Source organism: Tauraco erythrolophus, chromosome 3, assembly GCF_009769465.1.
Source record: "Tauraco erythrolophus isolate bTauEry1 chromosome 3, bTauEry1.pri, whole genome shotgun sequence".
Classification (NCBI taxonomy): domain Eukaryota; kingdom Metazoa; phylum Chordata; class Aves; order Musophagiformes; family Musophagidae; genus Tauraco; species Tauraco erythrolophus.
Window position 1 is genome coordinate 4213026 of NC_141467.1, and position 71208 is coordinate 4284233.

The window sequence follows — 71208 nt, forward strand, 5'->3', positions numbered from 1 at the left end:
GGTGCTCTGGGCTGTGCAGCTTCTGTGTCCCCTGGAGAAACCGAACTCAGGAGATGCCTGAGTTTTTGTGTTGGCAGTTAGGAACAAAGAGCTGCACATTTTGCAGATCCATCATTTTCAAAAATCCCTGGAAATTTCCTTCTGTGCAGGAACTGCACAGAAATAACAACTACCCCATAAAAGTATTTCACCTTTCCCTTGAGTTCAGCAGTGAATGATTTTTTTTTTTTAGGGAATTACTAAAATTGAATGGCCTATGCACAATAAAATTTTGAGCAAGCAAGTTCTGATACACCTTGTCACCTCAGTTTAAGAAGCCCCATCCCAACATATCCATCTTGCCACTCGGCTTACCTTAAACCCACTTTGTCAGCAGTTTTAGATACACTAGACAGCTCACTATCACATCTAAGATGAAATCATGTTGCTTTCTACTGAAGTCACTGTGGTGATGCTGAAGGGGGATAGTGGCATCTTAAACATCTACCCCAATGTTGTCACTTGCACAGCACTGAACTGGAAGATGAGGGGATCTCACGTTGCAGTAGGAAGGTGCTCTCAGAACTTGTTTTCACAACGGTTTGAGGGAATCTAAACTGGCACAGCTTTGATGCCAGTCCATCCCTCACACTTGCGCTGTAGCTTGTCTGACCCAGCTCAGGGAACTAAACCAGCAGACAGCTTTTTTTTTTTTTTTCCCCCGTTTTTTTGGGAGCTAGTGGAATCAGATGAACACAGTTGCTGACTCAAGAGGAGAGACTGGGTTGTGCTGATGGAGGGTGGAGTGACCTGCTATGGCAACGCACCCACAGTCCACTGAGTTCCACCTAGGAAAGCCCAGTGTAGCATGAAATTGCAGGGTGAAGGGCATTTACTGATTAGTTCCTCATGAGTCACTCATTGCTGCCAAGCAGGAGCCAAATGCTGCTGCTGTCACTCTGTTTTCACTAGTTTTGTGCCGCTTGGAAAATACACCACAGAAAAATGAAGGACTAGCTCCACAAACTTTCCTATCTGCCTGCTATACTCAAAGGTATCTTCTTCTGGTTTTCTTTCTGCCTCCAGGGAGAAAAGTCCTGATAGTCTATGCACATCAAGAGCCCAAGTCCTTTAACGGATCTTTGAAGAGGGTTGCTGTGGAAGAATTGAGCAAGCAGGGCTGCAGTGTCACAGTGTCTGATTTATATGCAATGCAGTTCGAGCCAAGAGCAACAAGAAATGACATTGTTGGTGAGAATAGCCAAAACCCACTTTTTTCAACAATGATAACAAGACAAACTTTCACTTTGTCTATCCTGCTGCATTAACAATCCAGAAGCACACTCTTAGATGCACTCCAAAAAACAGCTGCTATTGTTTTGTACAAATTATCCTTCAACTAACAAGACCCAGCTTTTTATTTGCTGTTAGCATCGACTAAGAAATGTCAGTGTAGAAGCCCAATAAGTCTCATCTTTGTTTAAATAATCTGAGCGCTAGAAATGGCCCCTCAATCAGAAAAATGAAATATCTATATAGTATAGACTTGTAAAACAGTGTTTTGCCTTTAGACTGAAGTGAAAGAGAATATTATTTTTATACTATTTGCAAATAGTATAGACTTGTAAAACAGTGTTTTGCCTTTAGACTGAAGTGAAAGAAAATATTATTTTTATACTATTTGCAATCAATTGCAAGGACATTCTAATGAACCACCTTCTCTTAACAAATGAGACTACAAATGCTTTCTGCAAGTCAGCTCCAGGCACTTAAGTACTTGTGCTTTTGAGTTGTCTTGGCACCTCTCAACTACCTTAGCAGTAGATGATTACTAAAAATGACTAGATCATCATATAATCGTATGAATCATAGAACGGTTTGGGTTGGAAGGGACCTCAAAGATCACCTAGTTCCAACCTCACCACCATGGGCAAGGACACCTTCCACTACATCAGGTTGCTCAAAGCCTCATCCAACCTGGCCTTGAACACTTCCAGGGATGGGGTGGCCACAACTTCTCTGGGCAACCTGTTCTAGTGCCTTGCCACCCTCAGAGTGAAGAATTTCTTCCTTATCTCTAATCTAACTCTCCCCTCTTTCAGTTTAAATCCATTGCCCTTTGTCCTATCACTACACACCCTTGTCCAAAGTCCCTCTTCAGTTTTCTTGTAGCCGCCTTTTAGGTACTGGGAAGCTGCTAGGTGACCCTGGAGCCTTCTCTTCTCCAGGCTGAAGAATCCCAACTCTCTCAGCCTGTCTTGTATAGGAGAGGTGCTCCAGCCTTCCAATCATCTTTCTGGCCCTATTGTGGAGCTGCTCCAACAGCTCCATCTCCTTCTTATGTTGGGGGCCCCAGAGCTGAATGCAGTACTGCAGGTGGGGACTCACCAAAACAGAGTAGAGAGGGAGAATCACCTCCCTTGACTTGCTGGCCACGCTGCTTTTGGTGCATCCCAGGATACAGTTGGCTCTCTGGGCTGCAAGCACACATTGCTGGCTCATGTCTAGCTTTTCATCTACCAGTATCCCCAAGTCCTTCTTGGCAGGGCTGCTCTCAATCCTTTCATCTCCCAGCCTGTATTGATACCAGGGGTTGCCGTGACCCATGTGCACGGTTTTGCACTTGGCCTTGTTGAACTTCAGGAGGTTCTCACAGGCCCACCTCTCCAGCCTGTCAGGGTCCCTCTGGATGGCATCCCTTCCCTCCAGCGTGTCCACCACACCGCACAGCTTGGTGTCGACAGCAAACTTGCTGAGGGTGCACTCGATCCCACTGTCCATGTTGTCGACAAAGATGTTAAACAGTTAAAATTGATGCAGTTAAGATGTAGTTAAGACTAGAGAAAAACAGTGATGCTTTTTTTACGGTTATGTGATATTTTCACAGTGCTCTTACTAGCATTTAGCCCCAGTATTTTTCCATCTTAGAAATCACAAAGCTGTAACATAATCTGCAACAGCTGAATCTTTCTTTAATACAAGAATCAAAAAGAAACAGCACAGGTCCAGTGCAAGCACTGGCAAAAACCAGAAGAAACTCACTAATGACCAGACATAAGCATTTCTAAAAGTCCACTGCTGAATATGAACCTTGGCTCATAGTGATACCACTGAGAGGGAAAATGCATTAGCACTGTCCACAATCAATCTCTAAAGTCCACTTCTTGTGGGTGAGAAATGCCTTCAGATACCATTCTATAACTTGCTATAGTTTAGTTCATGAAGCTGCTGCCGCTCTCTTCTGCTAGAGATTGATGACCTGCTAGTTGAATCGGATGAATGAATGTGTATGTCTGATTCAGACACTTGAATAAGCTCACCCAACTGCAGTGGAGTCAGCAGAGCCAGGCAATACTGGTTCCCCAGCCTCTGCTGAGTTCCCAGTTACAGAGGCTGAAAAGCAGCTACGTAGTGCTTGTGACTGCATGGTGGTTTCACTAATCCCTAATGCAAAGGCAGAGCAATTAGAAAAATTCTCTTAAATCCTCCACCTGCATCACCAGAGTCTAGAGCCAAGCTTAGGTCCTCTTATTGCACTTCATATGTTGCTAGAGAAAGGCGAAAGTTTTGGTACTCTGAGACACTACGTTCCTCTCCAGTTTAAAATCAAATCACTGTCAGCTATGATGATGCTGATATCCACCAAAAAAAAAAAAGGAACTGGGGAAAAATTGAAAGCAGTAAGTCAATTTAAAACTTTAGATTGCAACATGTATTTAATTCTTATTTGGCTATGATGCTAGAAACAGGGCAAGGAATGACTGTTCACTTCTACCCACAGGTTGCTTGTACAACTCAGAGGAGTTCGATTATGCTGTGGAGACGTGGGAAGCTTACAAGACAGGAATTTTGTCCAACGATCTGATTGAAGAGCAAAAAAAGGTTCAGGAAGCAGACTTACTGATTTTTCAGGTCATTATTTTAAATTGTACTAAAAAAGACCTCAGTCCTAATATACAGGGTTGAACAAAAGAAAAGCAACAGTGGGAAGATTATAGATCTCATTAGGAACATTGAATCTAGTCAGAGTTAAAAGAGGTAGTAGCTCTGCCATCGACATAAAACAGTCTGCATCCTGCGTAGCAATTTCAAGGTGTCAGTTTTTTCTGATAGGTTGTAGATTTTAGAAAATATCAAAAATACCAGGTCACGTGCGAGCATTATTTGTGCTAGCACAGTATGAGTTTTTCCCACAAACAATGGCTCCACACTGGCATTTTTGAAGAGTAGGAAGGCATCTGAAATTAGAACCTTAAAATACCATTAGATCATATGTTCCTTTTGCATTTCAGCAATAGGAGATGCAATTCTGTACAGTCCCCAGTTGTAATTAAACGGCACCATCCTGCTTCAGCTATTCCAACTTTAATTTGTGTGGAAGCCTCACATTCACCATGGTGTCAGTGTGCTCAGGTACGTACCTGAGACCACTACAAACAGAAAGCACTTCAGTTATTTTTGCCAAGGGTAGTAACTGCCTCTCTTGACCGAGAGCTGGAAGAAGGCACGTACAAGATCTGAACAGATTAAGAGAATAAGATTTGGCCTGTAGACCAAGCCTAAGGGTGGCCTGGGCTCTCAGTGCTAACAAGGTAATTTATTTTTTGCCTAGTTTCCCCTGTACTGGTTCAGCATGCCAGCAATCATGAAGGGCTGGATGGACAGAGTCTTGATCCAAGGATTTGCTTATGATTTTCCAAACTGTTACGATTCCGGTTTGCTCCAGGTATGTTTTTGAGATTGTTTTATTAAGCTCAAGATTTGCACAATGCTCTTGAGGATACTGGTCTTTCTTTTCCGTTTCATTTATTTAAAGCTCTCACTTTACGCTCTCCTGAAATAATGCTTTGGTAACATGTTGAGTAGCTTTCTGGCTTGTTAAAACTGTCTGAAAGGTAGTACAATAAGGAGAATGCAGTGGTTCCTAAAGATTTAAGCAATCTCCTAGAGATTTTCACTTGGCTACAAAATGGGCTTTGTAATTCAGTAGGTGTATCAGAGTGCACTGGGATGGCATACAGCTTGCAAGCAGTTTGAATTGGTCCATTTTCTAGAACTACAGTCTGTCATTCTTCCCACCACTGTAGGACTGCACAAATCTGTAGTGAGTGACACACTGGAATAGGAGAAAAGATCCTTTTCTGGGATTAGATGTCAAAGGTTGGAATTAAACTATAAAACTTAATCAGAAACCTGAAATACCAGCCTCTGTCCCAACTATCTCCTTTCAACATTTTCTTCTCTGTAGCTTACAAATTAGGCAAAGACCGGTATCTCTAGATGACAATTCATAAATTTTTAATTCTCCATGGCGCTGGGAATATCCCTGGAAAATTCTGACCTGCTGTCTGATGGATCTGATTTGGTAACAACTGCAGCATCAAGAAACCAATCAATTTGTTTCATATTTATGTTCACTGCTTATTAATCTCTGTAATTTCTGATCTTAACAATTCCAAACATTTCAGTTTGTTTAAATTTCAAAAATGGCTGCCTCACTGAGATGAACAGAAGTAATCCCCAATGATCATAGCTGCATGCTGAGTGCAGTCTCAATGCAGTTTGGATACTGCACTGGAAAAATGTTATTTCAATTATGGAAGCTAAAACTGAGAGGATAGATGCTGAGCACGAGCCTGGGACTAAAACCATAGTTACAGAAGCAAAAGAAACACAAAAGAGTTTAGAACACCTGATAATTTGAGAACAAATTATTCCCTGGCAAGTGACAAGCAAGCTCAAGTTTGAAGGGAGACCATAGCATTCAATTTCTGCATTCAGGAGGGACAGAAACAAAGATATTCTCAGTAACAGAGTGCTTTCCGGCCACAGTTTTCCAAACATTACATAGGTGAGAACGAGGGTCAGCCCTGCTTCATGCAAGGGCATCAGACATGTAATTCCTTTTCTTTTTAACCTGTCTCTGCCCAAAGCCCTGGCACACAGTCCACTGTCTAGTTGTATGTCGTCAATCTTTGCATCAGAGCTGTCACTACACATAAGGTCTGGGAAAGAAGAGGACACACCACCTCCACCAGAAATTTATGCTGTCCAGGTTCCCCTGAATGTGTCTTCAACTATTCAGCCACTCTTTAAACATCCCTAACTCAAATGCTGCTTTCTTGATTCTAGAACAAGTTAGCCCTGTTTTCTTTCACCACTGGTGGAAGCAGAGAGGCGTATGCAAAAGGAAGCATCAGTGGTGATATTCGCTATCTCCTGTGGCCCATGCAGGTATAATATACGAATATTTGGTTGTTGTTTGCCTTAATTTTTATTATTTCAATTATTTTTTAGAGTTGTATTATTGGTTATTTTATATGAAATATAAGAAATAATTAAGTTGTCCGTTCCAAGCATCTGCAGGTTATAAATCAGGCCCTAAAATCCTGAGACTACTTTAAAAGCCTGTAGAATTTTACAGTTGTTTTGTGCCCCTTCCTCCAGATTGGAATCTGTAGGAAGCTTATACTGCCAGCCTTTTAAGTTTCTCTGGTGTTATAGGATTTCCTTTAGCACTAGCATGCAGGATTTCTCTTCCCCATAGCTACCTGATTCATGTAGGATGCAGGGCAGGAGGGGAGTCATGTTATCCTGGCAGTAACGATCAGCATACAAAAGTTGGCATGTTTTTTCTTCTTGCTACCCTTTTATCAGAAGTAGCAAGCGTGCTTTGAGAAATTTAGGTGGCAAGGCAAATTGTGCCAGCTACTTCTTGATGTAATACAATGGATGTGCTTAAATTCTTTGTTCTCCTGCCCATCGGGATTACTTGCTGTCTGCCCGTGTGAGGCTGTCTAGCTGCAGAGCTTGCAAGTCAACATAACAAAGAACCTGAAAGGCAACTGTGAATTCAGAAATACAGAGGAAAAATGGCAAGTTGAGCTGATTTGGAAGGCACTAGCCTTCATTCAAGATCATTTGGCTAAGCCACAGGCAAAAGGTTAAAAAAATACTTAGAAGTAGATGAGAAATACACCACCGTTCAGGAACAATCGGTGAAGATTCAAACAGTACAATGAACTTTAGGCTGTTTCTGATCTTTGCAAATTTAGTAGCCTACAGCCGCCAAAGAGAACAGTTCCGTGGGTTTAAGAGCATTTAAAAGTAAATTCCACAGAGCAGAATAAATGAAGTTGACCTTATTTTTCGATGTATTGTATGTCATTCTGCTTAATGCCTAGCCTTCAGTAGTGACTGCCAGGATAAATAATGAAATTTTGCAATTTATTTCCCTTCTCCTGCTAAACACACGGGTTTGGAAAACCTGCCTTATATTGGGTGAGAGAAACAGTTTCAGATTTGAATTGTCCACATTTCTGAATTGAAAGTGAAAGACTAACTATTCCCTGAGGCCTGCCTTTCTTTGCTTTGAGTCCAGCATGGAATCATGCACTTCTGTGGTGTCAAAGTCCTCGCACCTCACATCTGCTTTGCTCCGGAGCATGTCTCTGAGGAGAAGAGGACAGAGATGCTGATGGCCTGGGCCCAGCGACTGAAGACTCTTTGGAAGGAAGAACCCATAAACTGCTCTCCTGAGTGGTATTTCAAGTAATGTTCAGGGACAAGACTACAGAGAGAAGATTATTTTTTTCCCTTCCATTCTTTTTGTTGCTTTATCTCAATATCTGAATGCTAAATCTCCTAATTCAAATGTAATAGAAGTATCTTGAGTACTACAGCTAGCAGCTTAACTGACAATATAGCATTTCTCTTCATTGATTCCTCAAGGGATTCTCTTCAGGAATGATGGGTGCAAAACTCTCTCTGAAGAATCATCCTTGCTCATATAAACAGTGACATCCTGCCTACAAGTGGCTGATAACACAAGCGGTATTTAATTGCAGATTATACCGCTGCTGCTTATGAAACAGTAAAGTACATTGCCAAGTTTATTTTAATACTTTGTACCAGCTGCCACTTTTTTTTTTTTATTATTTGCCAGGGAATATGCTGCCCATACTCAACCTTGTTATGGCCAATCCTGTTCTTTTAAATGAGAGCTCTACACTTGTGCCTTTGAGCTATGAAGCCAGATCATGAATAATGCAAAAGGATGTACAGTTGCACTGTGATTTAGACAGCTGGAAAGCCTTGTGTACAGCTTTAGGCTTTTCCACATATTTACAAAGCAATATTAAAGCTATGACAGATACCAGAAAAGGAAGAAAACAAATACAAATATTGTATAGCAGTACGTGCCTGTATTGCCTTTCTTTACAGAAGGTAGCTCCTATTTGTAAAGTATGTAGTTTCCTAAAATCAAAGGGAGTTCTCTGTTCTTGTTACCCTAAGTAGAGACAAAAGGAGTCCTATCCATTCACTGCCCCTTGACACCAGTCAGTATTTCTGTTTGGGTCTGGAGGGCTGGGTACATCCCCTCCAGCATCAGTGTAGATGGGCTTCCTTGGAGATCTCCAGCACCAGCAGTCAGCAAGGCAGAGCGCCGACCTGAAAACCTGCAGGAGCACTGTCTGTCTACGAGCCAGGATCTAGTAGGACAAAATGACTGTCTGGCTCTTAACATCCATGATTTTTTACCTTGGACTTTAGCGGGATTATTTTGTGCTTGAGAGCTGTTAACCCTTTTTGTGCATGTGGCAAGGGGTGGGTTTCTCACTTAGCTACACAATTTCTTGCTTTGACCAACTTACCTAACAGCTGGGTTTGCACTTTGATATTAAAAGAACGCAGCCTGAATAAGAAAAGGTCTTCTGAGTCACTGTCAAATGACACTTAGGCCTCTGCATACAGAGCCTGCATCTGCCATGCATTCTTTGTAGCAGCCTTGTCATGCCCCACCCTTATGTTTCTTTAATGGCTAACTGGATAATAAACGTGCTGAGCCCAGATTGTGGAGCAGCAGCATAAACTGGTATATATAAACATGCTGCTGTTTGCCATGGTGTGAGGTGAAGGGCCACCTCTAGCAGAGACAGACCCCTGGAAGCAGTGCTGCCCTGAGCTGTTGCAGATGTCTGCTTCAGTGCATATGAGTCAAAGTCTTTAGGTTACACAAGCAAGAAGTTTGCTTTGGCTCAGTAACTCTTGTATAGGGGAAAAAAAAAAGTGAAAGGCAAGAAAATGGAAAATGTTATACACATAAGTCATGCAGAAAGCAGATTCTTGCCTAAAAGACTTTAAGTTACCTGGAGAGAGTCTGAAGGACAAGTGCAAATATTAAAATTGTATAGGAGAGGAATCATCCTTTTGTTCACTGTGTTCAGTTACCAGACTATTCAAGGAAGAAGGAAATGGATATGAAAGCAGAAGTTGCAACTGTCAAACCAAATGTAACTGTATTGGATTAATTGCAGAGCTTAATGGCTTTAACTGTCAGATGAAGAATGTCAGTCTGACCTATATGGTGAAGATACACTTCCCAACACTACTTGGCACACGTGTGCCAGCTCCCACACACACAGTAGCATTAAGTGCCTGTACTAGACTGGATGTTTTTAATGTAAGTATACAAAAGTGGTTGTGTTAGGTCAGAACAAAGATCTTCTGACCTCAAGGTTTTTGTCCACAGTGGTTACAGGCCAGGAAGAGCAAGCACTTCCCCTGAATACTGTCCCGGGCTCCAACTATATTTAGTCTGGAAGATTTCGTCAGCTATATATGTTTTCTCTGTATTTACCAAGCCAAACAGATCTCTGCTCTGAACTTTGTTCAGTCTTCTCTTGAATTCATGCCAACTTGAAGCAGCCAATGTTTTTTGGCAAAATCCAGCCAGTCAGCTTTTTCCTTGCAGGAAGCATTGGAGTGGGGAGGGATCCTGGGAGGGTGAAGGACCTGTTTCTCAGTAGCTTCATTTGATTCCTCTCAGTCAACAGTAAATGATCAGTCCATCTGTTCTTTTACACGGTGCTTAGAGTTTTGTAGACGCACATCACCTCCCCTCCTAAATAATCTTCTTCCCACACCATGGAGTCCTGTCCTGCTCAGTTGTTCTTCCAAGAGAAGGCATTGGCCTGTGGTCACCCTTGTCGCTCTTCTCTGAACTCCTCCAGTCTCACTATCCCATTACTGAGAAGAGGGAACCAGAAATACATGCAGAGTCAACTCCATGACTCTTGGATTCATATGACTTTTTCTGCTCCTTTCCTAATAATCTCTGATATCAATTTGCTTTAGCTAATATTTTCATCTGTTTTAACCCTTGATCTTGGCTGTCAGTGGTAATGGTCAGCTTAGGGTCATTATTCTATACATCAATTTAGGGTAACTTTTTTTTTCCTCATGTGCACCCCTTCACATAACTCAAATTTCACTTCCCATCTCATTGCTCAGACACTCAACCACTTTTCCAGAACTCTTCACAATCTGCTTTCCTTTCTCTCCCTCCTCTGAGTAATCTGTATCATCAGCAAACTTTCTCAACCTCATCACTCATGTCTTTTTCCAGATCGTTTTCAACAGCTCAGATCCCTAAACTTGTAAACTCCCTCTGTTCTGAGAGCTGACCTCTTTACCCTATCTAATTCTAAACACATCTCCATGCCATGACCTTCTTTCTTATCCTCTACCTGCTTAGTTTCTTTTTTTTTTAAAAAAAAAAAAAAGATACAAACTTTGTCAAAAGCCTCTTGGAAATACAAGTAGACTGTATCAGCCAGATCACCATTCTCCACAAGCTTTAACTCCTCCTAAAGTAAATTCTTCAGGAATATAATTCTAATTTGAAGGCCACTGTACAAGAGGTTATATGATGAGGCAGAAACTAAGAACCACTATTCAACTCTAACTTTCCATAGTCAATCTCAGTTCTCGTCTGCATAGTCTATTCTCATACAGAAGTTATTCCATGTGCCTCATAATTCTTTCTTAATTTCCATTCTTTCATGTCTAGCTCTCCTGTATCTGTTCAGAGAAGAGGTGATCAGAGCTGTGAGCTGTATCTCGGCTGTGGACACGTAACAGATCAAGCTGTACTAGCCGAAGGGTGCTGCTCTTGCAATGTTTTGGAAGCCAGTCAACTGTGCAGCAACAGCGGGTGCTGAGCCAAGAGTTGATATTCTTGTCCTGACATGCTTTCAGGCCTCCTGTACAGGGGCACATGTATGTCCTGGCATATACCTTTCCAAAACTCACGGGAGAATTTTACCATGTAGAAAATCAATAGTCGTCTGGGATTAGTGAGGGGAGAGAGCAGAAGTGGCAGTATTAGTTTCTTAGTAGTACTGGAAATGTTACAGCCACTTTGGTCTAAAGAATGATTGCCCTGCTAAATCACATTATGCTAAAAGCCATTGCAGTCCTGTCAAAACAACATTGCTTTTATCAGAATAAAGCTAGAATTAATTAGGTGAGTAACTTGTAGCTGTGTTTCAGGCTGGTGAGATGGGTATAAGGACAATATGCTTTCCTCTTCCATTTAGTCTGGGGATTTGGGTTTTGTTGCTGGTGGTCCTCCTCTGCCGCACGCTTTCAGGCAATGCTGTGGTCTTTTTCTCTGATAATTTGTTCCAAAAAGCAATCAAAACTGAGCTTCTTGCATTTGATACTCCGAAACGGCAGGTGAAACATGCTTGCAACTTCAGGAAAAGACAAGGAAACAAATAGATCCTCATCTGAACTATGTTATTTTAAGGGGAAATGGCTTTAAACTGAAAGAGGGCAGATTTTGATTAGATATAAGGAAGACGTTTTTCACTCAGAGGGTGGTGAGACACCGGAACAGGTTGCCCAGAGAAGCTGTGGCTGCCCCATCCCTGGAAGTGTTCAAGGCCAGGTTGGATGAGGCTTTGGGCAACCTGGTGTAGTGGAGGGTTTCCCTGCCCATGGCAGGGGGGTTGGAACCAGATGATCTTTGAGGTGCCGTCCAACCCAAACCATTCTATGATTCTATCAAGAAGCCTCATAGCCTAGAGAAACCAAGACTGATTTCTTGCAGTAAGGTGCTTTTAATTCAGGTTTCAAAAACTTAACATTTAAAGGCAGGTGTAGATAGTTCTTTATTTGGTTTAATATTTGATTCCTGGAACAATGTCACTGAGGTTAGCTGCCTGCTTGCAAAGGAATATACTTTGCAGTACACAAGTTACCAAAAGGTTGTACTGAAGAGAGGAACAGCCAATAATAAACACTACACGTAATCCATGTACAACTTTTCCCTTTTTTTTAAAAAAAAAAAAAACCTACCACGTTAGTAGATATTCTAAAGGCATGCAAAAAACTTAAGCTTAGGGCACTCTCAAGTTTTAGTGCTGGGTAATGGTCTCATCATTCTAAAGGGATTAAAATACTGTATCCATACAGAAATTAAGATCCAAGACCCACTATGTTTCTTTTTAAATTAGGTGAGTCACTACAAAGAGTAACCAAGAGAGCTATTCCAGCATCAGTTCCAAAACTCAAGTAAAAAAGTATAAAAGAATCTTTGACTACAAATGTTTGGGGAAGAAGAGGGCTTAGTCCAGAGCAAGAGTCTCAGATTTCTGCAGCCTCATTTTAGTGGCAGTTGTTGATTATTACATAAGCAACTCATCGAAATGTCTATTCCTACAATAGCTTTGTTGCTTCCAGTTTACTCTGCTGGTATTCATGTATTTATGGGAACATTCTCCACAGAACAAAATACCAAGGAAATACCTAATGAAGAATTTGTGTCACAGTGCTTGGTGCAGACTGATGTACAAAAAAAAAAAAAAAGACAATGCCTTGGTCTAGCACTGTGGAGTTTTGACACTTTTTAATTATCAGCCCCTACAGTTTTTTCAGTCTGCAATGAAATCTGCAAATTTCACATAGAGCAATTTTCCTCCTGCTGACAATAAAACCAGCTACATGTTAAAAAAAAAAAAAGTGTTTAGAATTCTATGTGTTTACTTTTTTTTTTTTCAGTTTTAATAAGATGGCTGAGATTTTTAGTACAAAAGTAAGTGAAAGTTTGGTCAAGATTACTGAAAGTTTCAGTTAAAGTAAAAAGAGAACTAATGGGCTTATTTTATTTCCATTAATACTAAAATTGAAAACTTCTGCTCACATAAATGCATTATTGTGAACAGCATTCAAACTGTACTGGCCTCACCATCCAGTTCAGGATAACCTTTCTTTCTTCTCAATTGCATTTCTCCGTAAATTCAGATTGCATTTTTGGATCAATTCATTTTCTCTATCCGTTTTGAGAAGCAATGTCATAACTGGCAACACTGACCTCTAAGCACCAACAAATAAATGCTAATTTCTGTCTTTTTTTGCCTGGCATTTGTTGGTAAATCACCACTGAATAAGACTGAAACATTTTAAACCATGCAGTTCATATAAATTTAGCCATCATACTTCTTGCCTTCAGCCCATGCCTTCAGCCACATACACACTGTAAAGCTCAAAAGCAGAAAAAAAAAACAACAACAACAAAAAACCAACAAAAAACCCTCAGAAGTAAAATGTTATCAAAATATTTCTGTAACGTTTTGGATTGCAACAGAAGACCAACACTGCATGATTGGCCCACCAAGAGATACCACATCTGGATTTGCTTTTGCTTTATTTAGTTGACAAACATCCCAGATTCTCTGGACTGCAGGTTTGATAACACCGTTCTTACAACCCCTCACAATGTGGATGGACGTGAGATGTCTGTATTCAACCTATGATGAGCTTAGTTTGGCAATTCAGCACAGCCCTTCTGAGTCTACTCATTACAGCTGGAGCTGTCAGAGCATTAAACCCCTGTTCTGGCTCAATACCAGCTGATCCAGAATCAGTGGGAAACAAGGATGCACTGGGCACCTGCCAGTTCTGTTGTCAACATATTATTTTTTTGAGTGGAAACAATTCCACTCAGCATTTTTTAGAGAGTTCCTGGAAAGCTGTTTGTTCAGTGTGTTCAACAAGGGGCATCGAGACAGAGAGAAAACTTCAGCTGAAAGTGATCACCAAGGCTGTTCTACCTCTCCAAAACTTCAGCTGCCACATACTACTGTTTCCCATCTGTCCTTCCAAAGAGGCACCTTTCAGAAAGCTGGAAGGTAGGAGCCACCTGCCCCTCACAGATGAACGTGCTGGCCAGCAGAAGGCACAAATCAGACTGTGTCTTCCCCTAGAAGGGAAAATAAGCGTACATGGGTGGTTCAGGAATTCAGATACTACATTGCTGACCATCACAGGGAGAAATAAAGGGCAAGTTTTGTACTTGGAGAGAGCCAGAGGCCCAGAACATGCCAGCATTACATACCAGTGCACTTATGTAAATCTCAAAGGCCTCGTAACACTGAAAGGGATTCTTTTGTTTGGTAATGGGTTTTGGGTGTTTTTTTTTTTTGTATGTAGCAGGAATAGGACAGGTACAAACATAGCCTCAGAAGTCCTCCACAGCTGAGGAACCCTATCTGTGAAATTCACCATGGAGCCTAGCACAGAATTAAATCAAACGCTCTGTGGCCATTGTGCCTCTTCCAGGTCTATGACAGTCTGGGGCCTCAGTTTCCACCAGGAAACAGAAGACCAGGCTCCTGGACCACTTCCATTCTCTCATCACTATCAAGCTTGCCCTCCAGCTTCAGAAAGGCTCCCTCCCTTAAACACAAGTTGTGGGCTGCTGTTGCCCTCCCACATGGATCTGCTGCTGCTGTTCTGGTAGCACTGAGCCCTGAACTCCACAGCATCCACAAAGCACCGTGGGGAACACAACAGTTCTCCAGAACGGGAAAGGTCATGCCAAAGGGGGCAGACATTCATCATGGCCATCATTTTACTGAATGAAAGATGAAGGGCTCAGTCTTATGTAAAGAAGTTGTATGAGCTATGAAAATAATAGAATATATTAGTTAGTTATAGAATCTCCTTTGCTTATAGGACAAAGACAAACGACATCCAATCTGTCAGAGATGCCCTAGACACACCTGATGTCCACAGGAGAATAGACTAGATGGTTTACAGTGGTCCTAAAAGGTTACATATTTCTGCAGCTGTCCCGAGGACTGTTACCTGTTGCAGTTACTCCCTTGACAAACACAAACTCCTGCTTCCACCCCTCCTGAACGAAAAGCTGCCCCTTTAGCACCAAAACCACAACAAAGAAACACATTTCCACCACGCACCAAACTCCCAGCTGCCGTCAGTCTCGGTAACGCGGTCAGGTTGGCACCGTTCACAGATCGCACCGCGCTCACCCGGGCCGGGGGGCACCGGGAGCCGGCTCCCTCCCGGCGCCGGCGGCTCCGCAGCTGGCAAAGGGAGTGCCGGGCACGGCCGCCCGGCTCACACCCCTCTTTCCCGGTGGAGGGCGGCGTTATGTCGCACGGACCAAGCCACTTCCCAGCCCCGGGAGCAGCAGCGGCAGCTCCGCGGCGCCGTCGGACGAGCCCGAGCCGCCTCTTCCGCTTCCGAGGGGCCGCCGCGGGGCCGGGGCGCTCCGCAGCGGGCGGCGAGGGCGTCTGCGGGCCCTCCCCAGGGAGGCGGCAGGACGGAGGAGAGCGGGCCGCAGCCACGGTAAGGCACGGAGGACCGGGACGGGCGGCGGCGGGAGGGGGCACTCGGGCTGCCCCGCCGAAACCGAAAGCCCCGCGCCGCCCCCGTGTTGCGGGGTGCGGGTCCCCAGGGCCGGGCCGGCGGGATGACGGGCACGGGGGCGAGGTGGCACGGCGCATCCCGCCGCCTTCCCCCGTCCGCGCTGGGAAGGGCCGTCCGACCGCGGGGGAACGAACCCCCGGGGCGCCGCGACGGGAAACTGCACGGCGGAGGAGCGGTGCGTGCCAGGAGAGACGGCCTCGGCGGCAGGAAGCCGCCGGGGAGGAGGAGGAGGAGGAGGAGATGTCAAGTCGGCCAACGAGGAACTGGGCCAGAGAAAACCCGCGTTAGGGCTTCCCGGCCCCCCGTCTCCAGCGGGGGCCGCGGCGGGCAGACGGACTGGGCGCTGCCCGCCCGGGGCGCCGCGGCTGTCGGCGGGGAAGGGCGGCAGGGGCCGAGCTCAGCCTGACCCGAAGGGCCCGGCATCGGCTCACGCCTTCCTCAGACAGCCACGGCAGTACGAGGTGCCTCTGCCGGGACGGCCTCTCCTAATTCCCCTACAAGAACAAGCGTTTTTGTGATTGCTTCTGTCCTGAAACAGAAGCGACTGTGACAGTCGCACTGGTGCAAGGCACTGCACAGACACTCCCCCACCCTCCCTCCGCTCCAGTCCTGCCGAAACTCGCCGTGGGTGAAACCCTCCCCTCTGCTCTGGTCCTACTGAAACACCTTTGCCTCCCTGGTCTCAGCTTCTCCTTGCATTCCCACAGGATCCCTTCTGTAACCTGATGATGATCGGACACGGGTATTTTCTTTGCTATTTCCAAAAGAAAAAAAAAAAAAACAAACAACATAAATCGGTCCTCAGTGAAAAGATGCAGCAGCTGAAAAGCCTTAGGGAAAGGTTTAGACAGAGGGGGTTAGGAGAGTTACAGCAAGAGTTGAGATACGCTGACGGCTTTTGGAACATCTTCCACGCATGCAGTACTTCTGTTTCCAGGTTCTGCAGGAACCTTTCCATTTTTCTCCTCGATAACCAGCTTTTGTTCCTGTTTGTTACTCCCTTCCGTTCCTAAAGGATAACTAAGCGGCCGTGAGTTTTGTGCTTACAAACTCTTTCACTTTCTCCGTGTCTTGTAACACTTCTCAAGAACTGTGAGCATAATTAGGCCCAAAGGGCTGCAATTACTGCGTGACTTTTCCCCCGTGTTACTGTGCTCATGCACTCAGCAATCCTCCTTAACTGGGCAGGAGATCTATTTCAGATCATTAACGAATCATCAGAACAGAGCAAACCACGTTTGAATGGTGATCAGGCCCGATATGACCTAACAACCAGGTCATGATTCTTGGGAGTTTATGTGCCCTTTGGCAGTCGGAGGGGAGAAGGTAACCGGGGTGTTAAAAAGAAAAATGTCACAAACCCACTTACTACACTTGTATCTTTCTCTAAAGAAAACCCAAACATATGGTTGGGCAAAAAATCCCTCTCTTTTAGCAACCAGTGTTCAAAATTTTCATAGTGCATGTTGCCACTTGTTAAATATGAACCCACCCTAATACAGATGTTCAGAATCATGTATTAAAAAAATTGCTGTATAATCAATCAAGTATACAGATGAGGTCTATCTCACAGAACACAAATTAACCCCAGAAGTACGTGTAGCTCCTGTAAGGTTAGGCTAAACCAAACTACAAAATTTCTGTTCTCTTCACAGATGTATAACAGATGCACTGCTGTATCATAGGTACTGAGAATATATATTTGAATCACCGTATATCTCAGTAAAAAGCAGTAAGCTCAGAATGAACTTGAACCTTTGAGCTTCCCTCCTTAATTTCTTTATCATCTGACATTTCCAGGTAATATCAAGCCAATACCTCAGGTAAAATAGTATACCGAAATAAGTAGTAATTTCTTAAAAACCTGGCTAGAGGTTGCTTTCCTGTGATATCCATCCCACAAAAAAAACCTTTGGGTTTGAAATAAGTCTTAAGATCAAAGAGCTTTTACTCTGAGTACCTCACTACTTAATAGAAAAAAAGTAGTAGCATCCTAATAGTAGAACATACCCAAGGAGGAGGGTTCCCTCCCATCTTATGAGAAAATTCCCTCTTGAATGTTATCAGCAAATATTATAAATATATATCTTTTTTCAGCAAATATTTTATGATTTCAGAAGTTATTAGTACTTCTGAATTTCCAAACCTTCTGGTTGTGGTGCTTGATAGCAGATATTAGCAATGTAAATAGGAACAAAGTCCTATGTTGTTGCAGTTTGAGGCAGGACTGTTTTTTGTCAAGTTATATGGTATTGAGTGGCAGCCCCAAGCTATCAATGGTAGTAATGCAACTTCAGAGATTCAGCATTCAAAAATACACACCTAATTTGCTTTCACAAGAAGAGCACATGCAATTCCTACAAGAATAACTACTACCTAGATGCATAGTTACTGTTAGCATGGAAAAATCACCATAGATATGTGACTTTGAACTCATTCTTGAAAGGGAGACCCCAGATAAAGAAGCAAGATGCTAGTTCCGTTGAAGTCTCATAACTGAATTCAGGCTTTGTACCTATGACACCCACCCCATCTACACAACACCCAGGAGCACCACCCCAGAAAAGCCAGAGAACCATCACCAGAAACTTCCAGGGAGATGAAAGCCCACCTATGAGAGCAGCAGTGGCACATTCTTGGTACTACTACAAGTCATTTGCTACTCAGCTATTTGATTAGTTGTAAAGAAGTTAAAAAAAAAAAACAAAAACAAACAAACAAAACACAACAATCTTATCTCTTCTAACAATTACTAGGCATAGCAGAGCTTACCTTTTTGCTAGATGAATGCAGCCATATCCTCAGTCCTGTGCTCATAACACAGGGTAGCTCTCCAGTGAAACAAAACCTACATCCTTTTAAGTCCAAGAAAGCCAAAAAGGAGAACTTTGAAAAGAGAATGCTGCTCCAGACATAGAGAAGATGTTCTCTGTCTACACAGCAACAACCCGTAGATTATATATACACTTGGAAGAGGAAGCTCTTCCTTTCTCTTTTCTACAGCACAATGTTTTGTTTTTTTTTTTTTAAATGAAGTTCACTCTTCCCTGTTTTGGCTTGTTAGTATTGAACTGACTAGACAATTTTCAAATCTGCACATAAACATCTCTCTTCCCTCAAACACCTACTTTCTACAGACACTCTCACTGCCTCCTTAGTTCCCAGGATCCAGAAAAAGGCTGTGGCAATCAGGCTGCAGCTGATACTTGTAACAACATTAAGCAATCTTTTCAATTAGAGATCTGATGATGCAGGTGCACAGAAGTTCACAGGAGTTAGCAGTCACTCGTTGGTGTGAAAAATTTGGGAATCCCTTTGCTATGCTATTTAGAGCTCCTAATTACCCAATGAGCCAATCAACTGCTGCTGCTAGTGGCACTTTGAAACAGTGCCTTTCTCTCAGCTCTGTATATCTGTCATGGTCACCCAAAAGGGCTGGAAAGTGAGCAGCCCTGCTAGTAGTTTCTTGGACTTTGTCTTTTCTCAGCAAACTCTGTCCTTACCTGATGTGATATGTCTCAGGTAGAAGAAGTTCAGTGAGGGAGAAAACAGAGCTTGTGGCTTACAACTATGCAATCAACGCAGCTCGCTGGCGTGTGCCAAAGGTGTGGGCTGTCCAGCCTTCTTTTAAGGTTTTACCTCCTGAGAGACACATTAGGCAAGAGAGCACCACGGCTTTACCAAAGGCTTAACATTATTCTGGTGTCCACTGGGGTTTACTTGTCTACCCATTTCATAGGCTCCCCCAACTCACTTTTGGTGCACTTAGGAGATACTGCAAACCCTCACAATTTCTTTGTTCCTCTTCGAGGGGCCAAGGGGGAAGTTGCCTTATACCCCCACCATAGTCCTTCCTAGCACTTGTCTCCTTGAATTCAGACAGCTGTGAAAACAAGTTTCCCACAGAAGCTGGGTTCTTTGTTTCACCCTCCGGAGAAACCTTTTGTTTGTTTGTTTTCAGCTTCAAGCAAACTCTTTACAGGTGGATTTGCAAAGGTGCCTAAAATATAGCTTAGAGTTATATAAGTATCTGGGCACCTGGCAGGCCTGTGTTCAGGCAATTTAGAAAATGAGATAGCAACCACAATCGTTAGGCTCTACCTGCCTTTGGGACTATGGTCCTTGTTTTTTCTGGGTTTCAGTTTTTGCAGGTGTGAAGTGTAGGGACAGTACCTATCTACTGCATATTATATGGATGAGAACTATTTATTAACAGGACTTTGAGATCCTTAGGTGAATAAATGGTTGTGCGTCGACTTCATATAACTCTAATGGGTTGACAGGATAAATCATTGTGATCTTTAGGTCTGGTTCTGTGAGGACCACAGCATCTTCGGTTTCAAACTGAAAAAAAACCTGTTCATAAGGATCACCAGAGTATACACTTGTGTCCCACTCCTTACATAGACACTTATGTAGTGGAACAGCTAAATGCTTGATGATGACGCTGCTTTTTTTCTCCTTTATACTACAGGTCCAGAAGCACTAGGGTACTTGAATTTGTTTTAATTGCTAAGCCACAAAGACTGCAAACATGTCGCTGGAAGACATCCACATGAGCACCGAGGATTTGCTTGAAAAAAAACAATTAGATGCTGGAGGATTTGGAACAATTTCTTTATGCTTTCACAAGAAACATGGATATGTAGTATTAAAAAAAGTGTATACGGGACCCCAGCGCACTGAGTAAGTTACAGATCTCAGTTCTGATTCTTACCTTTCAGTTAGTCTAAGGAATCCTCTAAACTCAATGGGGATAAATCTAAATAAAGTGTAATAATTTCAGATCTTTGGATCTTGGAGATACTGTATGTGGGGAAAATAAGACAATACTAGCAGCTGTCTTGCAAATTTTCCTTTTTTCCTTCATGAGCCAACTGTTTCAGTTTTAACTCATTGTTCCAGTGAAGTTCCTGTTTTCTGTTACAAGGTGAGCGTGACTGTGAATTGATAAGAATCGAGGGGACTCTTGCACACTTAAGGAAATGCAGGAACTCTGTGGCCATGTGATATTTTCAAGCTCACAGATCAATTTTCAATACAGTTGTCCAACTGTAGATGTCCACTAGGAGCTAAGCACACATGAGCTATCAGCAGGACTCCATCACCACATATGTAATACCAAGATTGTAACCCCCTCTCCCTTGAGAAAAAGCAGAGTGAGCCAAGCCCACTGGTTTAACTCAAGGACTGAATTAGCTGTTGATTTCGGTGGATTCAGGTCACATTGCAGCTTTACTACCTCACAGCTAACAATCCTAAAACTCTCCATGAGTCATCCACTAGAGAGAGAGAGACAAAAACCCGTGTCCCTCTAGTTTGGGTTATGATAAGTAAATGAACTGAGTTTTTATTTTGGCGATGGAAAGCAATTTAAGAGATCCCAGCAGGCTGCAGACTTCAGTGACAGGCAAATTTATAACTGAGCCTAATGCAAACAAAACAACCACTTTCTTCACTAGTACTACAGAGGAACACAGAGGGAGAAGCAGCTTCCTTTTAAGTCACAGAGTAGGAAAGCATTAGCAAGCAACATAGTCTCAAGATTTTCTTAAGTCCTTTTGCCCAATGCCTAGAACACAAGCAATAGTAAAAATACCACCCCTTCTTCTATTTAATATAATGGGTACCATCCTTCTTTAACACTTTTAGTGAGCTCCCAGCTGTGTACCTGGGACTATTGATGGGTTGTACTGAGGCCCAGGTAAAGAGGGTTTGAACGCATCCTAAACCAGTAATCGTTGTTAAATGTTATCATCATCCAGTGTGTGGGTGGATCCCCTGTAATAAATCCATTTTTGAACGTGAACATGAATACCAGCCCTTTGGGAAAGAGACCAGTATAGTTTCATGTACAAGAGGTAGCAGAGTGTGTCTTGATCCTCCTTGTCCAAAGGCTCTTTCAGCCCTGCCCTGTCCTGATCCCCCCAAGTTCAGGGATTTGGACATACACAACCTAGCAGTGCACCTACAAAAAGAATCCTTATGCACTTTCTGAAAACCACGTCTTAAAAATCAGGCTGTGCAGACAGTCACTGTGCAAGGCATTTGAGCAGAGACTTAGAGAATGTAAGCTGGCATGAACGAAGACGTATCAATTCAAAACCAGCTGAAGGTGTGGTTCATCTTACAGTGGCTCTAGGGATGTTGACAGTTTTGGCCATCGTTTTCATTTTGAATCGACAGCATTTTCATCTCTGTGTTCTTTCTAGCCTGGCACTTCTAAGTTCAGTGTAATTTCCATTTTACAGGTATAATGCCTCCCTCCTTGAAGAAGGCAGGATTATGCGCAGGCTGCAGCATGACCGTGTGGTAAAACTACTAGGTATAGTTTTGGAAGATGGAAACTACTCACTTGTGATGGAGTATGTGGACCGGGGGAACATGATGAAAGTGCTACAGAAAGTGAGCTGTGAATTGCTTCATCTCTTGCTGTTCCTTAGGGCTGATAAGATGCCTGAAAGGGATAGGATGTTACTGCCACCTCTAGAGAATGAAGTCTTTAATTTCTCATTCTTCTTTCTGTATTAAAGAGCCAGTGGCAGCCCTGCCTTTTCTAGAGGCAGCAGAGAACAACTATGGCTTTCTTGCGCATCACAGGGGAGTTATGGGTTCAAAGTTATGGGAGTGTTTGTAGAGATACATGGAGATCTTGCTAAAGAATAATGCTTTTGTAAATATGGAGTGACTCTAGAATTGCTTTAATGCAAAAATTTATATCCAAGAAGGACCTTAGTTCTTTTTTACCATGGCTTGAGCAGAGGTACCCTTGGGACAAAGAAAGAAACTTTTTAAAAGGCTGCTTTTTAATTTGATGATTGTAGTAGCATTTTTTTAATAGATAGTACTTCATGCTCTTTGTTTTAGGTTTCACTGCCTTTGTCAGTGAAAGGGCGTTTCGTGCTGGAGATCGCAGAAGGAATGCTTTACCTGCATGAGCAAGGCTTCGTACACAAAGACCTAAAACCAGAAAACATCCTTGTGGACACAGACTTCCACATTAAGGTACTCGTTAGAATGTAAATGGAGAAAGCTGGTGATGTGGGTTAAGAACCTAGTTCAGCTGCACTGATTAGTATTCCTGATTGGTAGATGAACTCCTTTATAGTCCAGCGAGCTACCACTTGTGTTAGCAGTGGATCACTGAAGTATGGTCACCTATACAGTCTCTGAGCTGAGATTTGCATAATCTTCCCCCAATTGTGGAAAAAAAAAAAATCAATAAGGGTATTTAAAAAAATGAGTAATATCATTGAAAATTAATGAACTACAACAAACAGCTAGAAAAAAACCCAAATCTTAACACATAGAAACTAACACAAAATAGAACGTCTTATGGATCATGTCTTTTGTCCTCTATTGCTGTAATTTCTCCTCTTGCCTCTACCTCGTCCTTTTTATTCCTTTCCTTCTTTTGCCTATTATCTTCTCATCTTTTGTCTCCCTCTTTTTTCCCTTAGTCATCATTTTTAAATGACAGCCAGCAGCTACAAAAAAAGCAGCAGGAGACCACTTCAAAGAATGGTTTATAAGCCTGTTCCAAAGCCTTTCTATTAACTTTAGTAGGGTTTTGGATCAAGACAGATAGATACAGAGCTTACTGCTGAATAAACCTGAGTAGAATTTGCAGCAATCCTCATCTAATGTCCTGTCTCTGGTCAAGGTGAGTTGGTGAAATAATCACCCCATTACAGTTTGACACTACAGAATAAATTCCTGTGAAGAGAGCTCTGTCATTTGATATTTCTCACACATAAATTGGTGACAAGTTTTTCAACAAGGTTAATATCGTAGCAAGTCCTAAAGCAGCTTGCATATAAGAGGTATAAACTATAATTTTTTTTTTTTGCCAAAACAACAAAAAAACCCATGATCTACTTTAAATGTAAATTGGATGATTTTTGGGGTTTCAGCTTGCTTATATGGACAGGACCAAACTAGGCTATCATCACACTGCATGACAAACGCAACTGGAACCAAGGATCAAATTCAGAATCAGATCAGTCTTCCTTAAGCAGCTTGATCAAAAATATAATTTAAGGCAGCTGCTGTATGAGCTGTCTGCTTGAATGTGTCTAATATTGCCAATATTTATAAAGGGAAATAGTTGTTCTAGGAAACTGCAAATATAAGAAGATTTATATCGTATCTTCCTGTATCACATTAGGCCTCCTCTCACTTTCAGACATGAACTTTGACTCCTGCTTCCTCACTAGGATGTCACTTACATTTTCCCTTTCCTCAATACATGACCTCTAAATTTAGCCTGAAGCTTCAGAACAGAGGAACAATAAGCTAGGTAGAGGCAACAAGAGAGAAAAGAAAAGCGAGTTAGAAGTGAGGCAAGATGTCACCTCAGTTTTATCCGAAGTGATTTACAGAACTCAGTTTGACAACTGCCTGTGGCCAAGAGAGGCAGTCCCATTTTCTTCCATTTTTCCTCTCCCTTGTGTTAGCACTGGTGCTAATCTGACCACACTGCCCTGATTTAGGAAAGCAAACCAGCAGATTACTGTTTACCTTGTTGGCAGTGCTACCCTTCTGCTGGGGAGCGCCTGGTTCAGCGAGCGAGTTGAGTGTTTTACACTAGGTCTTCCCAGTGTCAGGTAAGTGTCAGTGCTGGAACAGGAGGAGCAGAGGGAGCACATAACAGGAGGCTGTGGGGAAAGGGGGAAAGGATTATTTTCTTTGCATTAGTCTAGTTGTAAAACTGCACCCTAAGGTTTCAGTAACATCACCTTGTCAAGCAGACAGTACCCAGGTATTCCTGCTTTAACTTATTCCATGCTATCCTTTTTCATGTGTCTCTGCCATATGCATCATTTCAGATCCTCTTCCTCCCCCTTTCTGTAGGAAGATGTAAGGAAGTTGAGTTAAATGGAATCTAAATGGAAAGGGCAGTGAGGGAGGACGGATATCTGCCCATCTCAAAGATTACTTTTGGATTTAGAATCATAGAATGGTTAGGGTTGGAAGGGAACTCAAAGATCATCTAGTTCCACTCCCCCTGCCATGGGCAGGGAAATCCTCCACTACACCAGGTTGCCCAAAGCCTCATCCACCCTGGCCTTGAACACCTCCAGGGATGGGGCATCCACAACTTCTCTGGGCAAAATAAATTTCACGTGACCTGCTGGCCATGCGTTTTTGGATGCAGCCCAGGATATGGCTGGCTTTCTGGGCTGCAAGTGCACGTTGCCGGCTCATGTCGAGCTTCTCCTCAACCAACACTCCCAAGTCCTTTTCCTCAGGGCTGCTCTCAATCCATTCTCCACCCAGCCTGTACTTGTGCTTGGGATTGCCCCAACCCATGTGCAGGACCTTGCACTTGGCCTTGTTGAGCTTCATTAGGTTCTCACAGGCCCACCTCTCCAGCCTGTTCAAGATTTGAATCTTAGCTTCTCATACGGGTCTTCTGTTCTGCCATGATCACTGCAAGCAGATCTGGAACGTAATTGTCTATATGAGCAAACCAAACTTCTTTTTCCCTTACGTTGTGTGATTGTTCCAACTGGGGTTAAGTTAATAACGAAGGTTCAGTCTAATGGTTCCCAGTGAGCAGTGATACTTAATTTAGGGGAAAAAAACCACAAACATAAACCAGCAAATAGTTTGTTTTCCTTTCTCGTAGTTGCGTTTTTTGCAATGTTTCATTTTTAGAGAAGTTTTTACCAGCTATTCATTATAAAACTGGGCTCTGCATGAAATACTTGTTTATCTCCTCTTCATCACAGCACTAGCTCTGATGTGTCTTGTTTTTCAGATTGCAGATCTCGGTGTTGCCTCTTTTAAGAACTGGAGTCGGCTGACCCAAGAAGAGACTGTCCGACAGAAGCAAATCAAGAGCACTTGCCAGAACAACGCTGGGACTCTCTTCTATATGGCCCCAGAGCATTTACGCTGTGTTAATGTAAAACCTGGGGAGAAATCAGATGTTTACAGCTTCGGCATAGTGATCTGGGCAATTTTTGCCAACAAAGAGCCATACGAACGTAAGTTCTTTCCAAAAGGTTGCTATCACAAAATTAAGTTACAAATGTTAAGCATTTAAAGTTATAAAATGAAAGTTAGTAGATTAAATCACCTATTTCCAATAATAGTGCCTGTTCAGCACCTCGTGGCCGGTAAGAGGCATTAGTTGCATCATTCCTGACTTCTAAGCATGGACAAGAACATCTGAATTGAAGTGCAGGCATGAGCTCCATCTGGTCACATCCACATGGTGTGGGCATAAACCTGCACTCAGTGGCAGAAGTTAGACAAACCTCGGGCAGGGCAGGGTGGAAACTTTGATGTACAACACTTCCTGAGGTGGACTGGTTACATGTGGTTTTTCTTTCAAGAGGAGTGGTCACGCAGCCAGTTACCACTTCTTAGCTGTGTGGAGTGAATTTCTCCACACACAGTAACGTGCTCCTGTAGAATAGGAGCAGCCTGTGGAATTCCAGAGCGTTTATCATTTTGAATGGATTTTTTGCTAACTGAATGGCTAAACATTGCCTGTGTGGCCACCTTTGTGTTCATACCCAGTGCAGAGCATAACTGAAATCTAGATTCTAGAAAGCTAGATCTGTAACCCTTACTTGCACTGGGCATATCTTACATATAAAAGTAAATCCATTAATCTTAAAATAAATCCCTAATCCATGGAAGTTAGGGCAATGGATCCAAATTCACTAATGTAAGAGATTTATAGCTGTAACTGACATCTTTGAAATCTTCTTTTACATATCCACAAACACACAGGGAGCTGCTTCATTATTTCTTTTACCTACGAAAATGTAGAAAAAACTGTGTTCAGGATCTTATAGGAAATTTTATCTTTCAGACGGTATAAATGAAGCCCAGATTTGCTTTGGCATCATGAATGGAAACAGACCAGACATAAAGGAGATCACTGATGAATGTCCAGTGGAAATTGTTGATTTAATGAAACAATGCTGGGAGCAAGAGCCAGAGAAACGGCCAACCTTTGCAGGTAAGGCATTGCTTTAGGATTCTTTTTGTTATGTGTCCATCAATAGTTTGTAATGCAGCAAAACAAACTTGAGTGTTTTCCTCATAAAATACACATTTTTGCTTTGAAAATAGAAATATCAAGTCACATGTCCAGTAAAGCATGCTCCCTGTACACTGACTAAAAATAGGATTTGGTCCAACATTTACAGATTTGAGAAATACTAGTGAGTGGATGGAGCTAAGGCACTTTATACCTGCAGATAATTTGTCTTCAGCATAGTATAATCTTCCTGCTGAAATTTAAGGAAAAGTTAACATCAGAAGACATAGTATATCTTGGCTATGACTGAGAAAATACCCTGTCGAAACTAGCTTCAAAAGCTGTCCTAGTTTAGCCTTCCATGAGCAATGCAACAGCCTTTGACTAGCTAATCATCCTTTTGTATGGTCAGATCCCAGAACACTTGCAGTCGGTATCTTGACTGAATGGTCTGGCAAAGAGACTAAGAGCATTCAGCAAATAAGTCAAAATTCTTTATCTCCTCCTGTCTCTTCTTTGTGCCTCAATATGTAGTGCCAAAAAAACCCAAACCCTGAAACAACAACAAGCAAAAAACCCCAACCCTACACATAGCAGGAAACGGAGGTTTGGTTTTAGACAAGGGCATCAAAAGCTTCATATACAACAGGCGTGTACGTAAATATTCAGAGGAAATTTGTATACCAGGAGGAACACATCTATTTCCGTATTTAACCTGCATAATCTGCTCCTAATGGATTGAGTTTGTGCTTGCACTGGGTGTTAGCTTCTGATTTTCCCATATGCAAAATACTGATATTGACCATTTTAGTAGATTATTTCAGTAAGTTCATCTTTAGCAGAGACGGGCTAGTTGTTTATCAAATAGCTGAATGCGATTGAATGTATCTTATTTCTTAAAATGTGGCAACCATTCTTTTGGCCAGTCAAGTCAAGGTGCTGTCAGCCACAGATCATAAACAGAGCTTTCACCCTAAAAAGTAATATGACAACAAAAAAAAAATCCCTAAAAACCACCCTGTTCTCTTTACTATATTAAGGCAATATGAGCCATGTGAACAGATTCCAAATGTATGTACAATTTTCCTGTTTCTGACTTCACACAAGTCTTTATTCAGGCTTTATCTATCAGAATTTTTAACAGCATAAATTATTTTCCATTGAAAACCACTTTCACTTAGTTCTTTTCTTTTTGCAGAAATTAGTCAAAGATACAAGCCATTTTATTATCAAAATCTGGGGAAAAATATTGAAGATGATCTGAAGAACTTGAAAGTGAGTAACTTGCTAAGCATTTTAAAGTGTCAGTTCCCCACATCCCCTCTCCCAGCCCCAGTTATGGCCAGGTTCTGCCACATGGAGACTGTCCATGCTTGACCGACCTGATTTGGTTGGAGGGTGAGCCTCAGAGGGTAGTGGTTAAGGGGTCCTACTTCACCTAGAGGCCAGTAACAACTGCAGTAGTGCAGGGAACTACTATGCTGGGACCTTCCCAGGTTTACTCCTTTATCAGTGACCTCAGGGAAGCGATGGAGCATACTCTTATAGGGTGTGCAGGTGACACCAAACTAGGAGGACCAGTCAATACAGTCACAAGAGCAAGTCTGCCAGCTGCAGGCTGAAAGAATGGGGTGACAGAAACCTTGTGAAATTCAGAAAGGACAAATGCAATGTGCTGCACCTGGAAAAAACCTGACTTCTGTGCCAGCTGCGGGCTGCCTGGCTGGGGAGCAACGCTGCTGAGAAGGACCTCAGGGTGGTGTTGAGCAGCTACCTGCGCACTAGCCACAGCCTGCCTGGCAGTGAGGAAGGCTAGCAGCATCCCAGGCTGTACCAACAGTGACACAGGCAGCAGATCAAGCAGGTCTGCTCAGCACATTAGTCCTGCCATATGAGATGGGGCTGAAGGACTGGGGCTATTTCAGCCCAGACATGCAGTGGCTTTGGGGGACATAAATAGCAGCCTGCCCCTACCTATGAGGGGTTTATTGAGAAGATAGAGCCAAGCTCTTCACAGCAGTGCATAGTAGGAGGACAAGAGACATTCAAACTGGATGTAAGATAAAAAAAAATATTTCCCTATGAGGACAGCCAAGCAGTGGAGAAAGTTACCCAAGGAAATTGTCCAGTCACCATCATCGAAGGTTTTCAACACCCAACTGCACAAAGCTCTGAGCTACCGACTGTGATCCCGTAGGTGACCCTGTTTTGAGCAGAAGGTGGAACTGAGGTCCACCAAGGTCTATTCCCACCTGAATGACGCTGTGATTCTATGATAATACTTTGCAAGAGCTTCTCATATATCCATTAAGTCTCACTCATGAAATAAAATGTTATTCCTAGAGATTCAAAAGTGGCAGAATCTGATTTAAAGTAAGTGTAAAAAACTGTAACTTCTTGGTAATTTTGGTCCAGGCAGTGTCTAACGAGTCCCAGCTTGCTTGAGACCAGAAAGCTCTACCACAGTAATAACAGGTAAAATTTGAAATCAGATGTTTTTCATGAGCGTCCAAGTTGTTTTCTCTTACTTTTCTGGCTGTAGGTTTATAAATGATGATAAAGATAATTATTTCCTGGCTGAAAATAAGAGAATGAAAGCTTCTTGAACAATTGGGCTGATTATGGAACCTTTTTATCACGGATTTTATCAGTTTACTCACTTTGGTAGTAGTGACAGCTATTGGTGAGAACTCGTGGCATTAGGGGTTTAATCTTTGCAGTGAAGCGAGGCTCAGAAGAGTACATATCCAGTTATTTTAACTAAGAAAATAAAAACAACTTCCTTCGTGAAACCATTCATTTACAGTTTTCTTTGAAGTGCTTCCTTCTGTCGCCAAGTCTACAATTGTGGAAATGAAAGTTTCTGGTCTAGAGAACACGTGATGTTTACAAAGCACCAGTGACTGTTCAAAAAAGTAACAGAGTTTTGCAAAATGAAACTGATGGAACAAATTTCCTGGACTGATTTGACTAAACTAACTCATAATGTGAGGCATACACGTCTGATTTATGATAGCGGCCCCAAATCAGGGTCATGACCAATTATACCAGCTGCATTAGCTCTCTGCACATATACCATGCAAATCATAGGGATCAAAGGAATATTTAGAAAATGGGCCACGAGTCTATTACTTTCTCAGAAAGTAAAGCATCCATTCTGATCAGGGCACAGAATATGCATACAGCATCCAAGACAAGTCAATGGTGTGAACTACTAGTGCAGCTTCAGTAGTAACACGAGTTAGAGGGTTTGGGTATGGCCTTCCCCCACATCCCCCCCTCAGCAATCATGGAAGCAGAGTCCACAGCCTCCTAACTAAAAGGACCACAGAATCACAGAATGGTTGAGATTGGAAGGGACCTCTGGAAGTCATCTGGTCCCACCCCTCTGCTCAAGCAGTTCAGTTACTCAAGTAAAATCTAATGACCTAAGGTTGTAACGCATTTTAGAATGTTGTCTTTTGCTTTCAGAAGGGAATATATTTTTTGGAGAAGAGATAGTTGTTGTTGGGTTTTAATCCATGAAAATACTTCCTGGGTTTAATTTAAAAAGAAAAAAACACCAAACCCTACTTTTAGAAAGCACTGAGGGAAATTGAGAAATAATTTTTCCAGGTAAAAAATGCTTTGACTTCCAGTGAAGACTGAATAATGGAAACATAAAAAAAAAACAGAACAGGAATGGATTTTGCCTTCACTCTAGTGAAGTGAGGGTGAGTTTACAGAAAGGAAGTTGTACTGCATCTTTCTGAAGATTTGCTCTGAGCTCCTTGTTCCCAGTACTCTTCATAAAAGTCAGTGTGGCCGTACCTGAATGTAAATCATCTTTCTCACCTCTTCCCTGTTGAAGAATTTACTTCCTAAGTATAGGTCCACAAAACAGGATGCACGTTTGCTACCTTTACCTCAGCATCCTGTCACTGAGCTTGCTTGCAGACAGTCTAGCTATCAAGTACAAGACAGACCATGATAACCACTCTGTCTGGATTAAGCTCATATTCATGTAGACAAGGGTATTGTTTGGCCAGCTCAGAGTATTATATACTGCAGTTGCACTGCAGTCCTTCCTTCCTCCAAGAACAGATTTTTCCCATCTGTAGCAAAGCAATGGGTATTTTCTGTCAGGTTGTGCTCTCTGTAAGAGTATGGGATCTCTTTGCACAGATTCACAGAATCTGTTCAACCAGGTCACTTTACTATGAAGCTGTGCTGTTTCCTGCGCTACCAGTACTCCCTTGGGTTAAGCTTTTGCCTATAACTTGATAATTTGCTCTTTCTTACATGCAGAAAACGTGGCCCGAGTCAAATGAACTGCTGAACAGGATGCAATCCCTTCAAATAGATGCTGTAGCAGAAGATAGCAGTAATGGGCAAGTAGGTAAGTCACTTACTAGCACATCATTGTTCTCTATATTCTGCCAAAGATAAAGTTGTGTACCTGTACAAAGTAAGTAATCTTACCGTTAAGGGGTTATGAAGAGGCTCAATTATTCCATGTTTCAGAGAGAAGTGTAATCACTGAAAAGATTAAACTTGCTCCCAGGCTCCCAAGAGTCATGCTTCCTGTTTTGAATTTTCCACAACCTACAGTTTGAACCCATTTCCTTTTACCCTCTTCTGCTTTCCTCTCCTATGCTGAAAATTTTGTTTAACATTAGACTTTTCAATGGTGACTTTGATAATTACTTTTCATACTCGATCTTTCTTCCCATCCTTTTAGTCATGCCAGCTGCTTGGTCTGTAGGCTTTAATTTCATGAAGACTTTCCTTTTCCCACTCCAGCATTTTTTATTAACGCTCTAAATACGACCAGGATGCATAATTGTAACGTATTCTTTTGTTTATGATCTAGCTCTCTATGGAATCATCTGAGGAGCACCAGTAGATGAATTCTCTCTCCTTTCTCTCATATTTTCTATCTAATCTTGGATGAGTTGCGTGTTTCATGGCTTTATGGAGCTGTCTCACTAACACGTGATGATATAGTTACAGTTTTGTAGTAGTGTATCTGGAATTCTTTTACCAAAGTTTCTTAATGGGCAAAGGATATGGGATCATATTTGCAACACTGATTCACAAGCAACAGTATCAAATTCAGTAAAAATGAAATGATAAGTTGGCTCACACCATTTAAAAGTCATTATTAAATTAATAACATTAAACTACAACATGCAATTAATAAATCTGCCCCAAAGGTAGGTTTGCCATGACTGTTCTTCAGTAGACCTGGTGGACTTCAGTAGACCTGAGGGTGGTGAGGTACTGGAACAGGTTGCCTAGAGAAGTTGTGGATGCCCCATCCCTGGAAGTGTTCAAGGCCAGGTTGGATGAGGCTTTGGGCAACCTGGTGTAGTGGAGGGTGTCCCTGCCCATGGCAGGGGGTTGGAACTAGATGATCTTTGAGATCCCTTCCAACCCAAACCATTCTATGATTCTATGACTTAGTAGGGCAGCCCCACTGCTATATTTTCAAATGAGTATAATTACCTTTCCCTAGCAAAAATAATCACGTATGACTGCAGCAGATTACAGATGCTTTTGTGCTTTAAATACAAAAGGCTTTATTGTAAATTGAACTGCAGAAAGATACTGTCTTGACAGCCTGTCAAAGTCATTTTTTTTCCTCCAGTCAATGGGCATTACTCAGACAGTGGTAGTGAAAGTTATCCCACAGGATCTGTTCATCCATCTCAAGCTTGCCCTGGAGAATGGATGCCATATAATGTGTGCTAATACTGAACTGCTAATAGCTGTCACTGGTGATGAGGTTGTTTCTGTATTAGCTTATTCCTCCCACTCCCTCTCTAGCAGCGATAACAAAAGCAGCAGAGCGAGTCAGACTGAAGGTGAACTAATATACAGCCATCAAAAGGAACTTGTTTTAGTCCTGCCTAATACGGACTGAATTAATGTAATTTGGGGAAAAAAAAAATCAAAACAGTTCACTAGCATTATCTGAGCTAAATAGAAGCACATACGTACACTTTTTACCAATTTTAGAGTGGTCTGTAAGAGTCCCTTGCTTTAGGCAGTGTACAATGTTTTCTAGACAACTGTGAAGCTTTCAGAACGTTTTAAGAAAGCATCTGTAGTCCTACCCTTAAAAACACAAGAACAAGTAGTAAGAAGCAGATTTTTGCATTCTTATCTAGGCTTGGAGGGCTGCAGCACGATCCAGATGATAACTCAGTCTGGTTCAAGACTGAAGTAGAGCTTCTTTTTATAGTGGGAATTAGTTTGAAAGATGCAGATGACACAGACTATTTTATCTGGTAAGTGTTACTTGTAAAAATGTATTCTTTGAGACTATGAAGAATAAACTAGACAAAAAGGACTCATCACAAAATAGCCAGATGGGATATTTTACAAAATCACTTGCAAACATGACTTTAATGACAAATTATTTGTGCTCCACGAAGTAACACCTGTTACAGTGGTGATATTTTCCCTCCTGTAACACTCCAGTTTTGCACTGATGAAACTCCAGTTAATGCCAGCGGAGACACACTATTAAATGAGACCCTACAAACACCTCCACAAACTGTTTGCTTCAGTGGTTGAGAACTTGATGTCAATATAAGCAGAGTATAAGAAGTCAATTCTGACACCACTTGACCGAGATCTTGACACTGATAGCTTAAACAAGCCTGTACTTCCTAGATAAAAATCTGTGATACTTCTCAGTAAAGGCATTCTATAAAAGAAAACACAGCTTATGCTGGAAGTAATGTTATATTTTCACCTTTTATATATTACCGTAATATGAAAGGTAGATTGATAGATTCTAGTGTCATTGCAACCAGTTACATACTTGCATTCGGATGTATTTCAAATATTTCATTTTCCTGCCTTTCAGATCAGCCTAATTCCCTACACAGCTCTCAAGGTCCCGTGACCAGTGTGGTTAACGAAGCCCTGTTTGCTGCCTCCTCCGAGAACCAGCCTGTTGAGAGCTGTGAGACCTCATTTACATCTCCTGATAATCTAGAGAGAAAACTTCAGTGTGAGTACAACTACCATGCATTTGGGAGCCGGATGGATAAAGAAGTTCCACCTGTAGTATACACCCCTGAAATGAGAGAGGAAGAAAGGAGACGAAGAGTTTCCTACGATCCATTTGCAAAGCTTTCTCCTACCCCTCAACCGAGTGAACTGTACCCAAGGGCTGAAAAAACAGGATCAAACACTAATCCGTATTTTTGGCCACAGCCAGCTGCAACAACACCGAAACGAGGAAATGCAGAAGTTTTTTATGGGCCAAACCCCAACAATCTTCTAACAGGAAACACAGAGGGTGTCTATGGACTGTGTTCAGCCAGTACCTTTAGCCTAAGTAAACCTCCTGTGCCTGAATCTGGCCCAAACCTGCACACACAGACCAACGTAAACTGGTATCCCAAGAATGCAGACACAGATCCAGGTGAGATTCCTCCTCCCCAAAAACCTATGTTTCTGAAGACACACTTGTTCTCTAAAAGTGAAGTGGTCAAGAGCATTTTGTAGTTTATGTAACAACTACCTGCTTATTGCTAACAGCTGGTCTGTGATATAGCAAAGGTGAATTTATTTCATGAAGTGCTCTTTGCTTACTTGAAGTTAATTCGGGGCACTGAAGTGCTCTAGCTTTGACTCCATGATGCTGCTTTCACCGATTTCAGGCTGTTAACTTCAAGTGAACCATTGTTACAGCATCAGTGCAATATTGGAGCATCAGACCCAATGCCTAACTCTGCGGCTACCAGCCAAGTAATAGCAGACAGCAGATACTGCTCCAGCAGCTACCAAATCTAAGAGCTAGGAAAGGAAAGGAAAACTTTTGACTCTCAAAAAATGCAGTGTTCATACCATAGGTTCTGCTTGTGCAGAATCACAGAATGGTTTGGGTTGGAAGGGACATCAAAGATCATCTAGTTCCAACCCCCCTGCCATGGGCAGGGACACCCTCCACTGCACCAGGTTGCCCAAAGCCTCATCCAACCTGGCCTTGAACACTTCCAGGGATGGGGCAGCCACAGCTTCTCTGGGAAACCTGCCAGTACCTCACCACCCTCAATGTAAAGAATTTCTTTCTTATATCTAACCTAAATCTGCCCTCTTTCAGTTTAAACAGTTTAAATCCATTGCCCCTTGTCCTATCACTACACGCCCTTGTAAAAAGTCCCTCTCCAGCTTTCCTGTAGGCCCCCTTTAGGTACTGGAAGGCTGCAATAAGATCACCCCGGAGCCTTCTCTTCTCCAGGCTGAACAGTCCCAACTCTCTCAGCCTGTCTTCATAGCAGAGGTGCTCCAGCCCTTGGATCATCTTCGTGGCCCTCCTCTGGACTCGTTCCAGTAGCTCCACGTCCTTCTTGTGTTGGGGACTCCAGAGCTGAAACATCTGTAGCATTTCAGAAAATAGATGGGTATTTTTATCTTGCTTTACAGCAAGGTAAGAGGCTCAGGGAGCCAACAAGGAGCCAAAGCTCAGAACTCATTTCTCCAGAGAGCTCTACCTGGTGCTGATGGGGAGCCTCTGCTGGTATTTGCTAGTGAGCTGTAGAGTACAAAGGTATGGAGACAAAGAAGGAAGACATCACTGAGCATTGCCAAAAAGCATAAATAAATGGTAACTAGAGATACATTAGCCTGCTCCTACTAAGTATTGGATATTTTTAGCGTGGTGTTCTTTTCCAGATCATCTCACAAGCAACTCAAGGATGCCTAGCTGTTTACAGGCAGAATGACACAAAGGTGTTATTCTGTTAAATTATTTATGCAGAGGCTGCGATTAGTTGTTTATGTGAGTTTATTTACTGAAACGCCTCAGAGCTGTCATGTCAGAAGGCAGAGATTAGAACTGTCGACATCACTAATAAAGCAAAATCTTCTGTTTGAAAGAAAAAAAAAAAAAGAAAACTTACTATAGGGAGGCTGCGTGCCGTAGCATGGCAGGTAGCAGACTGAGATGCAGAAGAGCTGCATTGCAGCACTTCCATTGACTTGTCGGGTAACCGTAACCCAGTCACTTTTACTGCCCCATCATGAGTTGCAGAGCTCCTCTGTGAGCATCCAAATCAATGACTGCCCTGGGCAGGAAGGTACATCTCTGCCAGACATCACTGCCACCAGCAGAAGGTGCAGTGGTGTCCCATGCCTTTGCCAGAGCTGGTCACAAGTAGCGTGCTAAGACAAATCGCAGTCAGTCTTGGCAGTAGGAGCACACTTGGGAGTTTAGAGTTTTCCAGTTTGAATACTTGATACGAGACAGCTCAGTCCATAACTGGTGTGCTGTGATCCCACATTGTCATCTACTAACCAGGTATTCATGCACCCACATGGAAGCCCATTGCCCTTACTGGGATCCGAAGATGGTTAAGGATATTAGTCACTGAGCAAAACCACAATAAAGTCATTGCTTTAACTAGAGTTATTCAAGAAGATGCAATCCTGTTAATGAAAAAGCTTTTCGTATGTTTGTATTTAAGAGTGCAAACTATGTACTCCTACTGCTACAATTACGGCAGTCATTTTTAAGTGTATTTGCTTTTTATTTACTTAATGCTTTTGGCATTTTTATGTTTTTTCTCTTTGTTTAGGTAACCAGGATTCCACTTCTTTCACAAGGGGAACTTTTGCATACTATCCTACCGCACCCAGAGTAAGCACAGGTAAGTGCTGTAGCCTTCATCTGTCCTGGTAGCCAACAGGCTATGCATTGCATCCTCATCAGTAAAGGAAAAACCTTCAGGATCTTGAAATAATTTATGTTATTGCTTAATACTTCTAACCATAGCTGAAATTATCAGTACCAGTATGTAAAACTAACTCCTGTCTCCAGCACGACCTGTACATGCCATTAGATGTGTGTTTGATGGATCAAGGACATCATCTTTTATGTGAAAAAGCTTTTGAAAACACGAGGGCGCTGTAAGACCTCCTGTATACCTTAAACCAGTCAGTCTTAGATGAAAGGTTAAATTGGTGTGATACCCAGCTCCTGAACCACACACACGTTTGGGACACCTGTCCTTTCTGGCTCTGGATCTTTAGTACAAATCTCTAGCTGCAGGCTTCGTGCTGATCACCCTTCCTTGGGGCACAGGTCTCTACAGTTCAACTGTCTGGAACTCCTGAAATTCTGTCCTGTCCTGAAGGAGTTAATATATGCTCCTTTCAAGTTGTGTTGCCTGGGACACCGTGAATTCTTTACTTGTAAACTTGAAACAGCAGGTTTCTGTCTTCTTGACTATATGCCCCTTAGAGTCTTTCAGTGATGACCCAAACATGACAAGCAAGCAAAGCGTAGAGGCTTGGGAAAGGGGATTTATAAGCACAGTAGCTTTTACTGTAAATATTGACAAAGCATTTGTGCATGTTTTCATATTTTCTGCTAGATTTATTTCGTTACTAGATAAGAAAATAGCAAACATACGGGATTTCTTCATTTTTTAGCTAAAAAATAAGGACCTATTTCCTGGGTCCTTCACCTCAAAAAAAAAAAAAGAAAGGATACAGGAATCATAATATTTTGAGACATGATAAAATGTGTTCTTTTGTGCAACTTCTAGAAACTAATCATGAATGCATGTAAGTATTTCTAGCTAGCAGTTTCAGGTTAACTAATATTAAATGCATTTAGTCAGGTGTTTGTAACGTGACCATAGATTTCCACACCTCACATGGCAATTGAGTGTTTAACAAGGATGTTTGTGCATCTAACCATCGTTTTGGGTGATGAAATACAGAGCTTGGTCTATCATTTTAAGTACCTGTACCTCAATTTTAAACCCAGGTTGCCATATTCACCATTTAAACTAGAGTTAGAACGTTTAACGGATGGTTATCCAGAGTTCAGAAACACTGTCAAGAGCACAGAAAACTGATGTCACCTAAGATGACTAGGATAGTCACTTACTTTCATGTTATACGTGGGTATTGTAAGCAGAAGACACCAAGTTAGGTGTTTGACTAATCACATACGGTAAACCACAGATGCAAGTTCCCAGAGGTGCACGCAATTTAGCTGTGCAATCAGTGCATATACATGTTTATTTTAAGTTCTGAATCCTCAGCAATAAAATTCAAGAGAGTAGGGTGTTTTAGTAAGGTATCTTTACCTTTAGTAATACCTTTAGATACATATTTAGTAATATACTGTAATATTTAGTAATACCTTTAGATACATTTAGTAATGTATCTCAGAAAATGTTCCACTCTTGCCTTCGAACCAAAAAGTACAGAACAGGGGAAAGAATAAAATTTAAAAAAAAAAAAAAACACAACAAAACAAAGAGATGCTGTTGAAACAAACAGTAAGCAAGTAGTGCACTGTGGTTCACTGAAAAGAGATACAACTGAAGAATATACTCCTGGAGAGCAGGGATGAAGAAATCCCTTGTGAAACAGAGATGCCATCAAGACAGCATAGTATAACATGGAGTATAGAAACCTTAGGAGCAACTAGAAATGATTTTCTGTCTCACAGAACTTTGAAGTCTTAACAGTAAACCTGAACTTAGGTCTGTGAAAAGAAAAGCTGAGAGGCAGAAGGCTTTAAAATATAAACAAAAAGTGCTTTCAGTTAGAGACCTCTTGAAGTTGTTAGCCAACAAAAAGCGAGGCTGCAACTACACATTCCTCAAGCGTAGGGAACGTTATTTACAGTCTAGTGACTACCAGTGTGTAAAGCTTGGTTATGGCACTTTGTCATAGAATAGAACAGGCTTTCACTAAAATACATTTATGTCACACTGCATGATGAAAATATGCTCACAATTGCCAGTAAATGGCCATTTCTACATTAATTGCAATAAAATAATTTCATTACTTCCCTGATTAGCAGAACCTTCTTCCTCCTTACTTCCTCTATGTTACTTCTTGATATTTTGAACCATATGCAGTTGTTTATGAAATTGTATTCGATTCCCTTATACAGAAGATTCAGTTAAGTACAACTTAAGTAACAGTTCTGGAATTCAAATTGGATCTTACAATTACATGAAGATTGAAGAGCACAATCAACACTTCAGCACTTCTCCTGTTGATGCAGAAGCAACTTATAGGTATTATGAAGCAATGGGTATATTTGGTAAGAGAAAAATCTCCCTGGTTTTGATGTATTCTCCCCATATATTTATCTGGTACAGCTTTCTCCCTCTGATACTTGAGTAATAACTGTTTGGGACCTTTTCTACTACATACTTAAGAGCATATAAAACAAGTAAGGATTTGTGCCAATACTGTTTCTAGTACCATGTACCTCACTTGTCCTGTAGTTTCATGACCTTTTATAAGACACCAGATGGAAGTATAGATGTATATGCATCAAGAACAAGAGGAATAACGATACTCAAATTGGTAGAAGCAAGGTTAGGTCTGGTGGTCCTCACCTGACTTACAGTTCAAACCATAGGATATCCTGAGTTGGAAGGGACCCATGAAGATCATCAAGTCCAGCACTTGACACCACACAGGGAAACCTAAAAGTTAAACCAAATATCTAAGAGCATTGCCCAAACACTTCTCGAACATTGCCAGGCTTGAGGCCATGACCACTTCATTCAGGTAGAAATTGGAAGATTTTGACATTTAACTTATTTTTGTTGGTCATTACTGTATTAAACTATCCCTGCATATTCTTAAAGAAGTAAATTAATAGTGTCCCAGAACATAAAACATATCACACAGACGTCTGTCAGCTATATAAGAACTCTAGGAAGGAGCTTTTCAGTTTCACAGATTGACAAGCCATGATAGTCTCAGATCAAGAAACAAGTCCAGCAACTGATTTGTGAGTACACATGTTCTGGCTGGGAGTTTCTTTCCTGGCATCATTGGGTAATGCTGCCTCCATGAAACCCACCTCTGATTGTATCACTAAAATTCTGTCTCCAGATATTAGCAATGAATAGCTGGGGGAGGGCAGGTGAGATAGCAAGGGCAGCAGGAGAAACGTTAATCAAAGCCATTTTCTTACACTCCTTTCCTTTTGCAGAGAATACTACTGTCCTGACTGAGAAACATCTGAACCTAGTGAGAGAAAAGTTGGCCAAACAGTGGAAGCACTGTGCTCGTAAATTGGGCTTCTGCGATCCCGAGATCGATGAAATCGATCACGACTACGAACGAGATGGACTAAAAGAAAAAGTTTACCAAATGCTGCTGAAGTGGGTGATGAGGGAGGGCTCCAAAGGCGCTACGGTTGGAAAGCTTGCCAAAGCCCTCTTTGGCTGCCAAAGACTGGACCTCCTTACTAGCGTGATGCAAATCAATCAGGAATAAGTTGGCTGAGAACTGAGGGAGAATTAGGGTATTTTTTTCCTGAAGACCTTCCAATAACAAGTAACAATTCCGAACAGACTTTCTGGAGTTCTTCTTTTTGCACAGACTTTTTGGAACGCATTTTTTCTGCCAAGCAGTTTTCAGTGAATACCTCCAGTAAATCAAAAAGTTTATGTCGAGATATTTGGTCTTCCAGAGGATGAAAGAAAAATAAGTATTTCCTTCTGAATTAAATGATTGTCCAAAGATAACGACGACAAGATGCAATACCAAGGAGAACGTGACACAAAATTTCTAGATTCTACCTTGAAACATGTTGGTACCCTTGTTCAATTCTGAACAAAAGCAGGTCATTTCAGCAAAGCTAATATATCAGCAATAACATGTGAAAGACTGACTCACTCCTTTAAAAACTTGGACAGAAAAAAAATCAACTCTTAAATTTTGCCAGAAGTGCCAATACTTACAAGGGTACTATCTCAGATTGCTCTAAGTCAATATGATATTATTTTTTAAATCTTTTTATTATTTTTATTAAATATGGATGTCTAGAATTATGCAGAACAGCAATCTGAATAAAAGCAAAAATAATCTTTAGCTTAAAAAGCATATAGTTGATAAAATACTCTTCTTTCACAGGTTAATATTGCCTTAGATTTTTACATTGCTTGGTAGAAAAGATTTTACGTGGCGAGTTTCTCACTTGTTTTATCAAGTAGTAAAAAAAAATAAATAAAAAAAATCAATCATTATGCAATGCAAAGTAAAAACTTGGGACTTAGAGCTTTGGGCAGGGGAAGGTGCCTTATTACCATGACAGGAGCCCCACTCTCCTACTTGCTCTGGAGGCTCAGAGTGTTTCTTAATCTCTTAGGCTGCATTTATACTAGTAAATTAAACATGCCTGGGGATGTTCCTGGGCTCTGAGGTTAACTGGCATGTCGCAGCCTGCTGCCAGGATAACAAATTCTTTAAGCCTCCAAAACATTGTGCAAGGACTACTTCACAGTGCTGAAGCTGTGTTGGGGAACACTGGAGCAGCTCTGTAGCAGAGGTGATGGGGTCCCAGTCCTTGGGAATGTTCCTTGCCACTCTGACTTGCTAGATTTGACACAATCTTTCTTAGACCTCACACACCGAGAAGAGTTACTGAGCTGTAAGTTTTTATGCCCCAAGAATAATTATGCCAAACTCTTCCTATGAAGGATGATACCTCGTGTTTCCATCAAATCTACAGATGTTTACAGCAGATGTTTTGGAGCAAGTCATTCCTTATGCTGTAGATAAAGGAGTAAGTGTTCATTAGCTTCTTGTTATTGTCAGAAAAACCTAATAATTTAATAGAAGTGTAATTAGAATGGATTTCTGCTCCTTAATACAGCAGCCACCATTTAGTAGAAGCAAAATTAAACTGGAATCAACAATTTTGTCATCTTTAAACCTGCTTAGCACAAGGCTATAGTGGAAATGGCCCCCGAAACAAGAGATTTTGGCAAAAATTAATACTAAGAGTGAGACATCCACCCAGATACTGGAGTGTTTATATACTCATTTGTAATGCGTGTTAAAACCCATACTTTCCATCAAGGCTAGCTCAGGGTGTATCAGTATATACCACAGTGATATTTATATTTTTAATTCCTCAGAATTTGTTGCATTGCCTTGCTGTTTTGACTTAGCAGTGTGCTAGATTTTCTTTAAACTCTTGAGTAGAATAGACAGATAAAAGACATCATTCTCTAGTATAATGAGCATACACTTTTGAGAAATAATATTTTATTCTTCATGAAGCAGGTAGAGAAATAGGGTGGAGGAGTATCTTCTCTGTGTCAGTCCACAGAGAGTTACAACCACCAGCTGCCACTTTACTTCGTGAAACATTCCTGAACACATCTACAAACTCCATTTATGCTCTAGTAATATTCACTTCACTGTATTGCTACATCAATTCCCTAGCACCCATTTCCTTTTTTAAGTCTCACATACCTACGGTCTTTATTTGCACAACGTGCTATTTTTCTGTCCTAAGATCCTTGTTTTGTTTGGTACACAGAATGAGTGGTGATCGTTTAATGGGCATACATTAAATGCTTCATTTTCTCTTTAGTAACAAGAAAGCAAGCCTGGACCTTATGTTCTGAAACAACAACAACGATGTAGAGCACAAACATGAAGCAACTGAGAACATTAGGGATGTGGGAGATGAAGGTCATTTTAGCTTTAATGCTGTCAAGTCCAATTCTAGACAAGTGCTCATAGTTCAGGTGACATTGTGGATGGTACAGAACACAACCCCAAAACTGAAAGCTAGAGACAATCTCTTTCAGTACAACACTTACAGAACTCAATCACAGAGAAGATTCAGCTTCCTGGGCAGAAAATATGAAGTACTACAAGCTCTTTAGCATATTGTGGAAAGCCACATAATAGGACTCAATGCCTGGAAGCTGCTGCCAGGCATGCCAAAATTAGAATACATATTAAATAATAAGGATGATTAACTACTGGAATAAGCCATCTAGGGAGTATTTGGATCCTCTTTATGTCTTTTAATCAAGACTGGTTTTATTTCTTAAGATGGATAGAGTCAAAACCAAAGCTATAGGTCTCAATGCAAGGTTAACTAGGTGAAATGTAAAAGATAATGGCGTAAAAGAGGTTCAAAGAAAAGAGTTACTGCTCTCCCTGGCCTAAAAAAAAAAAAAATACAGAAATATTAAGTCAGGCAGAGAGAGATCAGCTAATATTAACTTACTGGGTTGCTCATTTCATCTACCACCCTCACACACAAAAAAATATTCAAGGATAGAGCTGATTTTCAATAAGCAACCTATCATGAAAGATAAACAATGCAGGAAAATTATGGGGGCAAGGAAGGGAGAAGGATGTATTATGGCATAGAACAGATTCTCTTCTTTTTTTTTTGCCATGAAAGGTAAGGACAGAACAGTAATTTCACATCAAACTGGCAAGTTATCAGCCTCAAGGGCAGAAGTGGCAGTAAGGCAGCAACCTTACAGAGATTTTTCATAAGATGATGTGCTGATTTTGGCTGGGATGGAGTTAGATCTCTTCACAGTAGCTACCATGGGGCTGTGTTTTGGATTTGTGCTGGAAACAGTGCTGGCAGCACAGGGATGGTTTCGTTACTGCTGGGCAGTGCTTACACACAGTCAAGGTCTTTCCTGCTTCTCACACCGCCCCACCAGCAAGTAGGCTGGGGGGGCACAAGGAGTTGGGAGGGGACACAGCTGGGACAGCTGACCTCAACTGACCAGAGGGATATTCTATACCATATGACATCATGCTCAGCATATGAAGCTGGGGGATGATGAAGGAAGAGGAGGACATTCAGAATGATGGCATTTGTCTTTCCAAGTAACAGTTATGCACGATGGAGCCCTGCTTTCCTGGAGATGGCTGATCACCTGCCTGCCCATGGGGAGTAGTGAATGAATTCCTTGTTTTGCTTTGCTTGCATGTTGTCATGGTAGCCCCACCAGCAGCTAAGCTACCATGAGGCCACCTGCTCGGTCCTCCCCCACGGTGGGGTGGAGAGGAGAAAAGCGTAACAAAAGGCCTGAGGGTTAAGATAAGAATAGGGAGGGATCGCCCACCAACCAGTGCCACGGGCAAAACAGACTCAGTTTGGGGACAAATCAATTTGATTTTTTACCAATCACATCAGAGATGATAACAAGAAACAAAGCCAGATCTTAAAACCACCTTTCCTGTCACCCCTCCCTTCTTTCTGGCTCCACCTCCTCCCCAGTGGCACGTGGGGATGGGGAATGGGGAGGGAGGCTTGCAGGTCAGTTCATCACACATTGTTCTGCTGCTCCTTCCTTAAAGGGGGAGGACTCCTTACACTGTTCCTCTGCTCCAAAATGGGGTCCCTCCTCAAGGGAAAATAATCCATGAACTTCTCCAATGTAAGTCCTTCCCGCAGGATGCAATCCTTACCCATCAGATTACTCCAGTGTGGGCTTTTCCTACAGGGTCACAGCCTCTTAGGGTGCAGCCACCTGCTCTGGTGTGGAGTCCCTTCTCACAATGCAGATGCATCTCTGCTTCACCATTAGTCTCCAGCAGCATGGGGGGTCCTTCCCATGGAGATAGTCCTCTGAACTCCCTTGGGTGCAGGCATCTCTGCTCCAGCATGAGATTCTCCATGGGCTGCAGGTGGATCTCTGCTCTGTTTCTCTCATGAGCTGCAGGGGGGCCACCTACCATCTCAACACGGGCCACAGGAGAACCTCAGCTCTGGCACACCTCCTCCAACTCCGTCTTCACTGACCTTGGTGTCTGCATAACCATTTCTCTCAGGTGTCAGTCCTCTCTCTGCTGGACCCACAATGGGCCTGACCAGCCCAACAAACCTCGGCAGTCCCCGCAGGATGAACTCCACCCAGCAGGAACCCTGGGAGCAGGGTGCTTCAGAGCTCTCCAAGCCGTGCTGCCGCAGCCATCTCCAGTTGAGTGCTGGAGTGCTTTTACTGCTTCCAAAATAGTTGCTAAATAATACCAATTAAAATAGTGAATGAAAAAGAGAGGATGCTGTTGCAAGTATTTGATAAGTGAACTTTGAACTGAGCTGGCAACATACAGCTCCTCTTCCTCACAGGCCAGTTTCCAAGGACAGGCAATACTTGAGAACTTGGCTTCTGACTGATCAAGATGCTTTAAATAAATCATGTCACTTTTCTCTGATAGATTTTTCATTGTTATACTACAACAAATAAAAGCCTTTTAGCCTTGGAGGCACATGGAAAATGGAGTAAGAATCTCCGAGCCTCTGAAACACACCCAGCCTCATACGTGGCGAGGAGGAGCAACAGGAAGACAAAGTCGGAAAGATCATCCAGTACAAGCAGGGCCACATCAGAGTGAACCAGCACTTGGGAGGGCTTTCTTCCCTGGATCCTACTGCCCTCTAGGCATTTTCTCCACCCTTTCCTCCTCCCAGTCTACAGAGTACAGAAAGTGCTCCTTGCAGCATGCCAGGTTTCCCTCCTAGCATACCAATGAGCACCAGGAGTCAGCCGACTGATGCTCATTTGTTCCTCACCACAAAACGGCAGCCAGAGAAAGTGCAACTTTCACACTCTATCTTTTATGCAGCCCCCGGGGAGAAGAGAAGGGGGAAAGTTAGGATCAGAGCAGGGTCTAGGGTGCAGAGTCTAGAAGCTGTCTTTGTGCTGAAGGAAGTATTGGCTATGAGTGAAACAAAGGAGACCAGACTCCTGGCTTACACTGGGTTTCCCTCTCCTCCTCTACAACTCTAAGTAGGTCACTTCCTTCCTCTTTAGCACAGTTTCCTCATCTCTCTGGTACAGACATCAACTTCTTCCAGAACTAAGATGTGATCAGATAACAAGCATTAAAGCTGATAGAGCTCAGAGAGACACTTGATGAGAGCTGTTTGAGACAAAAATCCACGCTAATCACCTTAATCCACTGCTTGGATTTTAAATGATGGGTTGTGATTCCTGTGCACTACACACACACTTCCAGTCAGGAGAGCTAAATGCAGCACTAGAAGGAACATCTGGATCACTGAGTTCAATAAAAGAGATTAATACAGCCTCTTCCACAAACATATCAAGAACCAGCTTCTGAATGTTAATTTTGCCCTCTCCAAAGGAGAAGCTGTTTCTGCTTTTGTACAAGAGTATTTGGAGCCATTTCAGGTCTCTGAATCTGAACAAAAATTATACCAAGACTCTGCTTAGAGTTACAAGATGCAGATCACATTCAGCTTTGAAATTATGAGACTGCCTCACATTGACACATCTGCGCTTAGGCATTTTGGATTTATGATGCAGTTATTCATAAACATAGGAAAGGTATGCAGGCACTGCTTAAGCTGATAGACAACTATCCTTTGCTAGCAGAAGAAAAATACAGGCAAACATAAAACAATTCTTAAATGCATATCTGCATCTTAGTTTTTTCGTCAGTCTGAAATGTTTTTTGAGCCAAGGTATCCAGGATCTTTTTCTGCTAGCTGTTCTGCTCATGACAAAGCATCCTTTTCTTTGCAATGTAAGCCTAGTTGTTCTCGACTTGGCAAATATTCTAGCTAAATAGGCCTCCTGCTACAAAAACACATGCTGCTACTCTCCAGGCTTCACAGCTTCAAAAGTCATTCCAAGCTGACTCAGTCTTTCTTGTTTGTCAGCTCAATACCAAACCATAGAAACATCAGGATTTTCACAACATCTTTGTTCTGAATTTAGCAATTCACCACTACCCAAAGCTTACTTACCTCTCTGTGGAGCTGGAGCAATGCTCCAAGAAGCAAAGTCTACAACAGTATCTGCATCAGTGAGGACTCCAACCAGACACAGCTATAGCCATAACACAGCAGGAGCTGGAGCAGGGACCCACGGTCCTGCGCTGAGCTGAAATGAGGTTCCTGGGCCCATGAGGAGAGGGTGTGGTGGAGACCCCACCTGAGGCTGATCATGGCCATTAAAGCCTATTAGTGGCCTGAGAGCCCCGACAAATGAGTTCTTCCTTGAAAGCCCCAGAGTTAAAGCCCTGCTAAGGGTAATGATTCTGGTGCCTTGTATGGGATCACTGCTTCTGAGACAAGAATCCCATGCGTGGGTGAAATTAATGCCTCTGGAGACCTGGAATTAGTCTTTCTGCCTGACGTTGCAGCATGTCTCAAGGGACTTGCTGTTTCAATAACTGACCAGGTCTTTTCTGATTTTATACAACCTGAGGAAGTACAAAAATTGTAGATTTACATTTTCTATCTGACCGGGAGTCAGAAGAATACTCTGTCTTTGCAATTTAATAGGTATATTGAAAGATCTCACTCTTTTGAAGCTCTGCCCCTCAAAAGAAGTTTGGGAAAATACTTGTGGGCTGGGAAATGGCATTTGAATCCCCAGTTTCACTGCTGTTCAGCTCCATAAGGAACAAATCCATGCAGCCCAGCTGCAGGGACTGTGAGGGCTGATCACAGGTGACAAAGTCCCACTGCACAGCAGTGATGTCCTCCAGAGCCTTGGGTGGATGTCACAGAGAAATCCTGCCAGCAGCAGCAGCCAGGAGCTGCTATTAAATGCAAGTTTCTGACTGTAGACATGACCATACGGGAGAGATGAGGCAACACCAAGGGGGCCAAAAAAACACAGGGCAGTTAAGAGGGAAAGGGAAATCTGTGTTCAGGGGCACATCACCAGCAGAGCAGTGCTACTGCTTTTAAAAATTTTTTTTTTTCTTTTCCATGCAATGGCCAGAAGCAGTTAGTTCCCAGAACCTGAACCATCAGCAGTAACTAGACAAATAAAAAGATTTTATGGGAGCTGACAGGAGAACTAGTGCCTCAATTGTTCTCAACTCTTTCACGGGCTGTGTAAAAGTAAGCCTGTGTCTGGCTTGCTCAAAGCATTTTCTCACTTTTCAGCCAGTAATTTATGCGGAGAATATTTTTTGAGAACATAGAGGAGCTGAAATACTAAACTCTCCCAGCTGCCCATCATTATGTCCAAATCTGCTTTACTAACAAGACTGGATGTTCTGGTGAACTGAGTAGGTTGAACCTGTGAGTTCACACACTTTTTGTCCCCAGATCATCCACCACGAGCATCCAGCCTTGGCAGAGTCCTGCTTCCACAGCTGCACCTGGGGCCATTGCCCTGAGGGCCCAGACAGCAACTCTCTCCTCGGCCGTGCTCTCCTGTCACTCCTCACGGGGCCAGTCATTGCCCCAACTGCCAAGTTAGTTTTCTCTCCCCAGGGTGAAGAAGGCTGGACACTGCCTGTGAGAGGGGTTGCATGGTCCAGGCACTTGGGAGAGGAATGGCTGCTTTACATGCTGCAGAGCTGTGACTGAAGGCCTGGAGATGATGCATGGTGCAGCATCTCGACTGAGACAGCCTTTGCTGCAAAGGGACCGCTCAGCTTTTGTCACACGGCCAGTGGGGTTAACCCATCCGGAACTATCCCATCCTTTTCTCAAGTGGTACACACACCTCCTCATCTCCCTTCTCTCTCATCTGGTGAGGGCTTCTGGTTTTGCCTTTCTACCTCTTCTCTCCCCCTACATTGTATGGTGAACCCTTTCTACCTCATTCCTCAGTTCTTCAGCACAGGTTCTGAGAAGTTGTTATAGTAGGTAGAAGATATGTAGGAAGATTAGATTGAGAGGCATTTTAACAGGAGTGAAATTGGGTACAAGTTTGAGACCTTTCACTCTGAAGCTCATGGTGATACACGAGATAGGTGCCTCTTTTGATTTGTGGGAATTGCAAAATTAAGAAAAAAAAATAGGTTTGTGTAGCAGAAGACCAAGCTACTTCTTTTTCCTAAACACAGAACAGTCAGCTGCCACCTCCAGTCATTTTCCACCAGAAAGAAATGTAGACAGTGACACTCACAACACAGATGAGCCTCTGAAAGTGGCCTAAGAGCCCAGGAAATGGCAGGGGCTTGTAGATGTCACTGGACAAGAGCAAAGGCAGCTTGTCCTGATGATGGATTGCTTGTAATTAGCCACACTAAAGACCTTAATCTTACATGGTTTGATCTGCTCAGGGGATAAACTCAACCAGTATGCTCACACAGTTGAGTTAATCTCTTTATGCACTGGGATTTGTTGTGATTGTCATTCACCTCCAAGACTTGTTAGTCCCATGCAAACAAATGGCAACGGAGAGGGAAGACCAGGGCAGTCACTGAGCTCCTGCTGGGCTGGAGTGAATATGTAACACTGACCTGCCATGAGGAAATCCCCTTCATCCAGGTGTAAGGCAGGACACCTTGTTTCCTAGGTCTGTTTCAAGTCTGGTACCAGCTCTACAGCTTTCTGCTATTTTCCTCGCTACCTTCACAGCCCTCTCCACCAACTGTGACTCAGGCTGATCATTCTCCCCCGCGCTTGGAAAGCAGACATGCAGCAAAGCGGTCAGTCTCCCTGGTGCTTCAAGAGCAACCTCTGAGGAGGTCCAGAGGAAAATGCAACCAAGTGCTGTGGTGGACAAAGGCCGCCAGGCTGCTGAAGAGGTGGCTGGCTGTGACAGGCGTGCTCGACTCCCTGACCAGTCTGGCGGTGGTTTGGTGCAGGGTCCAGAGGAGGTAAAGGCCTGAGCCGTAGCTGGGCCAAGAACTCCTCTAGTTTCAATCTGTTCAGTGACACCGTGATCATCGGTGCGTATGAGCTTGGAACACCGATCGTGCAACTAATGCATGAATAGCGGGTGGCTTTTCCAAGCCTCATTTATCAGGGAACAAAGAAAGTTGTGGGTACAAGGAGTCTCTTGCACACCTTTTCCATCATGTGTAATTGGACTACAAGCCAATGACTTTATCCCATAAATATGACAGTCTATGTGACCCTTCTTTGAGCTCTCCCTGCTAGGCAGTGTGGCTGTGTGGCAGCGATCTCCCTTTGAGCTGGGAAACCTCTCAAGGTTGCTCCTCGAGGCACAAGAGACCTTCTACCAATGGCAGATCTTTGGTAAGCGACCGATATTGCACCTAACCTTGTACGGTGACTTTAATTTTGCCTTGTAACTTGGACTGCATGCTGAATTGATGCTAATGAAAGGATTATGAACCTTGCATATATATATAATCCTTTAGACATCAACCATCAACCAAGTCTGGGACAAAGCCCAGATCCAACTGCACCTAAACTCCTCTTTGAGAAAGAGTCTAGAAAATCAGGAGGTCCAGTCTGAACCTTGCTACTCAATGAGATGGTCTCCCTCACTTCTTGTCTTTCATCAGACATAAACCATTGACCAAGTCCGAGACTAAGTTTGGACCTCGGCTCCGTAAGGAGTTTAGAAAGCAAGGGGGTCCACTCCGAACCTCGTGACTCACCGGCAGAGTCTTCCTCACCCTTTTGCATCCCCAGCCTCTCTGTCAGCAATTTTAACTCTCGTGTAACTTAATTTTCCTTTGTCTCTTTCTTCCCTGCGACGAGTAACAGAGCGACCTCGCCACCCAACTCCGTAAAGTTACACCAGCGCCCGGGAGGTGGTGGCCAAAGCGACCGCAGCGCCCAGCGATGCCCACCGACGGGCATCCCCGCGCACCGGGGAGCCAGCCCGTTCTGCCGGGGAGGGGAGGAGAGAGGAGGGGAGGCGGGGCGGCCGCCCCGCCTCCCCTCCTCTCTCCTCCCCTCCCCGGCTGTGCGATGTCGGTGGGCAAAATGGTTTGGCAGAGCGCGGGCAGAACTTTCCGGGCGCTGCTGCTGCATCACCCGCCCGCCCGGGTCGCACCGCTCACGCCCCGGGGACCAGCCGCCTCCTACGGGTAAAAAAACCACAGCCGCTTCCTTCCGCCCCCTTCCCCTGCTCCCTCGTCCCTCCCTTTCCGCCCGGGGCTTGCGGAAGGTGACATTGGAAAGGTCCGGATGGGTGTCAGCAGGGGCTCGGGGGGGGGGGGGGGGGGCGCGGGGTTAAAGGAGGTGTTTTGGCAGGGTGGATGCACGCTGGGTTGGAGGGATTGACAAGGTAGTACCCTGGGGTGCCTGCTGCTGCGGTTAGGCGAGGAGGTTCGTCTCGCTGGAGAGAGAAGAGCTCTTTCCCACGGCTCCACAGCCCCTTCTCTCGGTGTCTGTCGTTTTCGTAGAATCATAGAATCACAGAACGGTTTGGGTTGGAAGGGACCTCAAAGATCATCTAGTTCCAACCCCCCTGCCATGGGCAGGGAAATCCTCCACTACACCAGGTTGCCCAAAGCCTCATCCAACCTGGCCTTGAACACTTCCAGGGATGGGGCATCTACAACTTCTCTGGGCAACCTGTTCCAGTGCCTCACCACCCTCAGAGTGAAAAATTTCTTCCTTATATCTAATCTAAATCTCCCCTCTTTCAGTTTAAATCCATTGCCTCTTGTCCTATCACTACATGCCCTTGTAAAAAGTCCCTCTCCAGCTTTCCTGTAGGCCCCCTTTAGGTACTGGAAGGCTGCTATAAGATCACCCCGGAGTCTTCTCTTCTCCAGGCTGAACAGCCCCAACTGTCTCAGCCTGTCTCCATAGCAGAGGTGCTCGAGCCCTTCCCCTGACAACAAGGCATGACGTGCTGCTGGACCACCCTGCTTCTCTGCCTCCTGCCCATCAAGCGTTTCCTGGAGGTCGCTGAGGTTGCAAAGAGAATACGTCTATGTAGTATATACGATGCTGCTTGTTTTGCAAATCTTATTAAGGAAAACAGTCATCATACCATATTTTTTCCTCCCACACACAGAAAAAACTAAGTTGTATTGTAGCACAGCTGCAACAGAAAGGTAGTTCCCAGGTTAAGCTCACACCTACATGAGGTGAATGGTGGCCCCCAACAAGGCACAGCACCAAATCTGCCTTCTCTGCATCCATACTGACTTGGTAAACACAGGCAGTACGTATCCGGTGCTTGCCAAAGATCCATATATCTTAACACTACTAATTCAGTTACAAACTAGTGGTTTTTTGTTTTCTTTTGTTTTGTTTTAACATAGTTTCTGCTTATCCTAAGCAATGGAAAATGCAATCTTTATGAAAACTCGACAGAAGTGAAGTCTTCATGCTGACAAGCATACTGAAGTCATTTCAGACTCACAGCAACTTGGTGTAGTGAAGACCAAATCTCTCTTAGATGTAGCCAGTTCTAGTACAGTCTTTCAGCATATAAAAAACCCAATTCATTTGTTCTTTGTCCAGAAAGTAATGAAAATATTGTCTTTGTGAAACTCCTGGATTTCATTGGACTTCACACTGAGGCACAGTTCAAGAACCGAAAAGCAGCACAAACTCAGCAAAATTCTCAAGCCCTTGATGTTAATAATTAAGCCTAAAAAATGTAGAACTGTGAAAAAAATCTGGCATCTGAATCAGGAAAGCGGAACATGTCTACTACATGTTGGTAACCTTTTTTAAAAAAAGGTGACAGGGTGGTGATTTTTTCAGTTCTGTTCAGAACTGGAAATGTTTTTGGCAATTACAAAACAGAAGCAAAAAAAAAAATCACGTATTTCTATAAAAATTAGTAAGAGCAAGGTGCTCATTTGCTGTAGTGAGAACTATGGTAAAATAACCTGTTGAAACGAATGACAAACCAAAAGACGGTGTTATCAAGAAAAAAAAAAACTTTTTCTTTTATAAATATAAAAAAGCAAAAGTCAGATATTCAAAAAGGGGATAAGAAGGCCATCTGAATGCTACATTCAGAATTCGAGTTGTGAAGTATTTAGCCACATCAGGCGTGATATACGGCCTCGAAGGATGTTTAACATTACAATCCAACTAGTCGCTTGAATCCCATTTGCATAACAATTCAGCAAAACTCACTGAAGTTATAATGACACAATTAGTTTCTTTGAGCCATATTCTTGCCACCCGATCTGCCTTAGTACTCCAGTTTTCAGATTGCACCTGCCCAGGTAGAAAGAGGTGATCCTATTCTGCAAAGTCACAGTATATATTTAGGCATGTGGCATGATTGTGTTATGTCAACCAAGATTTAATGTAAAATCCAAATGGCTTTGTGTTGAACAGGCTCTGTGGTTTAGCTGCCACTTATGTACTGGGAACCTGAGCTCACAAACTGTCGTTCATTTTCATCTTCCTTATGAGAAAGCTTTAAGTTTATGGGATTTTTCACCTTTACTCCATCATTTTCAACTCTGTATGGGTGTGACTGTGCTTTTGTGCTGTAATTAGTTCAGAACTTGTATGCTTAAAATGAATTTTTAAGAAGTTGCACGGCACGTATCCTGGAATAGAGATTATTGTTATATATAAGACTGGGGAAACAGCATTTCTGTGTACACGTGAAATTCACATTGATTGAATTCATGGGGCAAGAATATTTAATCTAGGTAAACTGAGAAGTGCAGGGAATAAGGGTTAACCATCAGGCAACCAAATGGCAACATTTTTGTGACATTACCACCTTTAAATAAAGTTAGTTAGGTTGGTGGAATGATGTCTTGCAACCATTAGGGCACAAATTTGGGAGAACAGATGCAATGGTTTATATTGTTAAGAAGATATCTGCAATCTATGCTTTGCCTTCTCACTCCATGTTATAAACATGGAGTTTAGACATGGAATCTCAGGTTACCTGTTTGCATTTACATATACATCTTGCTGTGTACTGAAGGTTAATGTAGGGGTTTAAGGGTCACAGCTGGGAGGTGGCCTATGTGGTCGGGTTCTGTGGTACTTCTTTCATGGGTGGATTTTTTTGGTCATGTGGTATTTTCCAATTATCTCCTGCTGAAATTACACTGACATACATTATTATCACATTCTTCTCCTCCACCCATAACTTAGTGCAAGGTGGTTTATCATTGTAGACTCTCTAGTTCATGAGGAACCGTAACAATAGGTTGTGGTTTCTTTGGCAAATGAAGAGGCTCAGTTTAGTAATTACAAGGTGAATACCAGACATTTCAAAAGTTATGCTGTGACAGAATGAGGTTTCTCATTTAAGGCACAGGAACAGGCTGTGCCTATGTGCCAAAAGATGAGCTGGCGGGGAAGACGACCAGCCTGGCCGAACAGAGAGCTTTGGCTGGAACTCAGGAAAAAAAGGAGAGTTCATGATGTTTGGAAGAAGGAACAGGCCACTCAGGAGGACTACAAGGATGTCATGAGGTTATGCTGGGAGAAAATTAGAAGGGCCAAAGCCCAAGTAGAACTTAGTCTTGCTACTGCTGTAAAAGACAATAAAAAGTGTTCCTAGAAATATGTTAGCAACAGAAGGAGACTCTCCATCCTTTATTGGATGCAGGGCGAATCACAGAATCACAGAATGACAAATGCTTTCTTTGCCTCAGTCTTTAATTGTAAGACCAGTTGTTGTCCGGGTACCCAGCCCCGTGAGCTGGAAGACAGGAATGAGGAGCAGAATGAAGCCCCCATAATCCAAGGGGAAATATTTAGTCACCTGCTACACCACTTAGACACACAGATCTATGGGGCTGGATGAGATCCACCCAAGGGTACTGAGGGAGCTGGTGGACGTGCTCACCAAGCCGTGTCTCATCATTTACCAGCAGTCCTGGCTAACTGAGGAGCTCCCAGTTGACTATATTGTCGTTAATATCTAGAAAAAGTAATTATTCTGTATTCCTTGAATGACCATGCAGTAATGAGAATTAACTGTCTGAATGTTTTCCTATTTCTCTCCTCTTCCCCCATCCCTAGAACTTCAATAACATCTGCCAAAATCCAAGTGAATGGAGTCCACCTGCATTATCAGCAGACGGGAGAAGGAAGCCACGCAGTTCTTCTGCTTCCTGGAATGCTCGGTCTGGAGATTTTGTCTTATCTTTGTAGAGCAACCGCCTCTTTTCGCCATCCGTTCTCAAGCTAGAATGCACAAAACTGTTTTGTAATATGTTCAGCACCTGATTATGGAGTATTGTCCTTAAAACATATTGCTGCACATACAACGGATAGGAAAACACAGCGTTATTGCAATCAGTTAACATTTTTTAAAGATTTCATTTATCTCACCAGGCACGTTTTATGCAGTGTCTTGACTTGTGTAGTAGCTACTTGTGCTTTTGGATTTAACTGTGCAAAGGGAGTGTCCAGCACAGGTGGGAAATAGCTACACAAGGTGCAAAATAATGGGGGAAAAAAACTGGGTCAGCTATATTTGTTACACAGACTGAATTATGCATTCCTTTTTAGAAACTAGGTGCATTACAGCTGAATTAATAGACATAATGCAGCACTTGCAGTTTGTTATCATACTGAAGAAGGCACAGTTGAGACTTGCTTTTTGCTTAAAAAAGTATTTTCATGTTTTGATTACTCAGGGCATCATCATTAGGATTCTCAATGTCTTTTTGAGATGGACAACAGCTTCTGCTAGCTAAGTGATATCTGTCCATCAAGGCCACTGCTTTTGACAACAGCCTCTTGAAATTAACAAAAGCTTTTTTCTTTTTCTCCTGAGTTCTTGCAGTTTGAAAGAACCAGTCAGACTTACTAGCAGTTCATGGCAGGCTGTCAGTAGGACCATTACTGTGCTCAGAGCTGGGCTTATGCTTAACTGAATTGCTGGATCAAGATGATAGAATGTCAAGAACTGAAGAGCAGGAAACATTTGTTCTTCTTCGCAGCAACATTTTCAAGTCTTTGTGAAGTGGTTCTTTCTTTCAAAGGCTTCTCAAGGGAAAGGTTGAAAAAAGTTAACACTAGGGGTGCTTTAGTAGTCATATGTTTTAACCTACTCATCCTAAACAGCTTTTTAAACTAGTAATCCTGTTGCCAACGCTAACTCTTTAAACAAAAATAATGTATTTCTTCAGCTATAAGTGTTATTAGGTGTACATTGCTATTGTTCTGTTAGCATCATTACAAACAATAATAGGGTTACTGTCTTTACCATTATTAAGTTTATGGTTTAATATTTTTGGGCAACTTGCAAGGTTGAGCTTTACAGACTGACTGTCACATATTTCTCCTCTTTATACTCAAGTTTTCAATATTATTGTATACTGCTTACAGTATTAACAGACTAATAAGTGTGTTGTGGCACAAAATAAGTGCTTTTAGGTCAATAGAATTAATTAGTCTCTGGATTATTTGTAAACTACATTAAAACAAAAGTGATGCTGCTCTTTCTAACTAGAAAAATACTAAGAAAACCAAGAAAACACAGCATTCAGATATGCTCTCAGCCTTGTGTACTAAGTTACAAAAAATATAGCATAACAAGCGTGTGCATGATAGTGCAGAGGTTTGTACAAAGCCTATGTAAGAATGTGTGATTAATACTAATCAGGTTGCATTGGTATATTTCAAACAACCTGATATTTTGCTTCTGAGTCTAGCTATTAAATGGTGTTGCAAGAGATCATGCCAGGCTGTAGTCAGCTCATCATAGCATGCTATATACAGCCTCTTTTATCATTTAGACCAGTTGATGGTATAGGAGATACATGAGGACATATTTCTCCAGGTAAACAAAACAAAATCTTAAATGCTCTTAACCAGCCTTTTTAACATAACAATGGATAGCCAATTTGACATTTGATTTACATCATTTGAATATAATGTATTAGATCTGACCAGGTTTTAATCAAGTAGCATATGATACTGTTACCACATGACCATAATGCACATAAGTAACAAACTTCAGTCTTACCTTCGTGCAAGTGTTCATAGATACCTTAATGCAACAGACTGGAGTAATTAATTTTTTAATCCTTTGGGAGACTGAGCCATCAATAAAAGAAACTGTTCTGCATCAGAAAAAATGCCATTATTTGACTTATTTTGGTAACATACATACTAGAAAAATCAAAAGTTATAGTTTTGTGCTTTTACATCACTACCCTCTCCTCAGGCATCGAGATATTCAGAGCTCTGCTTTAAGCACCAATATTCTCATAGAAGTGTTTTGTCAAATAATAACTGTCTTGCACAGCGCTTTTCACCTACAAATTTGTAGCTAGAGTCAGTATATTCCTCCCCTTTCCGTTTCATCTGTGCTGCCCAGATAAACAGCAATGACCATGCTAGTGCTTTAAATCTGGTAAAGATAAATCCCTACTCAGGTAACTCAGATTAAGATTTGGTATTCAAGCGTCTGTGTAGAGCACAGTTTTTGACAAGCTTACATATCTACCAGCAATAGTTTGCTCTGAGCATACTGCAGATTTTTATTGTGCTAAAGATTTTTGTCGTGGTACTTCCCATCTGAGAGTTGCAATGGTTAGTTCCAGTTAGAGATAAAGTGTACTTCAGTTGATGAGTAACCTCTTTTTTAGAATTAAGATGCAAGTTTCCCCAGTTCCCATTTAAAGTATGTATACTATGTATGTATTTTATAGTGGTTACTTTAATTGAAAAATAATAATGTTTCAGGGAGTGGTCAAACTGATTTTGGACCACAGCTTAAGTCTATGAATAAGAAACTTTTCACAATTGTTGCTTGGGATCCTCGGGGATACGGACAGTCCATTCCTCCATTTCGAGACTTTCCTCCGGATTTCTTTGAGAGGGATGCAAAAGATGCTGTGGATCTTATGCAGGTAAATCTATTCTGAGATTTTATCACTTTTTATTTACACATTTAAAAGCTTTTTTCCTTAAATTTTGAGAGTGAAGAAGAGTACTGTTAAGCAGGTTGTTTCCGGCAGGCAGCAAGTTGTGCAGAAGAGCATACAAATGAAGTCTTAAAACTGGGCAGATGCACATTATTCTGGAAAATATTTTCTTCTTCCATCTCTTCTGCAATATACATAGCGGTTCAGCAGTAGGAATTAATTATAAAGCAATACGTTTTTATTCCAAGACCCTGCCCTAAGAGGTTTGCAGCCAAGAACCATGTAAGTTTAGGTAAAGTATTTATAAAAAACAAAGTCTACGCTAAGTGGTTTAACTGAAGGGATTGCAGTAGTGAAAGGTTCTTAGAAAATTTTCTTGCTAATACAATCTTGGCATTTAGCCTTGAGCAGCCCATTTCAAGAAACGCTTCATTCTAAAAATTAACTTGACACTTTGCAATTTACAGCATGTTACTGAATAAATTCATGTGAGAAATCAAAGGGTTCCTGTGATCATACCAGATCTTAATAACTAATACAGCTATTGTGATTATGAAGAATATGACCTAAGGCTGTCATTCTCCATCTTGCAGAATTTTTATTTCAAATCTATGTTTCTGTGTTCCTCTTTTATTCTGCCCTGTAAGTGCTAACACTATTTTCTGGTTTAGTTTTAGCTAATATCTTGGCCTTGTTACGTTAAGCTATACAGTCTCTTTGGCCATGTTAAGAAAGTTGGCAGAGCATTAAAATTCCAAAAATATGAGACAAGATTCAGACAGTCAATCCAACTGTATTTCTGTAACAAACAGTAACCTCGCAGAAACCCATCTGAAACTGGAAACGCAGCCTTGCTGGAGCATTCTGCGTGGCGAAACAAAGTCAGTCTGACAGCAGAATCAGGATTAAGACACAGTTTTGCCCTCTAACCATAAAAGCAAAAATCTCTCTGTTCCGTATATCCCCAATTTCCTCTGCTACGCTAACAAAGAAAATCAAGACGCTGCCAGGGATAGGTGACAAACTTTCAGCCTAAGTGGTTGTAACCCCCTTTCCTGCCTCTGTCCAAATACTCATAAATGCAAAATAGGAGACAGAGCTGTCCCCAGAGACAATGTAACCACATCACATCCAGTCAAACAGGACAGTAGCCTACCAGTCTCTAAAGCTACCAGAGCAAATGAGACAGCATCCTGGTTTTTTGAAGATGTGTATGGATATAAGCATATAATAACAAATCGATAAAATCTTCCCAAGCATGGTGACTTGCTTCTATTTTAGCGTAATATATAAAAGTTAGCCAATCCCAAAGAATCAGCCCAACTAGGATTTCCAGTATAAAACAAAGTCATAACTCCTTCAGAGGGCTTTATAATGTATCTGGTTTGCCCACACTTAGCCAGAAAACCCATCCATACAGGTGAGCCTTCCAAGCCTTTATTCTAGGGTATAAGCTTAGTCAGGGCAGATTCAGGTTGGATGTTAGGAAGTATTTCTTCTCTGAAAGGGTTGTCAGCCACTGGAATAGGCTGCCCAGGGAGGTGGTTGAGTCCCCATCCCTGAATGTGTTTAAGAAAAGGATGGATGAACTACTTAGGGATATGGTTTAATGGGGATTAGGGACGGTTGGACTGGATGATCTCTAAGGTCTTTTCCAACCTAGAAATCTATGAAATGAAATCTATGAAATCTAGGCTTCTTCAGATTCTGGTGTCTCTGCTGCAGCTGTGAGCGCTGCAAGGTTTCTGTCAAACAACAAAAGCCGAAGTTCTGTGGAGTATTTAGCACCTTGATACAGATGACACTGCTCTGTGTCTCCGTAGGTGTTTTGTGAAAGAGTTCACTTGAAATAAAAGGAGTATAATGCAAATAAATCCACTTTCCTGCACTCCGTCCCAGTCTCTAACAATAGCGAAGGCCAAGAGCGTTAAAACAATCATGGAAATAATTAGTGTTGATATTTAAGAGCTTCTTGCTCTGCAGAGCTGCTGTCCTGGTGAAAGTATGGGTTGGACTTCTCCAAGTTTTTGTAGGTCATCTGCAACCCTTTCTTGTGGCGTACTGCCTGTGATCCGATGAAAGCATGTAGTACAGAGCAGTGTTGTATTGCAACTCAGTGTTGTGAGTTACTTCTGCCACAGCACACGTCATCATTTGATTGCGTTTCACAAAGGCCTGGGTGGAGGAGGTGATGTCAAAAGAGATTTTGTTCACTGTAGGGTAAGGCCGACACAAAATCACCCATGGAATTGAGGATGTGCCACCATCTCTCAGGTTATTGTCGATGTTAGAGGCATGTACTGCAAGTAGTTCAAGATTAAAGCAAGCACACTTCATATCATATCATATCCAACACATCTGTTATATCACATTGTTTTTTTGGAAGGCTGCAGAGAATAAATTAAATTCCTCCTGCTGCAAAGGCATCCTGAGACAGCCCAAAGAATGCATCAAGACAATGGCTAGTAAACAAGAGAAATACTGGAGGCAAATAGATCTCAGCTGAAGCATGGGCAAATAACCTGGCATGAAGAATAAAATTGTAATCAGCTATTCCACCCATCAGCTGATTTTGAGATCTGTAATTTGCTAGTGGAAGTAGGAGAACAGCAATGGCAAAAACTTCAGCTTTGCAAGCAGTGCTGCCAGGTCCTGAAATTTGCCAAGACACCAGTAACCCTTCGGCAGCACGATACTGAAAGTTGGTCAAAGATAACTATTTTTTTCCATCGGGCCAGGGCCAACTTGTTATCAACTGCTGAAACTCAAGGTTCTCTGTTCTTGCTGCCAGCTCTTACTTTACATGTCCTTTTCTTTCCCCTGCCTTATTTATTTTCTGATTAGTAACTATAGCTTAGCAGAGTGAAATCTCATCTTGAGCAACACTACAGTGAGCCTAATACCAAGGAAAAAGCCAAAACTAGAAAAGCCTGATAGCAAACAGAAGTTTGCTAGGTATTGAGTTGACTGATAAAGTTATGCCTCACTTGAGCATCGAGTTTAAAAGCAGACTAGAAACTGCTGCTTCTCTCTGTAGTTGCTTCTATCATCACCTGCTTTTTCACTTTCTTCTGCCCAAAAAAAGCAGGCCTGGACTCCCAACAACAAAACACCAAGCACCAAAACAACTCATTCAACTAACTTGCTCTTTTTCCTCCAAAAGTACAATATCTTCCTTAATCACATCTAAAAGACTGTAATTTCTGGGAAAAAAAAAAAAAAAAAACCACCCAAAAAAAACCAAGAACCAAACAAACCCAAAACCCACCTTTGAAACATTTGTTTGCGAAAGAGCTCACAAAATGAGGCTTCTAGATGCAAAACTGTAAATATTGCTTAAACATTGAGTATCAACCCCGTACAACCTTCAGATGCATTTGCTCCTGAGTGCATTTACCTTTCCCACCCTTTGCCCACCGAACATCACACACACAAAATCCTCTCTCCTGTCCCTGCCAGTACCCTCTACCACAGATTGTGATATACGAGGAAAGGAATTTCTAATTCCAGTGGAAAGCATTGTACAAGTCAGAATGAATTAAGGTCTTGGTTGTCATCTTTTTTTGCCCTGAGCTGTCCTTTTTGAGAAGGAGGAATTTCATTATTACTGTTTTGAATTGCAATTCACTGTGAAGTAACATTTAAATGTACACTTAAAAGTTTCAGAAAATGTGAATTAGACACTAAAATTTGATACAGTCCTATAGTAAATACTTCAAGCATTTTTTGGTTGTTACAGAGCAGATTATATATATTTTTTAGATGAGCTAGTGTCAGTAAGTTAGATCCCTGCGTTCCATTTTTCAAGTCTTAAATTTTCTGAAGTTCATATTGGTTTTAGATTACCTACCATCCCACACTGTGATAGTCTTTGCCAACTTTATTTCAAGAGGATCCTCAGGTTCTTGATACCATCAGGCTCTCTGAAAAGGTCTTTACTCTCCCTTGTGGCTAAACATTTCTTAATTTCAAAGTGGTTTTTTTTTTTTTAAATGCAGCAAGAATCTAATATGGCTACTGCCTGTTTCATTAAACAGTTGTAGGAAATTGGAAGGGCAAGTATAGTTTCTTCTTTTCTAACTATTTGACCTTTCCTTAAGTATTTTTATGCATAGCAGGAAAGTTATATTTTATAATTATGAAAACTAACAATGGTTCAACCATGTAATGCTGTTTTTAAATCTATACAGTTAGTTTTCAAGAAATGTTTGATGTTTGCTTGTAAAACCAGCTGATGATTTGCATATAACTTTCTTGTACAAATCAAGGCACTGAAGTTTAAGAAGTTCTCTTTGCTGGGGTGGAGTGATGGTGGAATTACAGCACTCATTGCAGCTGCAAAGTATCCAACTCTTATCCACAAGCTGGTTGTCTGGGGAGCAAATGCCAGCGTTACTCAAGAGGATGTGAGAATTTATAATGGTATGTACAAACTGAATATCGTATCCTGAAAGAATTATTCTCATTTCTTCTTGACCTAAGATTCTTAGTCACGTAACAGCTAAGTGGAGGCAGAGTTGAGGACACAACAAGCCTAAACGAACAGGGCACAAAATTCACCAAGTTGCTAAGTATAGGGGTAGACTAAAGTCATAGTGAGAAACTCTCTAACCATTACTGTAGGGGTAATACGATAGAATTTTTAGCAAGTCCTTACCAACTTACACTGCTGAAAAGCATAAATTGTAATTGTTTATCAGTAGTTTTCAGAAAGTCAAATTTTTGGTGCTATAAGAAATTCCTAGAAATTAATTCCAAATAATACTATTGACCCCAGGCTTGATTTCTTTTCTCACGTCTTGCACAACCTCTAAACAAGGTCCACAGAAAATCACCGGGCTAGCACATAAAAGCTTTTGCCTCCAGGGCCTATATAATACATAGACAGTAAGAAAACAAGCTCATAACTTACCATTTGAGTTCAGGAAGCAAATGAATCATTCAAGTAAGGGTCCCAGGATGCCTTTCTAATCTGCATTCCTTTAAAGTTAATTATGGTGGTTACAAAACCTTCACAAAGTAAAGAAACATGGGATTTCTTATCCTTATTCCACTTATTCTACATGAAATAGAATCTGTTCATCTGTCACTATAAAGGAAAATAGCAAAAACTTCTACTGAACTCAGAAAGGAAAATTTCAACTCAAAACCTCAAAATTTCCTTCTGAAACTAGAAATTAAAAGAGTTAACCATGCAGGCTCTCGACAAGTGTAACTCAGGATAGTTTCATTTTAGTGATGGAGTTTGACTTATTGCAGCTATGAAATCTGACTGTCTGGCTTCTACTAAATTACAAGGGGATGTATTGCACGTGTGTGCTTACCTCACCTATAGAAAGGACTTTCGTTGGTAGCAGCACTAGTATATTTTTTAGTCCAGTAAGTAAAATGCTTTTTAGCTCTGTAAAAGTGCCGCTTTATTTCTTTATATGCTTTTATATTTATGAACTTTTTATTATGTGATTATGAAATACATGTCAGTTAGTATCAGCCAACAGGCTAAAACGTAAAAAAAAAAAAAGAAACCTTACTTGAAACGAAGTGCCCATAGCAATGCTGACTTTTGGCCTCTTCACAGATGTCTCTCTGGGTGATGGAGCTCAGAGAGTAGCAGCACAAGCCTTCTACAACTGGCCCCTCAGTGCATCTCAGCTGCAATGAAGGGTTTGGTAGGAGAGAAAGGCGTTTGTTTGGTATCTATGTCCTTTCAACATTGGCTTTTTCCTCCTTCTCTTCTTAAATTGAGGCCAGCTGAAAGGATAAACCAGTAGATTCTACAAGGGAAACTGTTCAGTAACAGCCTGGGGAAGCAAACTCATTTCCAATCAGATGTTGTTATAAAGCACTTTCAGTCACTACTGCCTTGCTCATTTGGCAGGACAGGTTCTGGTGCTAATTAACACCTCACTCCTTTCTTCCCTTAATTCCCATGTGAAACCAGCTAAAAGCTTTTCTAGTGGCATATATTGCTGTTTGATGATTCAGTACTTCTCAGGTCTCTTCCAGGTTCTCTGCTATGCCCACATTGTTTTGGGCTTTATTGATACAAAGCTGTACGGCTGACATATAGTTTAGTGAAAGTCACCCTTGTGGATATCTGGTTTGTGAGCAGCATTGAAAATTTTAAGGGAAAAAATAGGTAAATCTGATAAATAAATAACTAGAATGTCAAATGATTTGTACAGCTTTAGCCAGCCTGCCATGAGTCACAGGGCTCCACTAAGTAGAGTTGCTTGTTTTTCTGTAAGACTATGGCAAATGTACCATGATGTCAGCCTGCTGGAATGCCTTAGTAAGAGCTTCCTTCCTCTGAATACTGGTAGGAGCCATGGAAGGACTTCCATCCATAAGCCAAAGCCAAAGCCTGAAGGATATAAAAAGAATTGCCAGCTCTGGCACACTGTCCCCTTTTTATGCACAAGATACCTCCTTGAGCTCCTCTTCTGCAAGCCCTCCAAAAAGAAGTTTCGATTATTAATGTATTTCTGTTGGTTTTTTGTGACCATAACAACAAGATGGACTTCTGCAGCTCAGAAAGGCAGCAGCAGAGATCATAAAGCTACCTTTTTTATATCCTTTCCATGTTATGAATTATTTAAAACTGTTCAGTGCAGTTTCAAGTTTGAAATATGTATGTGCAGTCTGGTTAGAAAACTTACTGGTATTAGGTGTTGATAGTACTGGGTTGTATCTTGTTGCTAGAAAGGACTTAACATATTTCAATGTTATTTTATATAGGCATCAGAGATGTTTCAAAATGGAGTGAAAAGGTGAGGAAACCACTGGAAGAGATGTATGGACATCAGTACTTTGCAAAAACCTGTGAGGCTTGGGTAGATGGAATATCTCGTTTTGCTGAAAAATCAGATGGTAAGGCTTTTAAAATGTTAAACTGAAGCAATTATAGTAGCAGACAGTTCTGGATAAAAAAAAAAATCAAACGGCATTCCCAGCAGCCAGTGAAGGAAGGACTCTGCATATGGCATTAAAAGCTGGGTCTGACTCACACTCGTGAATAAAGGAATTACTTTGTAGATGGTTCACAGAACCAGCAAGGTACAGGAGGAAAACACATTTGTGGGAAGCATTAGCTGATGAGTCTCTCCTCTTGTTCCACACAAAACTACATTATTAAATCATTCCTTTTGTGCACACTGAACAGGAGGGATTCTGCTCAAGCTTTTTTCTCCTCTCTCAATGTGGAAGGATTACCTCGTGGTGGCATTATTAAAATATCCCAAAAGCGAGGTTGTAGTTTTTGCAAACAAGAGCTGAACCAGAATTTCAAAACTAGTAGTTTAAAATCAAAAAAGATTAGTTAAATTAGACAATAGAATAATTATTAAATGTTTATCTCTGAAGACTTCTGCAGTAATTCTGTATAGACTTTTGCAATCAAGGATATAATAAATAATAAACTGCAGTTCTGTTTTAATCCAGAGGAAAATTGCTTTTAATTTGCCTAAAGCAGAAATACGTACTACATAAAACAAAGAATCTGTAATTCTCTTATATGCATCTTCCTGTAGCTCTCATAATGAAAGACAGGAGGTGACACACATTAACAGGCAGCAGGTACTACAAGGAAAATATTCCTTCATTTTCTATTTTTTCCATAAAGTTTTGCACAGAATCAACAACGTGGTGCTAGAATTTCTCCCAGTAAAGAGATGTAAGGAATTATGATCTGATTTTATTTTACCGTTTCTAGAATGCATCTCCTCAAAACTAGTTTATTCTGAAGTCCAAAGCCCAGGCTGGTGAAACTCCAGCTGTGACATCCTTGTACTGCATGCACACTCCTCAAACACTACAAGATGGAGTGACTGTGAAAAAGAAGCCACCTGGAGATGTGTAACAAGGAGCTGAATTTCCTAGATGCTGTAACTGGGTCAGATGTTGGCCTAACATTTGCAAAAAAAGATAAGCAACCGTCAGACTGCAATTTTTTTCAGGATTAGTTCAGGGAGGGCAACTTCGAACACAAGCAGGCTATGTCAAGTTAAACACACTTCACAAAAGGTTATTAATGGCAAATACAAGAAAGGGGGTTAATAAAACCCATCAGAGACAGAAGGACAGCAAAACCTCTGTTGGTCAAAACAACTGAAGCTCTTTTTTAAGAAATAGATTATTTGCCCTAAATGGGACAGCTTTTATTGTGAAAAGCTGTAAGAAGTGTATTTTTAGAAGGTGCTAGCACTTAATGAAACTGAATAAGCTGCATAAAGCTGCAAAATTCAAGATTCTTCTTGCTGTTCTGTGTTATTGGAGTAAATATAATCTAGTGGTTATAGTACAAAACAGTTTTAGGACATGGAAAATGGGAAAATAATTGTTGACTGCCAACTGTGTCTTTAGGTAAATAACTTAAATTTGCTTGTTACTTGTTCTGAAAAACTGTCAACATTTGTGCAGGTGTTTGAGGACCATGGGTGACAGTTCTAAATGAAAATATTTAACTGGTAGAAGTGCAAACTAAGACTACATAAATAACCGAACAATTGAAAAACCTCTGTGAAACAGTGTATGATTTTAGAGCTAAGATATGAGCGTTAACTGTACAGCTGTTGGTAGCTGCAAGGAGACAACTACAAACGGGACAAAATTAGCTCAAAGATAAATGGAACATAAAACTCATCAATTGTGTTTTGCCCACAGAATCTCTTGCAAGAGCCATGGGAAGTTAGGCACAGAGTTTTGAAACTGGGTTACTAAAGGATGAGAGAAAAGAGGGGAGAATAGAAGAGTCTTTTAAGGCAAAGCATTAAAATTCTTCTAGTGAGATGAAAGGCTAGTAAGCAGAAAATTATTCTTGAGGTTCTGTAGGATGAATGGGTAGGGAGAATAACCTTTGGATAGTTCTAGTGCAATTTGTACTAAATGGTTATTCATTGCAGATGGCAAAGGGTCTGGAAGGTGGAACAGCCATGAGTACAATCTAAGTTAACTCGTTGGTAAGAGTAGCAAGCTTGTAACCTGACAACTGGTGTAACAAACGTGGCATGAAGGACGTAAGACTCAGGCCGAAAAGAAGAAAGCCAGGAAAGAGAAGTGTGTTGTTTGGTTTGAACGCTCAAAGAGAGCCAGGAGGGGAACGTGGGACAGAAGTACTTCATCTGCTCCATCCGTTTGTGCTACTATCCAATAATGAAGCAAATTTCAGTGAAGTAACATTTTGGAGAAAGAAATGTTAATTAAAGTCCTGATTACATCGTTCTGTGATTAGTCGCACGCTATCTACAAGGAGAGGCAATAGCTAGAACCCAGTGGAGCTCAGTCCTTTACAGAAGCAGTTTGTCTTTCATACTATTTTAAAACAAAGTGTGACCTTCATCTATTTCCTCCCTAGGTAATATCTGCCAACAGTTGCTGCCAGATATTAAATGTCCCACATTTATAATCCACGGTGAGAAAGACCCTTTGGTTCCTCAGACTCACGCAGAATACATTCACAAGCACATCAAAGGCTCTCGGTAAGTTAGATGATGGAGTATTATAAACCATTGTTGAAGAAATGAAGCAGGTCAAACGCATGGTGTGGGGAAAAAAAAAAAAAGAAGTATTTTGATAAGCTGTCTCTGCCACAGACAGAGCTATTCTGAACTTCCCTAGCAAGTTACAATGCAAACAGTGTAGCTGGACCTTTCTTGCAATGGAAAAATTATATTGTCATAAGCTCCTTCCTAAAGTCCTCTAAGAGAAACCAAGTAAGGTCCTTTTCTTCTACACACACAGAACCGCTCCCTCACATTTACTGAAACAAGCAAATTTTTCTGTTACAGCCATTGCATTCCTTTTGCTGAGACCTCATTTCTTTCCCATTCAGTAGAGCAGTTACTTTATATGTTATGAATGGAGAGAGATTCCCAGTTCTTAGATACAAGTACAGGATACTAATGGTTGCTCTGCCCTGTTGATGTGAACAACCTCTTCAAAGGTTTTGTTCTTCCAACTATCCTGGGAATTTTCGGTGTTTTTAAGAAAAGTAGAATGAGAAAAAATGTACAACTATGCTCAGAGATACTACTTTATAAACAAGAAAAATCTCAGGGCACCATCTATTTAATTTGAAAACTCCAGAAATGCTTCCTATAAAAAGCTGGAGTTTCACCAGCTGAATTTTCTTCATAGATTTGCACACAATTAAAGAGTTCTATTACTACTTAATAACAGACTGTGATGATTAACACTGAGAAAAGAATTAGGAGAATGAAATCCATTTTTATGAATGTGGAGCGAAGGGAACTGTTTCATTGGTGTCATATCTATGAAAAATTGAGTGATATGTTTATCTCAAAGTCAGCCCCACTGTTTATAGAAATGCATTATGCCACAGGAAAGATGAGAACAAAAGACCTTCCTAGCAATCACATGCAAGTGTTTCATTCCATGTCTGCTAGTTAGTTACTCCCACATGCCCTGCTCAGAGCACCTATTGTCATGTTAGGTTTCACTGAGCTCTGAGATGCTCCAGATGCTGACTAAGGCAAGTCATCACAAGAACCAGACAAGGATCTGGTAGCCTCTCTATAGGAGACAAGCAAAGGAGGAAACTGTTCAAAGTTGCTAGCCAATAAAATGTGAAGTGGTTCTTTGCATGTTTTCAAGCTGAAGTGCTCCCCCATGTATGTATTTATCAGAAATCTAATTGTGATCTCAGAAATTAATACTTATGTACAGGGTCTTCTTCCTTTGATGCACTGGAGATGGCAAGTCCCATTGTGACGTATAAGGATAGAATCACAGAACCATAGAATGGTTTGGGTTGGAAGGGACTCAAAGATCATCTAGTTCCAACCCCCTGCCATGGGCAGGGAACCCTCCACTACACCAGGTTGCCCAAAGCCTCATCCAACCTGGCCTTGAACGCTTCCAGGGATGGGGCAGCCACAACTTCTCTGGGCAACCTGTTCCACTGCCTCACCACCCTCAGAGTGAAAAATTTCTTCCTTATATCTAATCAAAATCTACTTCTTTCAGTTTAAAGCCATTACCCCTTGTCCTGTCACTACATACCCTTGTAAAAAGTCCCTCTCCAACTTAAATTGGATAACCTTAAATTTAGCATATTTTCAGTAACACACTTCTACCATCAGCTTTTTTGCTGGGATTGTTATCTAGTAGTAAAGCAGAAAAAAAACTCTTGCTGATTGTAGTGCAGATACATGGTTTGTTTTTCTCATGGTAAAAAGCGTGCCATCCTTCTGTATTGCATGGTACAGCTCGAGTTCGGCAGCATTTCAGTGCCTTAGCATAGCATAGTAGCTATAATAGTAGCCTAATAGTAGCCTAATAGTAGATATAATAGTAGCTATTAGCATACACAGTGCTGTAGGTTTGTGCATCTGTGTGCTGCTCGGTCTTGAAAGAAACAGATTTAATGAAATTCAGACAGAAGCGAGAGAAGAGCTGGGTGCATTCACACACTATTGCTCATTTTCCCCAAGACAAAACAGTACTTGTCACCACCAAAGGAAAGATCAGCCTTGCTGTAGTGGGGCCTAGATGACATGAAGGCAACATGGCAAAGTATCAGCCAAGATGGCTTTAGCTCTGTCAAAACTGCTTAGCATGTGGGAGGATAAAATACTTTAAAGAATTTCCCACTCTCACATAAAGAAAATTAGTGTTAGAAGTACATCCCAGATAGAAAGCAATGGCAAGTAGTTTACACTTTTCACACTCATATCAGTATTAAAAAAAATCTAACTTTCTTCACAGATACTACTTCTAAGCTTTTGTTATAGCTGAAGAAGTCCTGACTTCCCTTTTTACTTTAATGGATGAATGCATGGTGTTAGTTTCAGATTGTCTTTTTGCAGAAAGATTAGACAAAGTTCAATGCTGAGTTTGGGTGGTGACAGGAAACCTACACTCCTGTAGTGATCTCTTCAGTGTGTTCACAGCCCAGCACAACCACTGCTCTCTGAAAGAGGCAAGAGAGCTAAGGTACTTCACATACCTTTGAAGATGTATTTGGCTTGCATAAGTTTGGGAATGTTATCTCCTTTGCAGACCACCAGAAGGATTCCTAGAAACTGGGTTTAGGACACAAAAAATTGTTTTAAGCTTAATTTATCCCCCGCAAGTGAGGCAAGTGGTATGCTTGTTGCTTCAACTGTTGCTGTGTTTCACATTCTGAACAAAGTACATAGGGATAGTACTTAAGAGTTTAGTTCTGTACTTGGGTAACCAAAAGTGAGGAAAAGGCAAGAAATATTTTAATTACCTTTACTCGTAGAATATAATGTATATTCAATGTTTGATTTTTTTTTTTCTTTTAAGGCTGCTTCTGATGCCAGAAGGAAAGCATAATCTACACCTGCGTTTTGCAGAGGACTTCAACAGACAAGTGGAAGATTTCCTACGCTGACTAAAACTGTAAAACAAATGAGAGGTGTTTGTCCTTGCCTTGTCTAGGAATTTCAGTTGGCTTTCCATTTTCATTCAAGTTACAGGTAGGTTTGAGTCCTGTAAGACAAAACATGAAAGATATTTGCATGAGGAGCATACACTTGGAGAACATGTAAGCTTCAGTGGACCAGAGTGCACCACTGTGCTGCAACATTTCTGACGTATCTCTAAACTTACTTCTTGCCACACGGGCTTGAATAGCTGTTGTGCCCAACGGAGGTGTTAAGAAAGACAGAAAACGTGATCGAATACATGCCTTTATGTGCTTTTAACATTAAAGGACAAAAACATTGTATAACTGGGATTAAGAACTGTTACATTGAGAAACCTGTGGAAGTAACAAGTGCTGAGAGGATAATCGGGTACACAGTTTCTAGAGAACATGCTTCACCACCACTATCAGAAGTCATTCAGTACACATGCCTGCTTAACAGAAGTTCTTTTGATACCAGGGGACTTTATGCCTCATCCTCTCCTTCCTCTTCGAATTCCCCTGCTCATCAGCAGTGGCATCCTGGTATTGCTGGTATTCAGAGACCAGGTCATTCATGTTGCTCTCGCCTCCGTGAACTCCATTTCATCCATGCCTTCACCCGTGTACCAGTGCAAGAAAGCCTTGCGCCGGAACATGGCCGTGAACTGCTCCGAGATCCTCTTGAAGAGCTCCTGGATCGCCGTGCTGTTGCCGATGAAGGTGGCGGACATCTTGAGGCCGCGCGGGGGGATGTCGCAGACGGCCGTCTTCACGTTGTTGGGGATCCACTCCACAAAGTAGCTGCTGTTCTTGTTCTGCACATTGAGCATCTGCTCGTCCACCTCCTTCATGGACATGCGGCCCCGGAAGATGGCGGCCACCGTCAGGTAGCGCCGTGGCGGGGGCAGGCGGCCATCATGTTCTTGGAGTCGAACATCTGCTGCGTCAGCGGGCACCGTCAGGGCCGGTACTGGGCTGCCACGGCTGGTGAGAGGGGCAAAGCCCGGCATGAAGAAGTGCAGCCGGGGGAAAGGCACCATGTTGACGCCAGCTTGCGCAGGTCGGCGTTCAGCTGGCCGGGGAAGCGAAGGCAGGTGGTCGCGCTCATGGTGGCCGACACCAGGTGGTTCAGGTCCCCGTAGTGGGAGTGGTCAGCTTCAGGGTGCGGAAGCAAATGTCATACAGGGCCTCGTTGTCGATGCAGTAGGTCGTCGTGTTCTCCACCAGCTGGTGCACAGAGAGGGTGGCATTGTAGGGCTCCACCACCGTGTCCGACACCTTGGGCGAGGGCATGACACTGAAGGTGTTCATGATGCGGTCGGGGTACTCCTCCCGGATCTTGCTGATGAGGAGGGTGCCCATGCCAGAGCCCGTGCCGCGCCCAGCGATGGGTCAACTGGAAGCCCTGGAGGCAGTCACAGCTCTCCGATTCCTCACCACATCCAGGACAGAGTCCACCAGCTCGGCACCTTCCGTGTAGTGCCCCTTGGCCCAGTTGTTGCCAGCCCCGCTCTGACCTAGAGGGCGGATCAGAACCAAGGCGCCACATCAGTGCCCCCAGGAGGAACAGGGACCATCCCACTGCCCCACGGACTTCACCCTCACTTTCATCCCCACTGTGCTCTTGGGATTCAGGTCCCCCCAGGTCACTTGCACCCTTGCTCTGAGCCTTTCCTGTGCACGGAGCCAGTGCTTTAGGACACCTCCATCCCACCTCACTCACCAAAGACAAAGTTGTCTGGCCGGAAGATCTGTCCAAAGGGGCCGGAGCGCACAGAGTCCATCGTCCCGGGCTCCAGGTCCACCAGGATGGCACGGGGGACATACTTGTTACCTGCAGGCAGAACCAGTGCCAGTGTCACAGCAGCCCTGCCGCACTCGCTCCCGCATCCCAGCATTTCACTGGAGAAACACGCTGTCGCCATCAAGACTACCGTGTTATCAGAGCCGTTCTGAGAACAAAGCTCTCTTAGAGGAGTCGCTGGCAGATGACAGCTCTTGTTCAGGGATTTTTCCAGCCTTAATGAACTGGCATGTCTGCCCCATT

The 71208-nt window shown here is 42.1% G+C and overlaps 3 protein-coding genes and 1 pseudogene across 5 annotated transcripts in view; 3 read left to right on the plus strand and 1 right to left on the minus strand.

Moving 5' to 3' along the window:
• The window catches only part of NQO2 (N-ribosyldihydronicotinamide:quinone dehydrogenase 2), an 8153-nt gene extending 591 nt beyond the window's left edge, over positions 1–7562 (plus strand). Inside the window, exons 2-6 of the mRNA XM_009989580.2 lie at positions 1066–1230; positions 3761–3891; positions 4592–4705; positions 6112–6213; positions 7361–7562. Of these exons, the coding sequence (XP_009987882.2) occupies positions 1066–1230; positions 3761–3891; positions 4592–4705; positions 6112–6213; positions 7361–7534 (686 nt within the window). The 3' untranslated portion in view covers positions 7535–7562. The remainder of the gene's footprint in view (positions 1–1065; positions 1231–3760; positions 3892–4591; positions 4706–6111; positions 6214–7360) is intronic.
• Positions 7563–20032: 12470 nt separating this feature from the next.
• RIPK1 (receptor interacting serine/threonine kinase 1) lies at positions 20033–39768 on the plus strand. Of its 2 annotated transcripts, none has more exons than XM_086608967.1 (11): positions 20033–20184; positions 21750–21903; positions 22366–22503; positions 25262–25490; positions 26327–26476; positions 27696–27772; positions 30785–30875; positions 33354–33917; positions 36073–36144; positions 38400–38564; positions 39471–39768. In XM_086608967.1, the coding sequence occupies exons 1-11, from the start codon at positions 20033–20035 to the stop codon at positions 39755–39757; spliced, it is 2079 nt and encodes a 692-aa protein (XP_086465093.1). In that variant the 3' UTR covers positions 39758–39768. The 2 variants fall into 2 exon arrangements, with proteins under 2 accessions (XP_086465093.1, XP_009977984.1); XM_009979682.2 differs by having other exon boundaries at positions 38412–38564.
• A 10160-nt stretch (positions 39769–49928) lies between these two features.
• On the plus strand, positions 49929–69164 carry BPHL (biphenyl hydrolase like). The gene is made up of 7 exons (XM_086608429.1): positions 49929–50032; positions 53913–54016; positions 56589–56755; positions 61039–61192; positions 63509–63640; positions 66123–66246; positions 69059–69164. The coding sequence occupies exons 1-7, from the start codon at positions 49929–49931 to the stop codon at positions 69144–69146; spliced, it is 873 nt and encodes a 290-aa protein (XP_086464555.1). The 3' UTR covers positions 69147–69164.
• Positions 69165–69633: 469 nt separating this feature from the next.
• The window catches only part of LOC147528948 (tubulin beta-2B chain-like), a 2429-nt pseudogene continuing 854 nt past the window's right edge, over positions 69634–71208 (minus strand). The window contains exons 3-4 of the transcript XR_015222066.1: positions 70885–70995; positions 69634–70678 (exon numbers count right to left, since the gene is read on the minus strand). The product of XR_015222066.1 is annotated as a tubulin beta-2B chain-like (transcript). The remainder of the gene's footprint in view (positions 70679–70884; positions 70996–71208) is intronic.

Coding starts and splice junctions, on each gene's coding strand:
- RIPK1 (XM_086608967.1), top strand. CDS start 20,033: ATGTCGCTGGAAGACATCCACATGAGCACCGAGGATTTGCTTGAAAAA. Junction 25,491..26,326: donor CAACAAAGAGCCATACGAAC/GTAAGTTCTTTC, acceptor TTTATCTTTCAG/ACGGTATAAATGAAGCCCAG. Junction 38,565..39,470: donor TGAAGCAATGGGTATATTTG/GTAAGAGAAAAA, acceptor TTCCTTTTGCAG/AGAATACTACTGTCCTGACT.
- BPHL (XM_086608429.1), top strand. CDS start 49,929: ATGGTTTGGCAGAGCGCGGGCAGAACTTTCCGGGCGCTGCTGCTGCAT. Junction 50,033..53,912: donor GGACCAGCCGCCTCCTACGG/GTAAAAAAACCA, acceptor CCCCATCCCTAG/AACTTCAATAACATCTGCCA. Junction 56,756..61,038: donor ATGCTGTGGATCTTATGCAG/GTAAATCTATTC, acceptor GTACAAATCAAG/GCACTGAAGTTTAAGAAGTT.